This window comes from Leptodactylus fuscus, chromosome 5, assembly GCF_031893055.1.
Source record: "Leptodactylus fuscus isolate aLepFus1 chromosome 5, aLepFus1.hap2, whole genome shotgun sequence".
Taxonomy (NCBI): Eukaryota; Metazoa; Chordata; class Amphibia; order Anura; family Leptodactylidae; genus Leptodactylus; species Leptodactylus fuscus.
In genome coordinates this window covers 192,236,243-192,308,331 of record NC_134269.1, presented here as the reverse complement: position 1 = coordinate 192,308,331, position 72,089 = coordinate 192,236,243, and the positions used below count along the sequence as shown (strand labels likewise).

At 41.7% G+C, this 72,089-nt stretch overlaps 1 protein-coding gene across 1 annotated transcript; it reads left to right on the top strand.

Annotated features, from left to right (window-relative positions):
- Window positions 1–15,602: 15,602 nt before the first annotated feature.
- SLC6A7 (solute carrier family 6 member 7) lies at window positions 15,603–71,780 on the top strand. The gene is made up of 14 exons (XM_075274952.1): window positions 15,603–15,766; window positions 27,756–27,939; window positions 32,135–32,266; window positions 32,494–32,728; window positions 32,908–33,046; window positions 33,426–33,560; window positions 36,524–36,627; window positions 37,901–38,025; window positions 46,267–46,379; window positions 46,728–46,859; window positions 51,880–51,979; window positions 55,291–55,391; window positions 62,202–62,369; window positions 70,927–71,780. Exons 1-14 carry the CDS (start codon window positions 15,734–15,736, stop codon window positions 71,128–71,130), a joined length of 1,905 nt encoding a protein of 634 aa, XP_075131053.1. The 5' UTR covers window positions 15,603–15,733; the 3' UTR covers window positions 71,131–71,780.
- Window positions 71,781–72,089: the final 309 nt, after the last annotated feature.

Below are 72,089 nucleotides of genomic sequence, written 5' to 3'. Positions count from 1 at the left end.
ATATATATATATATATTGAGGAGATGACAGAGTGCTGGTCCAGTGCTGGTTTTGAGTAGGCCTCAGCCAGGTGTAGGTCCCAGGATCATTACTGGGCCATAAGAGACTGCAGAACCTGCACTTCAGGGCAGATCCTGGGGGTGAGAGGAAGTGTTTGGGTCTGTCTTGACACTGAGACCAAACTGTGCTATTTTGTTTGTTTGTGTAGTTGGTAGTAAAGCACACATATGGTTAGCCTTATCGTGTTTAGTTAGTGCTTGGACAAGTAGGTTTTTGTTTTTATGTTTTTGAATCTGAAGTGAAGGTTTATTTACTTTGCCTTTTTTTTTTTTTTCAAATAAACCTGTTTGTACCGGATATTGTGTTCCTGTCTCTGACTTGTTGGCTCTGCACCATTGCTACTACCAAGCTACCTTCCCCACAATATGTAATACAAAATGAATCCCAAAAACTCTTGCCTTCATCAGTCGCAGTGTGTGTAGATAGAATATATGACAGCATGGACAATGATCACATGAATACATGTATACAGACTCTAATATGCCAAACAATACTATTCTATTGGGTGCGTAAAAGGTTAATTGGATTATTAAGTAGTGAAAGGTGTATAATGCACAGGACAGGTGTGATGAGACTAAGTAGAATACATACAGCAGGAGGTCAAAGAACAAGGCCAAGCCCTTATAAAATCTTTGGATTCTGCCCAGCGTCCTAGAATCTGTTCTAATCAGTGTTTATGACTTACAACAGACTGAATATCCCACCACCATAAACTTGAAAAATTCCGAGATATCGGTGGGAGCAGCTGGCAGAGGGCAGAGCAGACAACAGGTAAGCAGTGAGGGACTAAAGTTGAAAAGGTCAATGCCCTAGTGAAGAAAAAAAACTGAAATTAATTATTCACGTGTTGGAAGTGCGTAAAACAAGAAACTCATTCATGTGAAATTATTTATGTGAAGGATATAAAGCTCTTGGCAGAGCTGGGTTATCATTGTACATCTGGGCTTGTTCTACACTACCAAGCGTGCAACTCACAGTGTATGACACCCGATATACTAGTCAGGGCTACAACAAACCAAAACGTTATCCTCTTATGGATGGGCACTGCCGTTTTTTCTAACAGCAATCTTTTTTTTTTTTAATTTTTTTTACCCACTTTTACATTTTTTTTTAACCACTTCAGTACCAGGCCAATTTCTCAGTTTTTTTCTTCATATATGTGGTTTTGAGGGCTATAACATTTTCATCACGTGGGTTATTCAACTAATTTTTGTGTTTCTGTTTTTGTTAATAATAAATTAGTTCTTTGAAGCAACAAGGGCATTACTGCTCACCTCTTTGGAGCAACGAGGGTGTTTCCATTGCTCTAAAGAGGAAAGCAGCAAAGCCCTTAGGATAAGTTCAGACGGAGATTTTTGGTCAGGATTTTGAGGCCGTATCCACCTCAAAATCCTGACCAAAAAGATGGCTCCCATTTAAATCAATGGGAGCCGCTCAGGAGTTTTTTCCATGAGCCGTTTCTTCCGGTTCCTGGAAAAAAAGAATCGAGGTGCTCATTCTTCAGGCCGAGTTGCCTCGCGATTTGGCCTGAAGACATTCCCTCCTTCGGACTAGGCCCATTCGTTGGGCCTAATTCAGAGCGCAGTGCACCAGCTTTCAGTCACAGCTGATTTTTGGTCCGGAACCTGAGACAGCATCCACCTCAGGTTCCGTCCAAAAAACCCTGTCTGAACTTACCTTTATTGCTCCAAAGACCTCATATTGGGAAAAACAGTGATATTTTGGTAACAGAGGAAGAAATTCACAAGAGGAAAACACCATTTGGAACAGGTGACCCTAAACTAACAATCTACAGGGCTAGGTTAATACAGTCCTATGAAAAAGTTTGGGCACCCCTATTAATCTTAATCATTTTTAGTTCTAAATATTTTGGTGTTTGCAACAGAAGTTTCAGTTTGATATATCTAATAACTGATGGACACAGTAATATTTCAGGATTGAAATGAGGTTTATTGTACTAACAGAAAATGCGCAATATGCATTAAACCAAAATTTGACCGGTGCAAAAGTATGGGCACCTCAACAGAAAAGTGACATTAATATTTAGTAGATCCTCCTTTTGCAAAGATAACAGCCTCTAGTCACTTCCTGTAGCTTTTAATCAGTTCCTGGATCCTGGATGAAGGTATTTTGGACCATTTCTTTCTACAAAACAATTCAAGTTCAGTTAAGTTTGATGGTCGCCGAACATGGACAGCCCGCTCTCAAATGATCTGAAAACAAAGATTGTTCAACATAGTTGTTCAGGGGAAGGATACAAAACGTTGTCTCAGAGATTTAACCTGTCAGTTTCCACTGTGAGGAACATAGTAAGGAAATGGAAGACCACAGGGACAGTTCTTGTTAAGCCCAGAAGTGGCAGGCCAAGAAAAATATCAGAAAGGCAGAGAAGAAGAATGGTGAGAACAGTCAAGGACAATCCACAGACCACCTCCAAAGAGCTGCAGCATCATCTTGCTGCAGATGGTGTCACTGTGCATCGGTCAACTATACAGCGCACTTTGCACAAATAGAAGCTGTATGGGAGAGTGATGAGAAAGAAGCCGTTTCTGCACGTACGCCACAAATAGAGTTGCCTGAGGTATGAAAAAGCACATTTGGACAAGGCAGCTTCATTTTGGAAACAAAAATTGAATTGTTTGGTTATAAAAAAAGGCGTTATGCATGGCGTCCAAAAAGAAACAGCATTCCAAAAAAAACACATGCTACCCACTGTAAAATTTGGTGGAGGTTCCATCATGCTTTGGGGCTGTGTGGCCAATGCCGGCATCGGGAATCTTGTTAAAGTTGAGAGTCGCATGGATTCCACTCAGTATCAGCAGATTCTTGAGAATAATGTTCAAGAATCAGTGACGAAGTTGAAGTTACGCCGGGGATGGATATTTCAGCAAGACAATGATCCAAAACACCGCTCCAAATCCTCAGGCATTCATGCAGAGGAACAATTACAATGTTCTGGAATGGCCATCCCAGTCCCCAGACCTGAATATCATTGAACATCTGTGGGATGATTTGAAGCGGGCTGTCCATGCTCGGCGACCATCTAACTTAACTGAACTTGAATTGTTTGTCCAAAATACCTTTATCCAGGATCCAGGAACTGATTAAAAGCTACAGGAAGCGACTAGAGGCTGTTATCTTTGCAAAAGGAGGATCTACTAAATATTAATGTCACTTTTCTGTTGAGGTGCCCATACTTTTGCACCGGTCAAATTTTGGTTTAATGCATATTGCACATTTTCTGTTAGTACAATAAACCTCATTTCAATCCTGAAATATTACTGTGTCCATCAGTTATTAGATATATCAAACTGAAATGGCTGCTGCAAACACCAAAATATTTAGAACTAAAAATGATTAAGATTAATAGGGGTGCCCAAACTTTTTCATAGGACTGTATGTTGGTTCTTGTCGACAGACTCCCTTTAATAAACTTTATTGTAGTACACTGTAAAACAGTTTGGGTAAAACTAATACCCTTTATGAAATCTATAGAAGGGCAAGCTTGGACTAGCCTACAGGGGCACAGGTGAAACCCCGATGGGCCCCTGATCCAGTGAGGCTAGAGGACCCCTAGCCCCTCCTACCCAGCCTGAGTGCTGCATGCTAGTGGGCCAGTTGGACCCTGATAGTTCTGATAGACAATCTATATTACATTGTTGGTTGTCTGTACCACAATTGTTGTAATCCTCTGACTAGAGAGGACAAAGCTTTGATAAAGGAGGTAAGAAAAAAAGAGAAGTTGTGGCTGATACAATATCTTGGTTGTTTAAACAAGAGGGCAAAGGTCCTCCCCTATGTGTGATCCTCGCAAGGTGTGTACCACAGCAGGTGCAATAAATATGAGCCCTCTACTCTTCACCTTCCATCTCATACATAAACAGATGATGTTGTCTGGGGGAAGGGTGCTGCTGACTCCACTCTTCTCATAAGGGACACATGTGACACTGTATCAACACTTCTGTGCTATATAATCACTAGCGTAGGTAGATGTGTCCACGTAAAGAGTTACGAAAGCCGAACATCAGAGCATTCAACGTTAGGAGGAAATGTAGGCTCAAAATCGACTCCGTTTATTGCGTCATACTGAATGCCATAGGCGCGCTTAATGATTGAATCTCTAAACCTATATTGTATTAGTCAGATTGGAGTAAAAGCGTCAGAGATAAAAGTGTGAAAACAGAGCCAAGGTTATTTAGTGTCGTGAAAAAAATCCTACGAATAACCAACAGACAAAAGAAATACTGGCAAAAAGTAAGCTATGCAACAATACTCAGCTTCTATAAAAGTAAATAAGACTTTAGGGTATATAAAAAGATAAAAACCTCACATCCCAATGTATTAGCCTCTATAAATCTCTAGTAAGACCACATTGCCAATGAGGGATTCGGTTTTGGTCTCCACATTCTAAAACAGATAAAGGAGAGCTAGGGAGAGTTCAAAGGTGGATAAACAGATTATGAAGTGGGATGTCAGGTCCTGCGCACTCGTAGGTTAATGGGTTAAATTTCCTTCTTCTATACACCTGGAAATCTGAAGTCCGAGAGCTGGTTAATGAAGGTGCCACCTACGTCTGGATGATGGATAAGGAAAGAGTGTCAGTTGCTCATGCATGTTGGAGAACCTAACGTTCCCCTCCATTGTTGGTACATCTGGGCTGGTCAGAGCCTGGTGATGGTGTGATGACCTCATGTAACCACTGCTCAAACAGCCAGGTCAGATGGTGGGAAATGTATCAAAAGCACCATCCTGCTTGTCAGTCCAATGATGCACCCCTGTAAAAGTCTGTCAACTGAACAAAACATCTTTGAGTGCATTGTAGAGGTATGTCTAGAAGTCAACGGTCTCCCCCCAGGAGGTACACTATCCAAAAGTAGTCTTTGAGAGCCTTTTTATAAGACAGCGAGGATAGCACTTTTAATCTAAGGCCTCATTTTGCAGAAAGTGGGGAAGCAAAGACAGTGGGGACCTTACCCTGATACCTTCTTGTGGCAAGACTGAGTGCCTAATAATTGACATAACTGCATGCCCAATCCAACATCTCTATCTGAGGGGGTTATTGTTTTTGGTCACTAAGTGTAATATTTTGCAGTAAAGAAGAGACCAAAGGACCAGGGGAAATTCTTTACCGCCGGAGGAAAGTTTCAGCAGTTTAGAAGAATGTTTTTTTCAATGACTTTTCATTGGTTTTAGTAGTATTCTGTGATAAGATATTACCCTGCTGCAGAAATCCGAGTTAACTCTGCTCGGGGGTGAACCTAGCCCTGCTGCCATAGGCAATTATAGAAAGATGCCCCCCCACCCCAAAAAAGATGCCCACTGGCTAAATGCCCCCCCATTGGCAGATCAAAAAATCCTCTTATTTGGCCCACCCATTTTTTTTTTGGCCCCTCGCACAGTGTACAACTCCCTTTTTTGGACCACAACATAATATAATGACCTACTTTGTCTGTCTCCCCCACAAAGTAAATGACCCCCTTTGTCTTCCCCACCCTCCTTACATAGTATTTGACCCCATTTTTCTTGACTCCCCCCCTCCCAGTAAAAGACTCCCCTTTTCAGGCTCTCCACACGGTATATAACTGCCTTTTTCTGGCCCTCCACATGGTATATGACTACCTTTATTTGTCCCACACACAGTATATGACTTCCTATTTTTCAACCCACCACATGGTATATGACCCCTTTTTTGCCTCATTATTTGACCCCACTTTTTATAGCCCCCACAGTATCTGAGCTCTTTTTATGGCACCCACACAATATATGACCTCTTTTTTAAAGCCCACATGCAGTGTTTGACCCACCTTTTTTTTACACACCCCACCAAGTTTAGGACCCCTTTTGTTCCCCCCACCCCTACACAGAGTAGAAGCTGCTAATTTTTACTGACATGTCCCCACTCCTGTCTTGGCCACCCTCCGCGGCCGCCTCCAGGGTGGCACTGTAGTCAATGCTGACGTAATTGTAGTGCCGCCTAGGCAGGTGAGAAAAAAGTACTGACAGCTGCTTATTGAAACAACACAATATGAAGCTGCTGTTTAAAAAAATGCCCCCTCCTCTCCCCAGTGTATTCCATGAATCACTACTTGAGGCCATTGCCTAAGAATGCCTCATGCATGGTGTGTCCCTGACTTTGCTACATATATATATCAGTGTCATTGGAGAAGACAACATTGTGCACTGTCAATAGCATTTGTTTGGACTTCATATGCTACTAGTAATTCAGGGGACATCTAGTCTGATGTAAATGAGACAGAATCACGATGTAGAAATATACAGAACTAGATATGTTTCTATAATAATAATAATAAATTTTATTTATATAGCACCAACATATTCTGCAGCGCTGTACAATTTGTAGGGTTCAAATACAGACAAAAAGAAACATTACAAAGAAATAATCATTTCACATAATGGGACTGAGGGCCCAGCTAGCAAGAGCTTACAATCCATGAGGTAGAGGGGGTGACACAAGAGGTAGCAAAGGCGGCATCGGAGGTAGTATTACTTATACAGTGGTCAGACAGTTCTGTAGTAGTGCCGTCAGTGCCATGTAGTAGAGGTTACTGTCATTACACAAACATAAAACTGTATGAGCCGTCACCAGTCGTGACCCTTAACATGTGGATGGTGTTTGGACATATAAAGTTAGCCTGAAATGGCATCATATCATGTGGGGAAATGTGGGAGCGGGGACAGAGGAGGGTTCATTTTAGGGATTCTAATGACAGTACAGAAGGGTTAACATTAGGAATTGTGATATGCCTGTCTGAAAAGGTGTGTCTTTAGTTTGCGCTTGAAGCTGTAGAAATTGGGAGTTAATCTGATTGTCCGGGGTAGAGCATTCCAGAGAAGTGGTGCAACTCAGGAGAAGTCTTGTATACAAGCGTGGGAGGTTCTGATAATAGAGGATGTAAGTATTAGGTCATTGAGTGAACGGAGAACACGGGTTGGGCGGTAGACAGAGATGAGGGAGGAAATGTAGGGAGGTGCGGCATTATGGAGAGCCTTGTGGATGAGGGTGATAAGTTTATATTTTATTCTATAATGAATGGGCAGCCAACGTAGTGACTGGCACAGACCAGAGGCATCGCTGTAGCATCTAGCCTGATAGATGAGCCTGGCCGCTGCATTCAGAATAGATTGTAGAGGGGAGAGTTTAGTGAGGGGAAGACCGATTAGTAAGGAGTTACAGTAGTCAAGGCGAGAGTGAATCAGAGAGACAATAAGTGTCTTTAATGTATCTCTGGTAAGGAAAGGGTGTATTCTGGAGATGTTTTAGAGGTGGAGGTGACATGAATGTGCGAGTGATTGGATATGGGGGATGAAGGAAAAGTATGAGTCAAACACAACCCCAGGGCAGCGACCATGCTGCCTAGGAGTTATAGTAAGGCCTGAGTCTACAATGGATATATCAGGGACAGATCTATTAGATGGTGGAAACAGTAGTAGTTCAGTCTTGGAGAGATTTAGTTTCAGATAGAGCGAAGACATATTAGAGACAGCAGAAAGACACTCGCTGGTGTTCTGTATGAGTGCAGGGGTGATGTCACGGGAAGATGTGCATAAAGATGGTACCTGAAGCCAAATCTGGTGATGGTTTGTCCAATGGGGGTTATGTAGAGAGAGAGGAGCAGGGGGCCTAGGACCGAGCCCTGAGGAAACCCAACTGCAAGGGAAAGAGGGAAAGAAACAGAGCCCGCAAATGATACACTGTAAGTGCAGTCTGAGAGATAAGAGGAGAACCAGGAGAGCGCAGTGTCCTTGATGCTGGCTAAGCGAAGCAGAGTGAGGAGGAGATGATGGTCAACAGTGTCAAATACTGCTCAGACACCCAAAAGAATAAGAAGAAATCTTGCTGAATTGAACTATTCTTCTTGACATTCAGAATCAGAAAATCTATACAAACCTAGTCCCATATTCACAAAGCAAACAGTTTTATACAATAAGGGACATGATGAGCATGTGTTCAGGGTGCTGGGTACAGGGGGCACCATTTCAATGACTGAGAATGAAGGAACATTTAAAGGGGCTCTATCAGCAAAATCATGCTAATAGAGCCCCACATATGCGTGAATAGCCTTTAAAAAAGCTATTCAGGCACCGTAAATGTTATATTAACCCCCGGTTTTTAAATAAAAGGATAAAAACATATATGCAAAACTTACCGAACGTGCACCCTGGGCGGGGATAAACGATGCGACGTCAGCTTTGTGCACGCCTGCCTCTTCTGTCTTCTTGGAGTAACGCCCTCTTCTCCGTGTCTTCTTCCGGCTTCTTCTCGTGAAATCCCGCGCCTGCGTAGTAGCGCTTCCCTCCAAATCGCTACTGCGCAGGCTCAGTCCCCGTAGACGTACGCAACAGTACTGCGCATGCGCAGTACAATCGCGAACTGCCATTAAGTGAAATGGCAAGTGAGCCTGCGCAGTAGCAATTCGGAGGGAAGCGCTACTACACAGGCGCGGGATTTCACGAGAAGAAGCAGCCGGAAGAAGACACGGAGAAGAGGGCGTTACTCCAAGAAGAAAGAAGAGGCAGGTGTGCCCGAAGATGACGTCGTACCGTGCACCCCCGCCCAGGGTGCACGTTCAAGTAAGTTTTGCAAATATGATTTAAAAACGGGACCGGGGGTTAATATAAGATTTACGGTGCCTGAATAGCCTTTTTAAAGGCTATTCACGCATATGTGGGGCTCTATTAGCATGATTTTGCTGATAGAGCCCCTTTAACCCCTTCCCGACATGCGCGTACGGCGCGTGTCGGGTCTGTAACTATGGCGACCGCCCGGGAGCCGGGCGGCCGTCATAGCCGCCGGGTGTCTACTGCTTTAAGCAGTAGACAACCGGCTCTAATGCCTCCGATCGGTCCCTGGACCGATCGGAGGCATTAACCCCTCCGGCGCTGCTGTCAAAGGCGCCGGAGGCGCCATCTTCCCGGCGGCGCTTGGGCGCCGCCATTTTGGCAAGGATCGTCGGCTCCTGGAGCATGCTCCAGGGCCGACCCCCCGTTGCCATGACAGCCGGGAGCCTTGTTAAGGGCTCCCAGCCAGTCTGCAAATTCTCTCTTTTGCAGGCTGGTGTATACAGCCTGCAAAAGAGATGATGATTTTTTGCAATGCATTGCAATGCATTAGCATTGTAATGCATTGCATTAGTGATCAGACCCCCTGGGGTTCAACACCCCTAGGGGGTCTAATAAATGCAAAAAAAAATAAAAAAAAAGTAAAAAAAAATATAAAAAAATATAAAAAGTATTAAAAGTTCAAATCACCCCCCTTTCCCTAGAACAGATATAAAAGTAGTTAAAAACTGTGAAACATATACATGTTAGGTATCCCCGCGTCCGAAATCGCCCGCTCTACAAATCTATACAAATATTTTTCCTGTTCGGTAAACGCCGTAGCAGGAAAAATAGTCAAAAGTGCCAAACCGCCATTTTTTCACTGTTTTAATTCTGATAAAAATTTGAATAAAAAGTGATCAAAGCAATAACATTTCCCGAAAATGGTAGAACTAAAAAGTACACCCGACCCCGCAAAAAAAGACGCCCTATGCATCCCCGTACACCTATGTATAAAAAAGTTACGGCCGTCGGAATATGGCGACTTTTAGAAAAAAAATTTTTTAACACCGTTTTGGAATTTTTTTTAGGGGTCAAAATGTAAATAAAACCATATAAATTTGGTATCCCTGGAACCGTACCGAAACACAGAATATAGGGGACATGTTATTTTGGCTGCACAGTGAACGCCGTAAAACCAAAGCCCGTAAGAAAGTCGCAGAAATGCATTTTTTCTTCAAATCCACCCCATTCTGAATTTTTTTCCTGCTTCCCAGTACATTATATAGAATAATTAATGGTGGCATCATGAAGAAAAAATTGTCCCGCAAAAATTAAGACCTCATATCACTCTGGGAGCGGAGAAATAAAAAAGTTATGGGGTTTAGAAGGAGGGGAGTCAAAAACGAAAAACGAAAATCAAAAAATGCCATCGGCGGGAAGGGGTTAAGTCTTAAAAGGATTAAGGATAAGTGTCAGATCACTGGGGGACCGACTGCTGAGACCCTTCCCCCCAAGCGATCAGGAAAATGGGTACCAAAAAGTCCCCCTAAAAACCTCCAAGTCAATGAAGTGGCAGTGCACTTACTTGATCAGCTAAACATTCACATACATGGGGTTTCTGGGCCTCTCCTGTAAGCTCCATATAGGCAATCACACTGGTGCTTCATTCACATGGGCCCCCATTTTCCTGATCACTAATAGTTCTAATAGAAATAAAAAAAAATTGGAAAAATTTACTTAAAAATAATTTGATTAAAAAATTACTTAAATCAAGAAAAATGAAAGAATCCCGAGAATCATAAACTAAACGTCAGGAATCACATAGTGAACAGTTCAAACATTCTTTAAGAGAAATTACAATGTTGACATATCGAACATACACAATGTAAGGAATGTCCAAGATAGAAATATATGTGTGTACACTGACATAATAAAATCAAGTGCTACTATCTGTTTACATGTCTGCCGCGTCCTTCCATTGCATATCACCTAGAAAACTGCAAAGAACTGATAGGAGTTCAGTGCTGGTCACGAAAAGATCTACATAAAAGTGCAGGGTTATCAAGACCACCAAAGACATCTGCCATTGTTTTTAACCATATATGTGCCACCAGAGGTCTGAGGACTGCGGATTCAGCACGAGCAGTAGGATTAGGCCCCACGTAGCAGGCCGCCGCCAAAAAGCACAAGGGGAATACATCACGGTTTTCACCCACTGCAATTTTCCTCTGCAGACTTTCTGCTTCAAATATACCTGTACGGAAACAGTCAGCATTTCCATGAGTATAACTGACATACTGCCATTTACAAAAGCGCAGCGGTTTTAGAAAATGTAGCATTTCCACTACAGGTATTTTTCTGCAATGTGTGAATGGGATTCACTAGAATCTCTATACTCTGGAGGGACTTTGCAGGCATCTTGCTTTTATGCCACATGGGGCTTCCGCCTAAACCTGCAGTTTGGTGTCGGACAGAGGGTGTGCGCCTTTAATCCAGTACTGATCCCACCTACAGTATGGTGCTGGAAGTCCACCTCTCTATATACTGTGTAGTGGCCATGTGGCGGTTACTGCAGCTCAGATCCCATATACATTATAGTGCTGTACACTGCGTTCCTGGGAACCCTCATTGTAAACCTCTAAATCTGAGAATATTAGATGGGGGTTGGAAATACTAAACTCCCCTTATTGTAGGGGAGGGCAAGGGGATCATAAATTAAGAGTATTACATAAATGCCTTAGCCAAGATAGATTTATATATTAATAAATTGTCCAGTGATCGACTATTTTCCATGAGCAAACAGCAAGTCCACAATGTTTGCAGTGCTCCATGTGTACATGTAATATTCAGCCTTGACCAGCAGATGGCGTCGTGTAGCAGAACTCCATCTGTCAGTGACTGCTGCTGCTGGAAGGTGTTAGAGACTTTATTCACAACTTCTTTAATTAGATATTTTATGCAAATTTCCAAGTGTAGATGGAAAAGAAGGCAATGAATTAGTTTATAATGATATGATATAAAGATATGAGATATCACATATACATGTGTAACCAACGCATGATAAATTATGAGATTATTCTGGCTCTTATCCGGAAAGGTAATGAAAGACTCCAAGAGCTGAGACTTAGAGACCTTCTCAGCCCCCAATATTTACTGCTAATTAAAATTTCTTGTTCTCTGAGCCGCAGGGACTATTATATTACTAGCATTACCCGTGACTTCGTCAGTGCCGCCCTTAGTCCCTACCTAAGATGTATGTGTTTCACATTATGTAATGAGTTTTTAATGTGTTCTAGGGAAAGTGACTACCGTCTCCCCGGTCAATCGCCCCGCCCCCACTTCGCCGGCAACGTATGGTGCCACAGCGCTGGCTCCATAGCCCGCCCATACCCTGCCATGCACCAATAGGAGGTGCGTGGAAAGACTTGGGCTGGCGTAATGCCAGTTCCTACAGCAGAGTCGGAGTGAACTTTTGAGGATTGCGGTGGCGATTTGGGTGAGTGACCCACATTTAGAGTAGCCCATCGTTCCTTCCTGGGCAATATGTCGGTGTGTGTGAAATTTCAACAAAATCCATTCAGCTGTTTGGCTGTGATTGAGGAACAAACTTCCAAACATCCAAACACACAAACTTTCATCTTTATAATATTAGTAGGATATGTGCTGTGACTTATCATGGAGAAGCTAGTAGTGCAGGATGTTCAGAAAGTGGATACACTGTTGCCATATTTCACAAATGGGGGCTGAGAAATTTTTGGACCCCTGAGCAATATAAGGTCATCCACCAAAGGAGAATTTCCAAATCTGTTAGTGCATATAATATTAATTTTTATTATTGATACTTTTTTTTTTTTTATTAATTCATTTACGTTTTTACACAGGGTGGTTGGGAGGTTAGTGAGAATATTACTGATAATAGTTTGGGGCACTTCCAGTTGGACAGGGGTCCTCTCTTACCCTGAGCCGGTGTGATGGTGTTTGGAAGGGCCCTGATGGTGAATACAGGAACAACTCAGGAGGCAGTGGTGCAGTGAAACAGGATAAACTTTACTGTGGCTGTAAACCATAAACTCGTGCAGCTTCCCGATGGGGGTAGTAGTCTCACAACTGTAAGGTATACCCAGTGATGATGGTTTCTTAAGTGCCTTGTATTCCACTCTAACAACTCTCTCAGTATCTTAGGCTCAGACAGTAGATGGTTCTGGGGGCTGATAATAAAAAAGTCCTTTTTACGCCCAGTTACCTTATGAGGTGGGTCCTAGATAACTCCTGGCAGGCAGGATTCCTTCTCTCCTCCTGGCACTGTGTCTGGTAGAACAAAGACTGTTCTTCCTGTCTTAGGGATGTCTTTAACAAGGCCTTGGGCTATAATCTTCTCCCTTAGGGACTGAATAGAAACAGCAGGGCACAGAGTGACAGAGCCAATACTTACGGTAAACCACTCACTGAGGCTCTAACGGTCCTGCTTTGCCACGGATGAACCAAATTGGAGCCAGCATGCACAAGGCAATAGCAAGCACAAAGGAATGGGATGGAAAAGTACTAACTTAACCCCATAGTAACCAAAGAAAGTAAAGTACTGGCTGGACTAACACACAGCAACGAATCCTCTGCTGTGCTACAACAAGTGAAAAAGATCACAACTTAACACGCCGAAGCGTGCAAACCAGAGGATGGTGCAGAGGCCCGCACAGGCAATACACAAAGGGGAAGCTGCAAGACGATAAAATACATGAAACATACTGTATGACATGACATAACCAGAGGCACCCAACATAAAGACAACAGAAGCAGTGAAACAATGAGTAAACAATGGAGGGAATAATTTCACATCACAGAAAACAGAAAATAAAATACAATAAAACTGTCCGTTTCCACCACCCTTTTTGACTGGTGTCCGGGTAGGAGCTGCAGCTGTCACCATTGGGTCCACATCAGAACCCATCCACGGGCGCCAGGTTTTCCTTTTTATTGACACATCACAGAAAAAGCAGCATTGCTAATGCAATATATTGAGCAAAACTCTTGCATTTACATAAGCTAGCAGTATAGATAGGATCCTTGAGATGGAAATACCCCTTTAATGCAGGAACTAATCACTAATCTGTTTACTGCTGGCACCCTGTACTGAAAGATGATCACTTAACAGGTAATTTCATGTCACCAGGTCTCAGACTTGCAGACCCAAGACTTCATAACCTTGATGAATATTGGCCATCTCCGGGGCATAAACTTAATCATCCAAAGCCAAAACGTGCCCTGCATTTCCCCATTAGCGGTTGAAAAGGAGGACTAGTTCCCAGGGGTCACCTCCATATAATGAAACCCCTTACTTGCACACACCTACAGTCAATTATATTGTTGATGTGTGTATATATCTGATGTTTATGAAGGTTATAAACTGCCATCAGAGAAGCTGGGGGGTATCGGGGGGAATCCATCTTTCCCTGTAGAAACAAATCCACCCCCATGTCAAAAAGGGGGAGTGTCCAAACAACTAAACTTCTGAAACACAAGTCGAGGCCTAAAACTGTTGATACCAGAAGCAACTTTGTCACATCTTTGGAGCCAGCCCAGCTGGGTGATGGTCATCTGAGATTCTACCAATCTCCATGGACTAAGACATACTGTAAGGTTTTTTTGTTTTCTCTCCTTTATTTTACAAACTGTTTCCTTGTCTATGTCATCCATGTTTGTCTTTTTTTTAATAAGCACTGAACCTTTTGGTATTAAAGCATTCACTTTAATGATGGTCAAGGTATACTGTACAGAATCATTGCCATTTTTGTCGTCTGACTTCTGGGAGTAGTGCATTGGATTCCTATTGATCCTGAATGTAGTAGGTGGTGGCAGTGTGTATCTGGGGTGTGATTTATGCTCAATTTGCATCCTGAGTAAAGAGCAAGATTGAATGAGTTAACCCTTGACAGCCACACCCATGTCATGTGCTAGGACCGTCCACTCAAGATCGCCATGGGGGATAGGGTCAGAGAGCTGTGTAAGGGATGAAGAGTCACAGCCACTTCTGTTTATGTGTATAGTGTCCTACTTGTTTAAACTACTGTTCTATGTGACTTGTGCTCCCAAGTTGTTTTTTAACTGGATTATTCCTTGTCAAGGAAACTTAACTATAAGCATTGTCTGTTTTAACTTCCATCCTGTCTCCCGTGCCTTAATTTGCACCTAACACTATGGGCACCCTGAAAAGTCACCACACAAGAGACAAGTATCAGAGAGTGCCCTAGTAGACTTCATCATCTCAGTGTGAACCCCTCATCTCTATGCCGTCTAGAGCGAGGCTGCCATCTTGGACTTACTCCTGACTGCGCCAACTCCAAACTACAGTTCCTGCAGTTTTGTTTGAGGGCGGTTGTAGACACTGGCATGGAAGGTAACAGGCTCCTAGATGCTTAGCTCAGCTACTGAGGGACTTTTTGCCGCACACAGTCCATGTTGAGTACATGGGCCTCTGATCAGACCTCTTCTGCAGCCGACTTTTCGAGAGCCTCCACCACCTACCTTATGGTATACCAGAACCCTTCTAGTGGGTAAAACCACAGCTATATATTCTATCTAGTCCAGCCCACAAGATGATGCCACTTTGCACACACCATTACTTTTGCACAGCATGGTTACACCCAATCCATTACAAATTTAACCCCTCTGTGTGAGGCTTTGCAAACCAAAACATTGCAATACAACACAATTAAAATGGAGGAGACATCTTCATATTCTTACATACAGATTGTCATCATTCCCGTTAGTCCCTTTGCCCGATGGGTCCCAAAAGGCATTCCTCTTTAGAGGGGCACACTGTAATGTGTAAGATCTATTTCATAGGAATATAATTTATTTTCTGCGCGCCTTCCTAGTACAAACTCTTTGCACAGGCCTTTGCCATTCTTTTCTTAGCAACTTACTAGAGGGGTTAACAGCAGAACAAGCTCATCCCATTCTGTGCCAATCACCTGAATGTGAGAGATACAGAGCGAGAGCGAGGGAGAGCAGGCGAGGAAGAACATCTCTTCAGCAAGCTGGCCTCGCATCTCCCAGCTGTGGGCACAGAATCTGACGGAGCGAAACAGAGACTGGGAAAGCCCGGAGCAACAGGATGAAGAGGTACCAAGAACATCATCTGCAGCAGGTAGGCAACAGGCTTCTTGTGACTGGAGACATCATGCTAGGGGTCCTGAACCTCAGTCGTCTCATAATATTATCCATATTGTAACATGATGAAAAGAATACAGGAGCATATCTAGTATTTTTCTATACAAATATGTTCCTAGAGAACCCTTCGAAGAGAATCAACTCTTCACATCATCATTTAGTAATAAATATACCGACCCTATGTCACACAAGCCATTTCATACACTATAATTGTACTATGTATACACCGAGCAGGCACCTGTAGGATTTCCACCAAAGACACATAGCAATGTAGTGGTGGTAAAAAGGAAGAAATGAGCACAATGAACTGAATTACAGCCCAGAGAAAACAGACCGTGAAATAGGATTTGTAGAATTGGGAAGTTGATCTGTTCAGCACTCAGCGTTCCAGGGGAAAACAATAAAAATGTACATATTTTGTGTTCATGGACGTAGTAGCTGTCAGGGCTGTTTGTTGTTAGGTTGTGATATTTTATGTGGAGTGAAGATGATGTCGGCTGTCTGTACATTGTGAGTAGAGAGATGGGCTCTCTTTAGTTAACCATTTCATTGTCTTGAATATGGCAGTGTGGAATTTCTATATAACAATGTATACAAAATGTATACATGTATACAATGTATACATTGTTTATATTATCTATCTATCTATCTATCTATCTATCTATCTATCTATCTATCTATCTATCATCTCCTATCTATCCATCCATCATCTATCTATCAATTTATTTACTGTACACATGTCGTAGCCTTAAATATAACCTGACAAGTGATTTTTGCTGCCCTGAGAACAGTAGATGAAAGAGAGAAGCTGAGCTCTGTAATATATAGGGTTATAAGATAGAGGAGAGAAGCTGAGCTCTGTGATATATAGGGTTATATGATAGAGGAGAGAAGCTGAGCTCTGTGATATATAGGGTTATATAATAGAGGAGAGAAGCTGAGCTCTGTGATATATAGGATTATATGATAGAGGGAGAGAAGCTGAGCTCTGTGATATATAGGGTTATATGATAGAGGGAGAGAAGCTGAGCTCTGTGATATATAGGGTTATATGATAGAGGAGAGAAACTGATCTCTGTGATATATAGGTTTATAGGACAGAGGAGAGAAGCTGAACTCTGTGATATATAGGGTTATATGATAGAGGGAGAGAAGCTGAGCTCTGTGATATATAGGGTTATATGATAGAGGGAGAGAAGCTGAGCTCTGTGATATATAGGGTTATATGATAGAGGGAGAGAAGCCGAGCTCTGTGATATATAGAGTTATATGATAGAGGAGAGAAGCTGAGCTCTGTGATATATACTAGACTCCCCCTATGGCTCACCATACAGAAGAGGGCGCTAGCTTTCCAGGCATGCACCACCAAGCATGGCTAAGCCACCTGAGCAAACCAGACACTCACCAACCAAACAACAGCCAACCACCAAACCAAAAACACCAACAGACGATAACCAAGGCCGAAATAAAGGCGACCACAGAGGCAAACAGAGAGCGGTACATTGAAGAATGGAGAAACGAAATAAATAACTCCAAGAAACTCACTGTGTACCAATCCCTACAAAGGGACTACACCTTGGCCACCTACCTGGAGAGAATACGCCACCCCAAGCACAGACAGACCCTGAGCCGGTACAGACTGAGCGCCCACAACCTAGAGATAGAGACGGGGCAATACAGGCAGACGTACAAACCACGGGAGAATAGACTGTGCCAGCACTGTGACCAGGGGGCCCTAGTAGACGAGACCCACTTCCTGCTACACTGCAACAAATACTCAGCTGTGAGGGCCGTCTACTACCAAAGACTCTCTGCCCACATCCCAGACTTCATATCTGCAGACGAGAAGAGGAAACTCTACATCCTACTGGGAGAAGAAGAGGCCACTGTGGAGATCGCTGCCCAATACGTGTCCAGATGTCACCAAACAAGAGGAAGATGAGACTCCACGGACTGTTATATTTATCCCAAAACACCCGCCCCACCCCACCCCCACCTCCCCATAAAGCAGTCACCAACGAAGAGGAAGATGAGACTCCACGGACTGTTATACCCCAAACCAACCGCCCCACCCCCACCACTCACCCACCCGAGTCCAACTCCCCCCCCCCCCCCATTTTACTAGCTTTGGCAATGCCAAATATCTATTCGGACGTGCCAATAAAGCTTTTTTGATTTGATTTGATATAGGGTTATATGATAGAGGAGAGAAGCTGAGCTCTGTGATATATAGGGTTATATGATAGAGGGAGAGAAGCTGAGCTCTGTGATATATAGGGTTATATGATAGAGGAGAGAAGCTGAGCCATGTGATATATAGGGTTATAAGATAGTGGGAGAGAAGCTGAGCTCTGTGATATATAGGGTTATATGATACAGGAAAGAAGCTGAGCTCTGTGATATATAGGGTTATATGATAAAGGAGAGAAGCTGAGCCATGTGATATATAGGGTTATATGATAGAGGGAGAGAAGCTCAGCTTCTCTCCTCTATCATATAACACAGTGTTCAGCTTCTCTCTCTCTATCATATAACCCTATATATCACAGAGCTCAGCTTCTCTCCTCTATCATATAACCCTATATACCACAGAGCTCACCTTCTCTCCTCTATCATATAACCCTATATACCACAGAGCTCAGCTTCTCTCCTCTATCATATAACACAGTGTTCAGCTTCTCTCTCTCTATCATATAACCCTATATATCACAGAGCTCAGCTTCTCTCCTCTATCATATAACACAGTGTTCAGCTTCTCTCTCTCTATCATATAACCCTATATATCACAGAGCTCAGCTTCTCTCCTCTATCATATAACCCTATATATCACAGAGCTCAGCTTCTCTCCTCTATCACATAACTCTATATATCACAGAGCTCAGCTTCTCTCCCTCTATCATATAACCCTATATATATATCACAGAGCTCAGCTTCTCTCCCTCTATCATATAACCCTATATATATATCACAGAGCTCAGCTTCTCTCCCTCTATCATATAACCCTATATATCACAGAGCTCAGCCTCTCTCTAATCCATTTTACCTCAGATATGGCAGTATCACTTAAAGATTGAGAGTTAATTCTGTATACAGAGATAGCTGTCAGTCACTAAGCAGATCCACCCATTGGACTCCTAAGACCAGAAGTAGCAAGAATTTAGATTAATACAGTATAAATTATATTGAATCCTACAAAATTATACATCAATTTGTTCAGCTTCTTTTGCTCTACAATGTCGCTGGCAGATTAGTATTTTCACTTGTAGGTATACCATTATTATTTTGGACATTTGTGAAGATAAGGTTTATTTACACCTTGTGAGTATGGTTAATCCTTATGGTTTCATTCTCCCATATAATAATTCTAGTGGTTTCACACAAATACAATATTTCTTTTTCTTTACATTTCTAACTTTTTTTTTCTTTTACTTACATGGATAATCGTAAGCCATTATTGCTTAGTGTCAGGCTTTTGGATTTCACCTTGCCTTAGCCCAGGGACCTAGCCATAGGAGGTGAGACAGTAGCAGCCACTACCAGGCCTTAGACCCTGTGGGGGCCACAAAGGTCCTTCTACCACATAAAATATACCACTATTTGCACAAAGTAGGTAAGGGCTCCATTACAGATTTTGCATTGGGCCTTTAAGTTACTCCTCTGCCAAGCCTTTTGTTTTTCAGGAAGATAAGTCTCTGCAATAGGAGTCTGGCATATCTCTCTCTCTCTATCTCCATATCTCTGAAATTTCCCCATTGTGGGACTATTAAAGGATTATCTTATCTTATTGAGACCACATGTATAGGGGGCCTTGAAAGAACAGTCGCCATCCAACAGCTTTTGAAAGTGTGGCTAACTCTTGTGTCTATATTATCCAATTAAGTCATATTATCCAAGATGGCATCATGGTGAGAGACACAGGAGTTGCAGTATACATACTCCACATGGGGCATTTCTAATGATCTTGTGTTGTTCTGCGTGGCACATCAAATACAGGATAATAACCAGGCTTTGCTTCAGCCATTACCCTAACCTTATTTCTAAATACCTGAGCCATAGCAGGGTGTCATGTTGGTGCCTCTTTCCCAGCACTCAGCACCCTCCTAGTACCCCACTAGCTTGCCTAAAGTAAGGACACATTCTTAAAAATGTCTCTTTATGTTTGTTTTAACTAAGGCCACACATTGAGGAAAAGCTAAGTGTTTGTTGCAGATTTTGCCGTAATTTTTTTTTAGCCAAGCCAGGAGTGGATTATGTTCCTCACTTGAAGCCATTCTTGGCTTTGGCTAAGACCACAGCAGAATTTGCAATAAAAACAGCTGCATTTCCACAAAGTGGGGCCTCATCTTACAGGAAACCTGTTAGGTCAGTAACCTACCAGTCTGCTTCTGTTATGTCTGCTGACAGTGTCAATAAAAATGTTAATAGACCTAGCAGTGGTGAACCTAGCCTTTCTGCTGCCTGAGGCGGACGACAGAAAGGCGCCCCCCCCCCAGTATTAAGTCCGGCGGTTGGGGGGGGGGGGCGCCTTTCTGTCGTCCGTGTTTGCTAGTGGTAACATTAACAGTGAATACAGTGAGTAACATTTTGTGGTGACTTACTGGAGACGTCCCTGACTAATCCCTCCTCTGCACTGCCGTGACCACTTCTTCCAGCTGTGATTTGTCCTCTGTAAGGTTTGCAACACAGACATCTTTGACACCTCACTTCTCCAGGCACCCGACCCATATTGTCCTCTCCTACACAATGCCCCTTAAAGAGGACCTTTCATGAGTTGGGGCACATGCGGTTTTATATACTGCTGGAAAGCCAACAGTGTGCTGAATTCAGTGCACTGTCGGCTTTCCTGGTCTGTGCCCCCAGTGAAGAGCTATCAGTGCCGGTACCGTAGGTCTTCACATTCCGAAGGGCGTTCCTGACAGACATTCAGGAATGTCCTTCTTCACAGCAGCACCTATAGCCTATTTCCTATTTCCGTCCGTTTTTTTTTTTGGCCAAAAGGAACCAATATAAGTCTATGGAGTCAGGCCCCATAACATCCATTTTCCGGCTGATGTGTTAGTTTCACTAATTGTAAAAACGGAAAAGTGGGTCCAAAAAAAAAAGCTCACTGTTCAGTTAAAAATGTACTTAAAAACTGGTGCACGGCCAAAAAACTACTGAAAAATAAATGACACAGGGATGGAAAACGGACACTAAAATCTGACAATTTTATCCGTCCGTTTTTTTTTAACTTGTCATGTGTATGGAGCCTTAGAGAATTCCCATACTTTGCTATCTCAACATCTGAAAGCTTATCAGATCTAGCTGAGCCGAGTTTATCACACAGCATGATTCATCATGATAGGATAGCGCGCACGTAATGAACCCCCTAAAAGCTCTCAATGACAAATCAGCTGTAATTTGTCATAATGATCTGTCCTACATCACAAACCATTCATTTCTGGAGATCTCATCGGTGAAGAATCTCCTGAGTCACTTGTCTATATTTTCTGCTGACCCTGGGTAATATTATTTCCTATGATCTGAAAAGAAAGGAAATACTATTTCTCCCGGCTGCTATAGTAACCAAGCGTTTCACTATTAATGACAATGGGCATATACAAAAACAATGACAACACTTTGTGGATTCTGTCGTGGATTTTTGCTGTTAGGTTACATAATACAGACTGATGTTAGGGACGGTTCATATCTGCCTTGACAGCTTCTGTGGGGAGGTTGTTTAGGGTTTCTGTCACTCCCTATACAATGCTATTGTAGCTGATAAATATTGGAAACCTCAATCCCGTTACAAGTCTAGTCGCCATTTGGATCTGTTTTAGGATGCTTTGAATGAATGCGCTAGCCCGGACATAGCTTAACCATGATATAGTTAGGCTGAGGCCCTACGTTGCAGAAACGCAGCTTTGTTTGTTGCAGATTTTGCTGTGGTTTTCTTTAAGCCAAGAATGGCTACAAAAGTAATGGGAAATATATAGCAAGCTCTTATACTTCTTCCTTCTGCTCAATCCATTCTTGGCTTTGGCTCCATAATACGCAGCAAAATCTGCAATAAAAAAAGCTGCATTTCTGCAGTGTGGTATCTCAACCCAAGTATGGCTTCACACAACCGTGTGCTAACCAGTGGGCGTGAATGAACGGCATGGGTGGCGTGCAGGCGGCACACAGATGTCACCCATGTGTCGCCCGTGCATTGACCATGCTTCCGTGGCCCCTTTCATTCAATGAATAGGAGCCGCGGAACCAGGGCGCAAAACTGGACAGGAATAGGACCTGTTCCATATTTTGCGGCCCGGACTCTCGATGCACACACGGGACCATGTATTTCACAATTATGTATATAGGCCCATAAGAATGAACGGGCCAGGGTTCTATCCCGGAAAATCCTGAATAACACACTGACCATTCATACAGTCTTCTGCAAGGGGGCCAAAAGAGGTATTTTGTGGATGGAACCAGTGGAAACTACACCACCTGTAGATTTTGCTGACTTAAGCCTCATGCACACAACCATGTGCACAATCAGTGTGCTAACCGCGTTTTTCATGGCTGCCATACTGACCTGTTCATTTCTATGGTCTCATACACACAACTGTGTATTTTCATGGTCCAGTGTATGGGGCCAGGAGAAAAACTCAGGATAGTCCTATTTCTGTTTGTTTTGTGGCCTGTGCTCACTGACCTGAATAAATGGAACCACGGAGGCACGTAGGACACGGCATGTCAACCATATGCCGTCCATGCCACTCAATCATGGCCCAGCAGCATGCACACGACACATGTCGCCTTACACTGGGGTCTATCATTAGTAATTATAGGAAGAGTTTTCTTTAATCTAAGTTGTTTATACTTAATATAAGCAGTGACTTGAAGATAGAATCTTATTGTTTCAGAAAACGTCAAATGTCGTCACTTTTACTGTGAAGATAAAACCTTTTTGCTTTGTAATAACATAACGAATGGGAAAACTAGGCTCAGATAACCTTTAAACAAAAAAATTTGAGTGGTAAAAGTGATTTCCATTTTATTCTAATTATATTTATTTGTTTTCACAAACTACAATGATAATTGGAATGAAATAGATGAGAATTATCAGGTGAGGCCTACAACTTGTAAGTGTAACACGAGATGTCTGAATCTGCACATGCCCACACCAATTCAGACAGCCGCTTTATTGGCGGAAGGAGATAGAACCTTTTTGCTCTGAACGGATAAGAAGTTTGGAGATGGAACCATTTTGCATTCACGTTGTCTCAGTGTATATTACAGATAATGCTATACCGCTCAGACAGCATGTAGATTGATTCATAAAGAACCGCGTGTCAAAAAAGTGCAGATAGAACCTTCTTGATCTAACGCGGCATATTGTCTAGTCCTTTTGGTATGGGTTAGACCATAATCTAAAAGTTGATTTGAGGAGGCTAAAGGCTAAAGAACCCCCAGGCAAAGCAAAATTTACGAACAGGATAATGTACTGTATACCATGTAAACCAAGGTGAAGATAGCAAAAATGAGAGAAAAGACTTGGCAGAGTTTCTTGAAGGACACACATGGCTTCATTCCTGATAGATGACCAAGATACAACATTTTATATTTTTCTTTTTATCTTCTGCCATTCACACAAAGGGTCCCGGAGATCCGGCGGAGAGCCAGTGATCGATCCGAGGCTCCCTCAGCGATGAGTGAGTCTCGGATCGATCACTGGCTCTCCCCCGAATCTCCGGGATCCTTCATAGTCTAAAAGTTGCCATACTAAAGTGTGGCAAATAGGGAGCTGGAACACAATGAGGCGTTGAAAATTTATAGGTATCTCTAGCTTCCCCAGCAACCATCTTGAACAATTGCGCTTAACTTTACACCTCCTATTAGATGGCTTAGTGAATGCCAGAAAAATGTGCCAAAATCTTGGTGCATGTTTTGATCACAGCCTTGCAACTTAGGGCTGCACTTTCCCTAAGTTGCAACAAGTGATATCCCAATCCCATGAAACCAGGCCTTTTTTCTTGTAGTGACAGATAGCTAGATCGATAGATAGATAGATAGATAGATAGATAGATAGATATGAGATAGACTGATAGATATGTAGATAGGATAGATAGATAGATAGATAGATAGATAGATAGATAGATAGATAGATGATAGATAGATAGATAGATAGATAGATAGATAGATAGATAGATAGATAGATCATTTTGTTAGTAGGGAATCAGTTTCCATTGGAAATATAAAATAAGGAGGGCCGACTCCATAGCACAACAAAGAAGGGTTTATCTCTTTAGTAACTTCCCCTACTATCACACAATAGCAATAGATAGATACAGACAGAAAGAAAGATAGATATGAGGAATAGATAGATAGACAAAATAAATAAATAGATACATAGATAGGATAGAATAAATAGAATAATTAGATACAATAAATAGATAGATAGATAGATGATAGATAGAATAAATAGAATAATTAGATAGAATAAATAGATAGACGCAGAAACCATGCATCTCAGTTTCAGCAGTGAGACCTCTTGTGTACAATATCTCTTCGGTCGGCAATATTGCAGTATGGCAGCAGAATGTATATATAAATACACACTCACACATACACACGTGTTAAATCAGCTGTTTCGGTGTCTACATTTCCATGGAAACAAAGCAGCAGACTGCACAGTTGTAGAAGGAGTCGCTGGTAAAAGGGCAGCCCAGCAATCTGTGAGAGGAAATAAGTGACGGATATTTTCCATTTACAATAACCAGCACCACCAGCTCTGCTCACAGGAAATAGGACAGAAAATTTACACATCAATTTTACCTGAGGAAAAAAACATGAATAGCAATAGGAAACATGGCTGTGTCTATCCATCTATTTATGCAGCCCGACTCCCGAGCCATCCTCCACTGGGACTGTCAGCAAAAGCAACTTTAAAAAGGGAGATGATTATTTTGGTCTTCAATCTCTCATGTGTCTTGGCAATACAGTGATGTCACCATAGAGGGGTAATTTATACAGTGATGTCACTGTAGAGGGGTAATTTATACAGTGATGTCACTGTAGAGGGGTAATTTATACAGTGATGTCACCATAGAGGGGTAATTTATGCAGTGATGTCACTGTAGAGGGGTAATTTATACAGTGATGTCACCATAGAGGGGTAATATATACAGTGATGTCACCATAGAGGGGTAATTTATACAGTGATGTCACCATAGAGGGGTAATTTATACAGTGATGTCACCGTAGAGGGGTAATTTATACAGTGATGTCACCGTAGAGGGGTAATTTATACAGTGATGTCACCGTAGAGGGGTAATTTATACAGTGATGTCACTGTAGAGGGGTAATTTATACAGTGATGTCACCATAGAGGGGTAATTTATACAGTGATGTCACCGTAGAGGGGTAATTTATACAGTGATGTCACCGTAGAGGGGTAATTTATACAGTGATGTCACCGTAGAGGGGTAATTTATACAGTGATGTCACCATAGAGGGGTAATATATACAGTGATGTCACCATAGAGGGGTAATTTATACAGTGATGTCACCATAGAGGGGTAATTTATGCAGTGATGTCACTGTAGAGGGGTAATTTATACAGTGATGTCACCATAGAGGGGTAATTTATACAGTGATGTCACCGTAGAGGGGTAATTTATACAGTGATGTCACCGTAGAGGGGTAATTTATACAGTGATGTCACCGTAGAGGGGTAATTTATACAGTGATGTCACCGTAGAGGGGTAATTTATACAGTGATGTCACCATAGAGGGGTAATTTATACAGTGATGTCACCGTAGAGTGGTAATTTATACAGTGATGTCACCGTAGAGGGGTAATTTATACAGTGATGTCACCGTAGAGGGGTAATTTATACAGTGATGTCACCGTAGAGGGGTAATTTATACAGTGATGTCACCGTAGAGGGGTAATTTATACAGTGATGTCACCGTAGAGGGGTAATTTATACAGTGATGTCACCATAGAGGGGTAATTTATACAGTGATGTCACCGTAGAGTGGTAATTTATACAGTGATGTCACCGTAGAGGGGTAATTTATACAGTGATGTCACCATACAGGGGTAATTTATACAATGAGGTCACTCTACAGGGAAAATTTTTATAGTGATGTCACTCTACATACAATGAGGTCACAGTGCTGGGCAATGCACACAATGGTGTCACCTTGGAGATGATGTATACAGCAATATCACACTGCAGGGTTAATCCTCTAAAGCTGAAGTGTATCAGTTATATATACAGTGATGTCATACTAGGGGAATAATGCACATAATCATATCAAAGTACAAGGATAATGTCTGAGACGTAAAAAGTAACCATGCAGGCTCATACCAAAACTTGTAAAGGGACCCCATTCTACCACAATTACCTTAGGCAACAAGTTCAGAACTTGAAAAATGTACAAATATTTTGGCCCCCATTACACAAAGAAATAACATACATAGTGGTTTTGCAGTACAAATTATACACATTGAAGTTACAGTACAATGATGTGACAATGTTAGAAACGTAAACAGTGATGTCACAGTATAGGAATAATAAACACAGTGATGTCACATTAATATACACAGTACAGTCACAGTATAGGGATAATTCCTACTGTGACATCAAAGCACAGGGATGTAATTATGGTGATGTCACATGCAGACTAGAGATGAGCGAGTACTGTTCAGATCAGCCGATCCGAACAGCACGCACGCATTGAAATGAATGGACGTAGCCGGCACGCGGGGGGTTAAGCGGCCGGCCGGCGTCAAAGCGGAAGTACCAGGTGCATCCATTCATTTCAATGCGTGCGTGCTGTTTGGATCGGCTGATCCAAACAGTACTTGCTCATTGCAGACATTATGATGTCCCAGTATAATAATGGAGGCACATTCAGTTTTCACATCCCTTTCCATCATTCATAGCTGCATCACTGACTGCACCCTAGGTCTCAGAGAAAGTGGGTCCTGCTATGTCTGCAACCCTGCACCTATGGATAATGTAATCAATGATGTCACATTAATATATTTTATCATGCCCAAGTCTCCCAATTGAGTGGTGGTCATGCATGTGCACTGCTACTGCTCTATTCACTGTATGTCTGGGACTAATGTAGATGGCTAAACCTATAAGCCATCCCTTTAAAGCTTGAACTAATCTACAAGAGCGTTATACATCTATTGTCCCTTTTTGCTGTCCTACTGGAATTGTGACTGTCAAGCCTCTATGATATGGATGGAATGTGAAGCTCAATAGCCACATAAACACAACCATCACATACATTCTTCCCAGCGTCTTATTGTTTATATATTATTTATATTTTGCATAGTGTTAATAAATTGTGTATTCTGCGTATAATTCATTCTTTTTAACATCTACGTATATGGAGTAACTATGAGTGTATTTTCTGGGCTAGGTTTACCCTAGCATAATGATGGTTGCAGTGCCCAGCTACACGTCGCCTAAGCCTAGAATAAAAAGCATATACATAAATAAATGACTAATGCTATTATTAGATATGAGGCTATTTCTCCTGCAGTTAGATCACCCTCTGTGCTATCATATTCAGTGGCCTTTTAACCACATATTCTTTTAATTCGATCATATTACGTTTGCTTCATGTACAAAGGAGTCTTCACTGCTGGAGATTCTACATAGCCATTAGCCACCTTTGTATCACTGTTTTTATTGTGATTGTTATTTTCACCTGTAGTACCAGCAAAAATACTTAAGAATTTATTGTATTGTCAAGGAAATAATTACATCTTTTGGGACCCAAGATAATTGAAAAAATACAATTAGTGGGTAAACCCCCTTAAGACATTGATGGCATATTGCTTTCATCCATATTTCCGCTCTATACAACCCAAAGGGCCTTAATGTGGTTATATCTGGGAATATTTAGTACTTTTTCTTAATTTTTCTATTTTCAAATTACCTGTGTCTTTTGTTTCATTTTAATATCCCAAGCCCATCACTCCAGATCTTCTGATGACCCCTAGTGATCGTGATGATGCAGAGCTGGAGATGGAATACCCAGAGGACCGAGGAAATTGGTCAGGAAAGTTAGATTTTCTGCTGTCTTGCATTGGATACTGTGTTGGCTTGGGAAACGTCTGGAGGTTCCCGTATAGAGCTTATACCAATGGAGGAGGTAATTATTATTATTTTTACCATTATCATTTTTATCATCATCATTTTAGGAAAGAATACAGCATTGGAGTCTTCCTTTTGACCTCCACTAAAAAAATTAAGGTATTAATCTTGGTGTGTAAACTTAAGTTTCTAAATTAAAAGATGTGAGATCGATGCTGTATGATAGCTCTATCATTTCATCATATTGCAGAGTAGGTTTAAATTATTGTAGCCCTTTACTTCCTACCTGCCGTCATTGAGAGTACTGTGGGGAATCGCTTAGGTAGATGCTTGGTAGTAGTGCAGGGACAAAGAGACACAGAGACTGGGTTATACTCAGGTTCAGCGCTTATTTCACTTGAGGTGCATAAACTGCCTTTGCAAAGGCACAAACAAACAAAACAAAAGCCTTCTCGGCTGAGAACTAACTAAACATAAGAAACTGTTCCCTGACTATACAGGAGCCTGGTTGCCAGTCTCTCGCTCTGGTAACAACAATGGGTGGCACAGTACCTGGTTTGTAGGCTCTGTTTGGACAGGTCAGCTCATTCAGTGTGGTGCCACATCTCCTAGCACTACACACAACCTAATATGAGGCCTTGATTAGTCAGCTGACCTCCCTGGTGTGGGTCTTTACCAAACACCCTTTAACTGCCTAGCTGGAACAGACCTGTCCTCGCACACCACACCCTTCACTGTCTCACAGTATATATAAGTTATATAGATAGCTATCGACTGTAGAGAGGTAAATAGAAAATAGATAATAATTAGAATATCTTATACAAACAGGGACTTGCGCAGTGTCTTTGTGTCTGTGTCTTTTTTATTAATAAAGTTCTGTGATTGCAGCCTCTGGACTGTTAAGGCATTTTCTGTTATGAAAGATAAGAGAAAAGAAAAATTGCATGAATAATGTGAACTAAGGCGTGGTTCACATCTGCAAACGGTAATCCGTTCAGGGAGTCCACATGGGGACCCCTTTGAACGGACTACCGAACGCATTGGCAAGTGGTGAGCTTATGAAAGCACATGGACCCCACAGACTATAATGGGGTCCGTGTGCTTTCCTTGCGGTGTCCACACGGAACATGCAGACAGAAAAGTACTTCATGATGTACTTTCCTGTCCGCATTACTCATGTGGACGCCACGCGGAAAGCACACGGACCCCATGACAGTCTATGGAGTCCATGTGCTTTCACTGCTTGTCAATGCATTCAGTAGTTCGTTCGGGAGGGGGGTCCCCATGCGGTCTCCCAGAACGGATTACCAAACGCAGACGTGAACCAGGCCTAACATGTTTATGATCTGCAACTGGACATACAGCCCTGCATATATCATGTAACATGGCAAACAATGTTATCAAATTCCTATTAGTGACTTAGGAGAGCTATATAGCACAAACCAAAGTAAATACTGGAAACAGATCAATTACAGCCACCTGAGGTCATCACAAACTAAATGTATTTTTATGACATTTATTTCATCTTGTAATACACTATGTGATTAAAAGTATCCAGACACCCCCAAAGACATAAGTTTTTCATATTAGGTGCATTGTGCTGCCACCTACTGCCAGGTACTCCATATCAGCGAGCTCAGTAGACAATAGACATTGTGAGAGAGCAGAATGGGGCACTCCGCGGAACTCACGGACTTCGAACGAGGTCAGGTGATTGGGTGCCACACATCACACAGGTCAATGCCAAACGACGCCAAACATTGGACGATTGAAAAGTGGAAAAATGTTGTGTGGGGTGACGAATCACAGTACACAATGTGGCGATCCATTGGCAGGGTGTGGGTATGGCGAATGCCCGGTGAACGTCATCTTGCCAGCGTGTGTAGTGCCAACAGTAAAATTCAGAGGCGGTGGTGTTATGGTGTTGTGGTGTTTTTCATGGAGGGGGCTTGCACCCCTTGTTGTTTTGCGTGGCACTATCACAGCACAGGCCTACATTGATGTTTTAAACACCTTCTTGCTTCCCACTGTTGAAGAACAATTCGGGGATTGCGATTGCATCTTTCAACACGATCGAGCACCTGTTCATACTGCACGGCTTGTGGCAGAGTGGTTACACCACAATAACATCTCTGTAATGGACGGGCCTGCACAGAGTCCTGACTTGAATCCTATAGAACACCTTTGGGATGTTTTGGAACACCGACTTCGTGCCAGGCCTTACCGACCTACATCGATACCTCTCCTCAGTGCAGCACTCCGTGAAGAATGGGCTGCCATTCCCCAAGAAACCTTCCAGCACCTGGTTGAACGTATGCCTGCGAGAGTGGAAGCTGTCATCAAGGCTAAGGGTGGGCCAACACCATATTGAATTCCAGCATTACCGATGGAGGGCACCACCAACTTGTTAGTCATTTTCAGCCAGGTGTCCGGATACTTTCGATCACATAGTGTATATCCAGGAAAGCTGGACATTTGTGTGTTCCATAGTACAAACAATGGTCCCTTTGCCAATGGGATTTAAAGGGGGGTTTGGAATTAAAAATGAGTGTAATTTTCATTAAGTTAGCACCAGCTTGGGTTGGTATCTTTTCCGATAATGAACCCATCAAAAAATATTATATGTACCGTATTTTTCGGACTATAAGACGCACTTTTTTTCCCCAAAATTTTTGGGGAAAAGAAGGGTGCGTCTTATAGTCTGAAGGTGGCGCCTGGCATCCGCTGTAATAGAGAGGCGGAAGCCGGTAAGTGATAGACGCCATTACAGGTGCCGGGGCCTGAGACATCGCTGCGCTCCTCTGCCCCGCAAGAAGCCAGCAGCGGCGGGGGCTCCTCCGTGCCCCCGCCACTGGCTTCATGCAGAGGAGAGGATCGTAGCAATGTCTCAGGCCCCGGCGTCTATCCCTCCCCGGCATCCGCCTCTCTAGTACAGCGGATGCCGGGTCAGTATCAGCGGCCCCTTCTCCCCCAGGGCCGGTCCCCACCGGCCCCGTACCTGTAGAGTTGCAGGCCGGCTCCTGCGCGGCGATATCGCAGGAGTCGACCTGTTCGGGTGACAGCTGGGAGCCTAATGAAGCTCCCGGGCCTGTCACTGCTATATATTAGTATTGCGGCTGGGTCTATGACCAGCCGTAATACTAATACACAGAATGTCCCATAGACGGCAATACAGTTGTATTGCCGTCTATGGGACTTGCCATCAAGTGACCGCAGGTTCAAGCCCCCAGGGGGGAATAAAATAGTAAAAAAAAAAAAAAGCTTTAAAAATATGAAATAAATAAAAGTTCTAAATCACCTCCTCTTTTTTTTTCAATACAAGGTGATCTAAGCAATAGATATCCCCCAAAATGGTATAACTAAAAAGTACAGCTGGCCCCGCAAAAAAAACGCTCTATGCATCCCCGTACAGCTGCAGGGTCACCTGTCAATGTGGCCTTGCAGCTGTTGCAAAACTACAACTCCCATATATTAAATATTTTACCAGTTTTTGCTTCAAAATTTTTTTTCCCTATTTTCCTCCTCTAAAACCTAGGTGCGTCTTATAGTCCGAAAAATACGGTAATTTTCTTTTTTATTTTATTTACCCACTCTACAAATGATAAAAGGTGCAAGCAAAAAAAATGTCTTTTTATAGTCGAGGGGAGATAAAGTGTTTAATATAGAAAGCTCACAATGTGCGTAATCTCTCCCTATAGCCAACTTTCTCCTTAGAAAGCAGCAGGAAAAAGACAAGACACTAAGAAAATCAACTGAGCAAAGCACATCAGAGCTTTGTTAAAAGGCGAAGCTCACAGTAGAACCATGTGAAATATTTTTGTCACTTTTTTTCTGTAAAATTAGCACGGCCTCTTTCACAGTTGTAGGAGTCTTTCTAAATTTAGTAATACAGTGTGATGACATAAATAGCATCTCCAACCCACAACTCATTATACATGGTTTCTATCATTAAACATGGATGCTATAGCCACTGTAAGCGTAATAATAAAACATGGCACAAAGTCTTGATCATGACCCACTGGGGAGGATGGAAGGCACGTAAACTTGGACAAGTGTTTATTTAGACTTGCAATGCCGACCAGTGTCAAGGGTAGATAGAAGGCCAAAGATTGGGTCATCACAGATGAACAACGTATCAACTTGGAAGAGGCAACTTTTCAAATATCTTAGAAAAGACCTAATATACAAAGTAATCCCCAAAATTTTGTAGTGATTTTCCAAGCCGAACTGTAACAAAAATTGTTATTTTTCAGGGGCTTTTCTTATTCCATACTTCATCATGTTGGCCATTTGTGGAATCCCCCTCTTCTTCATGGAACTGTCCTTAGGCCAATTTTCCAGCTTAGGACCCCTGGCTGTCTGGAAAATAAGTCCACTATTTAAAGGTGAGTGTGATGACATGTACGGCCTAAGCATTTTCACTCTCATTCTATGATGTGAGGCCTCCAAAGAATCTTACAGATTTGTGGGCTTATGATTTCTCCCCTCTCTGTTGTTACATGTGCCAGGCCAATAACCATTATGACACTGATGCAAAGAATTAAGGCAGTGCTATGGTATTTTAGTGCTGTAAATGTTGTGACTCTGCTATGTCTTTGTCTCTTCTCCAAAGGCGTTGGCATGGGCATGCTGCTAATTGTTGCCCTAGTAGCCATCTACTACAACATGATAATAGCCTACGTGTTATTTTACCTCTTCGCCTCCCTAACCAGCAGTTTGCCCTGGGAACACTGTGGCAACTGGTGGAATACTGAACTCTGTCTGGACCACCATGTACTTCGGGCCAGCAACTCTGCAATACCAATCAACCTCAGTAGCACGGTCAGCCCCAGTGAAGAGTACTGGAGGTGAGTAGGGTGAGCCCAAAACTGTTTTCATTGTTTAACATTCTTAGAGACTGCAAAAATAGAAAGATATATCTGATAATGTTGGGTGGAGGAAAATTGTTGAAGTAACCAAACATTATCAATAATATCTACCTATCCATTTTATATTGTGATTTCTACGGCCAATGCTTCCACTGAAGTCGCTACGTTCTTCACATACAAGGGAGTTCTGGAATTGGTGATCCAGGACAAATTCGATGGAACCTGTGTCTTTGTCTTCTTCTGGCCTGGGTCATTGTGTACCTCTGCATCCTTAAGGGAGTGAAGTCATCAGGAAAGGTATGCATTATTATACTCCTGGTCCATGTAATTTCTAGGGAAGTTTGACATAAGAAATAAAAAGACTAGCCAAAGTTAGCCCAAGAAGACTTCCAAATGTTCCTCACCAGTGCTGGAAACCCAAGAAGTTCCAATGTTCAACAGTATTCGAAACCCATGAAGATCCCCACAGTGTTAAAAACAGTTAAACCTTGATGTTTTTGAAAGCTTGTTCTAAAAACCAGCTAGGTGTGAATGCTCTTCACCAATTTTGGGTGTCCTAAAATGTAAGGTCACACAGATCACTATGGACGTATCCTACTTTAGAGCTGGATGATGTTCCTACATGGTTCAAAATTTTTCTTGAGGAGCAATTTGTATTTTCTCTCTCTGTGTTTAGGTGGTCTATTTCACAGCAACATTCCCATACTTAATTTTGATCATGCTACTGATTCGCGGTGTGACACTGGATGGTGCATGGATTGGAGTCAAATTCTACCTTACACCACAGTTTGACCACTTGTTGTCTTCAAAGGTAAATTAAAGGTGGTTAAAACCAATGGCCACTACTAGAGTTAGTATACTATGTTCAAGGTAAAAAATAGGAATTGAATTGTCATCTAAATTCAGGACTTGTACAGTCAATTGCAACGCTGGCTTGTGACTTATCAGAACCTTAATAGTCTAGGCATTTTGTGAAGGGTGTATGTCTATTTTGTTTGTGTAATTTTGTTTATTTTTATAGGTGTTCTAGGGAAAGTGGTGATTTAAAAAATAAAATACTTTTTCTTAGCACCTTATGGGCCTCAACCTGTGATCATTAGATCACTTATACCTTAGCTATTCCCATGGAAGCCCTGGAAGCCTTTAGAAGATCCCCAGCTGCCATAGGAATAGAATGGCTCCCAAACCGAAAATGAATCTACAAAAAATCTTATATTCCTGTAATCAAATCTGGTCATGGCATATAATAGGCACTTTTAGGGGGCATTCACACGGAGTAATGCGGCGCTGATTCTGGCACAATAACTCGCGTAAAAATCAGCGCTGCAAAACAGAATCCCATTGAGTTCAATGGGTTCCATTTAACGCGCGTAAAACATTGAAATCAATGGGTTAAAAAGCCTCTCTTTGATTTCAATGTCAAAGTAAGAGCTTCACACAAAATGATGTTGGATGAATCACCAGCAGTGCTTTAATAGTAGAGTGCAGTTTACATATAAAACGTTTTTCGGTCTCATCCGACCTTCATCAGACTCTGCACAATGGAAAATGCCAGAGATGAAATAGGGCACAGAAGTGCCTGTATATGAGCAAGGCAGGAGTGGTCTCCACCGATGGCCTGTCCAGGCCCGCAATGACCGTCCGGTCGTGTCACAAAAAAGATGAGAATGCGCCAGGTGAATGGCCTAGTCGGCACAGGGATGAGCGCTCATCCCTGTGCCGACTAGGCCATTCACCTGGCGCATTCTCATCTTTTTTGTGACACGACCGGACGGTCATTGCGGGCCTGGACAGGCCATCGGTGGAGACCACTCCTGCCTTGCTCATATACAGGCACTTCTGTGCCCTATTTCATCTCTGGCATTTTCCATTGTGCAGAGTCTGATGAAGGTCGGATGAGACCGAAAAACGTTTTATATGTAAACTGCACTCTACTATTAAAGCACTGCTGGTGATTCATCCAACATCATTTTGTGTGAAGCTCTTACTTTGATTTTGAATACGGGTTGGGACCCTTGCTTCAGCCAGCACTACTGCATCCCTTGACGTATTTGATTTCAATGTGTTACGCGTGTTAAATAGAACCCATTGAAGCCAATGGCATTCTGTTTTGCAGCACTGATTTTTATGCGACTTACTGTGCCAGAATCAGCGCCGTGTTACTCTGTGTGAATGCCCCCTCACATGTCTCTCTCTGTGGTGCCCGCTCAATCCAGCATCGGTACTATGTTTAAATACCCGACATATCATTATGGTAGATGTCAGAAAAGGGTTATATTATTACCCTCTTAAGCCACTTCAATTTTCTGATTTTCATTTAATTTTTTCCCTTCTCCACTTTCCAAAAGCTATAACTTTTTTTTATTTTTCTGTTCATATAGGTCATATAAGGGCTTATTTTTTTTGTGGGATAAATTGTACTTGATAATGGTACTATTTCATTTTTCATATACTGTACTATGAAGCCGGAAAAATTCAGAATGAAGCAAAATTATAAAAACACACAATTTCACAATCTTCCTACAGACATTTAGCATGCGGTAAAACTGACATGTTACCTATATTCTGTGGGTTGATCAGGCTATACCATATTTATATAGTTTTTGTTATACTTCAACACCTTTATAAAATTTCAAAACTTTGAAAACTGTAAAAGTTTCTTTCCATCATCATATTGTTACACTTGTACCTTTATATATTTCCATGTATGCCGCTGCTCTTTTTTTTAGTGGGGCATTGCTACCTATTAAATTTTTGTGGGAGGGCAAAGGATGAAAAAATGGCAGTTTGTGTGCTTTGATTTTTTTTACCTGCTACACTGTCCACAGTATGAGATAAGTATCATATAATTTCATAGTTCAGGCATTTTGGGACATGGGGACACCTAATTTGTTCATGTTAAATGTTGTGTGTTTATTTGTTTGTGTAATCAAGGGAAATTGGGGATTTAAAAAATGAAATTTTTTTGTATACTTTTTGAAACTTTTATTTATTTTTTTATCTTTTATTTTTTTACCCCTTAGAGTACTTGAATCCTACGTGGGTGTGATTGCTGATGCCATATACTACAATATAACTGTATTGTCGTATGTTGTGAATTTGATTCATATCTATTACATGCTGCCTATAATATAATTGCTACTCACCGGGTACGGAGAGGGATCAGCTGCTGTGCCCTCTCCATACATCCTTAGTGAAACCATGACGTATCGTAAGTCATGTGTTACTAGGGGGTTAGTTCAATTTTTTCTGAGATCCATTGAGTGGTTATGAGCTTATTACTGTGACATCAGTCAAATCAGGAGTAGGGTTGAGCAATTGGGATCGGCTAGAAAATGATCGGAAATCGGATTTTGAAATCTCAAGATCGGCTCAACTCTAAAAATGACTTTTCCCCTAGAGAAGCATTACTAGAGTTGAGCGATCAGGATCGGGAAAAAATCGGATCCCGATCGGCGATCGAGCAAATTTCACGATCGGGATCGGAAATCGGATTATAAAATTGATCCTGAAATCCCAAGATCGGATCACCCATAGTCAGGAGTAATGTGGGACTATAGAACCCCTCAGGAGCCCGGACCACCTATATGACTATAATTTTTTCTTTTCTGATGCAATCCTTAGAAACGTCTCTCCATTGTATAATGCAATGGGGACACTTTATAGGCTAAAAAGTCAGATGAACAGCAGAATGAGTTTTGGTTGCTATAATTTTGGAAACTAATGGAGGTGGACTACTTTCTCGCTTATTCTTAGTCTGCCATCTAATTATAGGTGTGGATAGAAGCAGCACTGCAGATCTTTTATTCCCTCGGGGTTGGATTTGGAGGACTTCTCACATTTGCATCCTACAATACTTTTCATCAGAACATTTACAGGTAAATATGTAAATCTACTTCCTTCTAGTTCAAGTGTCAAATCATGTTAATTTCTATAATTGGAAGAAACAAGCACAATAAGTAAAAAAAAATTATATAACTGAAGGAAGGAGGAAAACTAATGTCTGTCTCATGAGATCCTACCAAAATACTTCAACAGAGCAATATTATGCCGACCGCTGAATATTCCACTAATGAGCCGGTCTGGATTTCCCTGCATTATTCATTTCGCCTACAGATCTCTGCAAATATGTTTGAATTGTTTCTGGCAATGTTTAATGTCGGTTAAGGGGATGTTCCGGTTGTAGCAAATAATTGTTATTTTCTTGTGTGTATAATGAAAAGTTTTACAATTTCCTAAAATACCTTCGGCATTAATTCCTCCTGATTCTTAAAATACTTGCCGTCATTCCGTGGGAACCTCCACTGCTGACTAAGCACTGAATAGAGAGAGATGTGGATTGTATAAGCCGAAATCATTTTGCCAATGACTGGACTGGGGCGTGGAGTCTAAAGAATTTCCCCACTTTCACCCTTAACCCACAAGGAGGTATGGGTCCAGGTCCTCAAAATAGTCACCAACTGTTGGCACCAACACTGATGCAACTATAACATAGTCAGGAACAGAACCAAAGGTCATCACTAGGATAGCAGTCAGAATAGACAAAAGGATAAGGCAACAGTCTTTTCGGCAATGGAGCTATGGGTCAGAGTCAAGAGTGGAACAACAGGCAAACCATCCCAAGGGTAAGGGAAGAGTGATATCCAGAAAAAAAGGCCAAGGTCAAGATTAATCAAGAATCAGATTCGGCAGCACAACAAATAACTGCTAAGAAAAGGAATTAACCACAATCAGCAGGCAAAGTATGCCAGGCTGATTCTCCTTCACATAGGCTGCCACGCCTAATCTTATTTGCAGGTGAGGGTTGACCTACAAGCTTACTGCCACCAACTGTGGAGAAAAGGAGAGCAGTCACCAGATCCAGTGGTTCTACATCAGAAGAAAGGAGCAAAGGATGATACAACTGGCTGCCCTGAAAACTAGAAGCAGCTGATGTCTGCTGCTGACGACCCTCATCGGACCCATCGCCTGGAAATACGGGTTGTGTCCATCGGTTACATGAGCTGGACAGATTTGTACCCACTGAAAGCAATAATAAATCCTACTAAATGACAGCAAGTAGAGATCTGGAAAATAAATATTACAGAATATAATTTATTTGATAAAAGTAGAATATCCCTTTAAGTGACATATTTTCACTTTACATTGCAGGGACACCTTTATTGTCACAATAGGGAATGCGTTCACCAGCATTCTGGCTGGATTTGCCATCTTCTCCGTCTTGGGTTATATGTCCAAGGAATTAGGTGTTCCAGTGGATCAAGTGGCTAAAGCAGGTGAGAATGAAATCCAACATTTATGACTTTTCATCTCTGTGAACCTGGGATTTATGTGGATAGGAATTTAATACACTGAGTGATCACAGCATTGGGCACTGAGGGGGATTATAGGGTTAACCCCTTTCTTTGTTCTCTCTGTAGTGTTTGGCGCGCCCATGAACCATTTTACTGCCACTATATTGTTGTACTCTGCTGCTACCTGTATGTATGACAGGTGACCCTGCAGCTGTACGGGGATGCACAGAGTGTTTTTTTTTTTGTGGGGCCAGCTGTACTTTTTAGTTATACCATTTTGGGGAATATCTATTGCTTAGATCACCTTTTATTGAAAAAAAACCCGGTGGTTTATGATATATATATATATATATATATATATATATATATATATATATAATTTTTTTTTTCTAGGGACAGGAGGTGATTTAGAACTTTTATTTATATTTTTAAAGCTTTTTTTTTTTTTACTATTTTATTCCCCCCGGGGGCTTGAACCTGCGGTCACTTGATTGCAAGTCCCATAGACGGCAATACAACTGTATTGCCGTCTATGGTACATTCTGTCTATTAGTATTACGGGTGGTCATAGAGACCAGCCGCAATACTAATACAGCAGTGACAGGCCTCGGAGCCTCATTAGGCTCCCGGCTGTCACCCGGACAGGTCGGCTCCTGCGATATCGCCGCGCAGGAGCCGGCCTGCAACTCTACAGGTACGGGGCCGGTGGGGACCGGCCCCGGGGGAGAAGGGGCCACCGATACTGACCCGGCATCCGCTGTACTAGAGAGGCGGATGCCGGGGAGGGATAGACGCCGGGGCCTGAGACATCGCTGCCCTGCCCTGAATGAAGCCAGCAGCGGCAGGGGGACGGAGGAGCAGAATAGCATCACTCCTCCCGCTGCTGGCTTCATGCAGGGCAGAGGAGCACAGCGATGTCTCAGGCCCCGGCGTCTATCCCTTTCCGGCTTCCGCCTCTCTAGTACAGCGGGTGCCAGGCGCCACATTCAGACTATAAGACGCACCCTTCTTTTCCCCCCAAATTTTGGGGGAAAAAAGTGCGTCTTATAGTCCGAAAAATACGGTATACGCAGTATCACATTGAAAGCAATAGGTAAAAAAGCCTCCCATTCAGTTCAATGGGTAGCGCACGTAAGACCGAACCCATTGAAGTCAATGCGATTCTGTTTTACTGTGCTCACTCTGACACGTGTTTACGTGTCAGAATGAGCGGAGCGTTACAACGTGTGAATGCACCCTAGAGTGATGAAACTTTCAAACAATTTCTGGCAGAATTTGTGAAATTAATAAATATACTTTATTAACATATTTTGACTCCTTTCTGTGAAATCTTTTTTCTCTGTTTTTTTGCTAGCTGAAAACTGTACATTTCTCATTGTAGTGCAGGTTGAGAGTGTCATGTACTGTACTGTATAAGACAGGGAAGCTGAGGCTGGAGGGGTCATTTCAAACAGCTATATTATGGGCATTATATAATATAGAACAGTCATTCTGGTACCATATGAAAGATGAGAATCTCAGCTCTCATATTACATCATAACTAGAGATGAGCGAGTACTGTTAGGATCAGCCGATCCGAACAGCACGCTCGCATAGAAATGAATGGACGTAGCCGGCACGCGGGGGGTTAAGCGGCCGGTCGCCGTCAAAGCGGAAGTACCAGGTGTATCCATTCATTTCTATGGAGCATGCTGTTCGGATCGGCTGATCCGAACAGTACTCGCCCATCTCTAATCATAACAGTTCTGCCTGTGTTCCTTATAAAGATATCACCAGTCAAAACAGAGTTGACATTGGCACATTAATATACGGCTGCAGGTGCTTCTCATCTCGACTATTTCTTCAGCTGGTGATATCTCTGGAAATAATACAAGCAGAACTGTATTAGAAAATACCCAAGATATAGTTGTCTGAAGTGACCCACCGCCCCCAGTCCAAGCTTCCCTGCACTGTGTGTGCAGTATATGGTTCATATTGCTATTTGTGTGTTATCCTTGGTTGTCACTGACACTGAAAATGAATTGACAGAGCCACAAATATGGACAGGTATTATAGCTGCACCATATTTTGTGGCTCTTCAATTCTCCCGGACACTTCGCAGCAACTACGGCTGTGTATATGGGCCCATTGAAATTTATGGGTTTGTACTTTTATCAGCAATTGTGGATAAACTGAATGGTTGTGTGCATGAGGCCTGGGAAACATTGTGCAAATTTCAGCTAGTGATCCACCCACAGGACACTTGTGATCTCATTTGCATACGGGATAAAAGTTGTTTCTTCTCTGCAGTGCTAAGTCTATTAGGATATCATTGGTTTTCATGAATGTTGTTTGGAGTGAAAATGCAAATATGAATAGTACAGAGACAGTCTTAGCATATTTTGACCAAAAAGCAATAACATTTTATAGGCCTGTAAAGTGACAATACAATTGAACATATCCTGAAAAATTAAGTTTATCTAACCTTGCATTTTCTAGCAGTTTTCCCCTCTTTTTCTAATCCTGAGTTGTCTTAGAGCTTGTGGGTGGAGACTAGCTGCTATGAAGTCTCCCATGTACACAGAAAGTAGAGGAGAATCAACACAATTAACGTTCTTGGACAGAAAGGGCAACAGCACCCTTTAGGGCATATAGAGGTACTTGGGGTTAATTAGAAACCTCCAAGTTTACAACATCAGCCTCTGCTTGTATCTGTTTCTCCTTTCTCACTTGGTTTCTGCTCACTCCTTCACCTCCCCTTTCCATAGACTTCTATTGTGAAATATAGTATAACAACTCCGTGAGATGATATCCAATCATGCTTAAACGTTAAGGATACAGCAGAGATTTCATAGTGAATGTCTGCATAGCTGTTCATTCCAAGAATTCAGGATCTCATGAGTATCACCAGCTGCACAAGGGATCAGTGGGTCCCCAGCGGTTTGACTCTTTTCATAGGTAGGGGATAAGTTGTATTTATTGGCAATCCCCTTTAAATGCATTGATTTTTATGTAAAACAACCATAAAATTGTATAACTTCTGTTGAGAAACTGATGTATTTCTCATTCCTTGAATCCCATAAGAGGTTTAATAAGAAAACTGACAACAAGGCTAAAATGATATACCGTCATCTGTTTGATTATTTGGCATCTGTTTCTAGGAGAAAAAAATGGAACTGATAAACAAAAGGTGTGAATATAGACTAGACTGCAGAGGCTGCAGGGAGCAGATCCCAAAACTCTCCAGTAGAGCTGAATATAATTCAATTAATATCACTTAGAGCTGTCATTCCAGATGCGAATGAGCAAGTTGTGTCATGGGCATATCATGTACCGTAATAATGCAGAGTTGGTAAGCCGGAAAGAGCGTTTTTTGTTTTTTTTTCACCTATAATATTCAAAACATCTTACATCATTTTCCCTGAAGACCTAACAGTTCCCGCTCTATAGTCTTTGTCTCCGCTGTGTGACATTTAAAGAATATTTAACATTTTCTGCTGAACTTCAGCAAGCTCTTCAGCTATACCGATTACTGCACTGATAAAGAACTCCCAGAACTTCCTTAAAGGGTACATACCACCAGAAAATGACCACATAAAGTTTTTATGTTAAACATAGAATTTTTGATATTTTTTTTTTTAAAAACTTTACTTTATCTATCTGGTATATTATACTGACATATAGGCTGGCTGAGATGCTGTACGATGAGTATCTGTATATAGTGCTGTAAGTGTACTGTGTCATACGAGGATGAGCTGGGAGCCCAACTGTCTCTGGACCCCACTGGGGGAGTCACCTGTTCACCCATAGGCCAGCAGAAGCCTACATCCGTGAAAAGAAGCAAATAGATTGGAGGAAATGCCTTCCTCCAGTCTATATTCGTTTTCTTACGGCATTTAGGTATTAAACCCTGTATCTACCACAAACCATGTACAGTATGATGACAGTTGCACAGAGTCAACCGGAACGTCACATTTGTATTTTGGATCGTACACCACAATAAATATTTTCATGATTATACCTGAATTTATTGGGATTGCCTAAGGTAGAACCCTACTTGAGCACCCTCACCAAGTGGAGTGATGTATATCTTCTCGAAGTGTGGTCCTACAGTAAATACATCCTTAATGTGAATTATTCATACTTTTTAATAAAGGAGTCCCGAGGCGTTGATTTAACATTATCGACTTTAATCCTGTAACTGTCTACCGCCCACATGGGATGCCCATAGTCGTACACATTCTCCCAGACAGATGGTGCCTTTCTTCTCCATCCTGGGATTGGAGCCGTAAGTGTTGGCAGACTACTGTGATAAATCTAGCTTATTGTGCTGCCTGTATTCTAATTATTATGGGTTGTACAGAGCACTATATGATCAGTGACTGCAGCACAGTATTTCATCATCAGCGACATTCCCTGACAACAAACCATTATGTACAAACCTTTCCCCAGCAATAGATACAATAATGTAGCTTGTAGTCATTGAGATCCTCAATGAAGTGTGCAATTTCATCCAAGAGCACAGGTTGTTGTACATACCAATGTGTGCCTGAAGCGGCAAGGCCCAAAGCAGAGACCAGATGCAAAAAACATCTCACCTTCCAGCAGGCACTGCATGTTCATACATTATATGGACAGCTCATTGATTTGAACAGGAGACGTGAAATTCCTTCATTTACCTGTGGAGGCACTGCAGCGTATCTAAGCAGATCACTGTGCGATCATCAGCAGATCCTTTTATAAAGTGTATAGTACCTTTAAGGGAAGCCTAGAAATTACAATATCTGCATGAATTGAAGAAGTGGACTAGCTGGGTTCATATGGCAGAAAGTGAAGAGGAATCTGAGGTGGCCTTACTCTTCACTTTCTGTCCCTGTGCATTCCACCACAGTACAATTGGATGCAGATTCTGGCCAGCTCCAAATTTAGTTGTGTGAACTTACCTAAGGGTCTTTGCACAAAACTGAGTCCCTTCCATGGAGAACAGTTGTAGTGGGGGACGTAGAAACCATACTGGACTCAGACATGTGCATAAAAGTCAGTTTCATAGTTAGCCGATCACTACAGTAATGAACTGACATAACACTGTCAATTCAGTTCCAAATCGGGCTGTTCAGGAGCTCACTGCAGCGTAACATCTGATAAAAATGGCATCAGCCCAGGCGCTACAGCCCACGCAAGGACCGTTTTGGACTAGCTCACATGCAAGGCTCTTAGGCTGCCAAATAACTTACTAACAGCACATAATAGGACGTTGTATATATTTTATATTTACCACTTTAGATTTACAATAAAATAGTTGCTTATTTCCATAAATTCCTGGGCTGCATTTGTGGCAGACTTAATCCTTCATTTTTTCATTGAAATACAGCTAGTCTTGGCAAACACCCCTCTGACTAATTAACTGACTAATTTACATCCCAGCCAAGAAATGTACTGACTTGTGCAGGGCTCTGAAAGAGATGAATCCAAAAACAGCTTTACTGCATTTCTAGGAATTATTAGTTTTATGAGGGTAAAACACAATATTGTAAGCTCCAAACCCATTAACCACCATTGACCAGTTGTTTAATAACCTTGTTTTCAACTGCAGCAAGCATGATTAAGGCTCCATGCACACTTCTGAATGTGTCATCCAATGTTCCTTTGAGGGGGAGTCCAGTGGTCTGGTCTGTTGCACTGACAACTGACCAGGTCCTATCCTGCCCCATGTCACCAGAACGGAATGGATCGGAAACCCATAGATGTAAGTGCATAACAGAATACACTCAGATAACACTCAAATGTCACTCCGAGTATCATCTGAATGCATTCCACTGCAAAGTCCGCCCCACATTGGATGCATACTCGGTAGTGTGGATAGATTGTGCAACTAACTAGACATGGGCAGGTTTTTTTTACCTACATCTAAAGTTTACCATTTACTCATCATTAGATAGCATGGCCAAAGAACAATGGTTTCTATTAATTAATGGTAGGCGTATTTAAAAAGGTATTTTCATATGGGCCCACAAGATATGCCATAATTGTCTGATCGATATTGATCCCTTCTCTGGGACTCAAATTGAGTGGAGAGGTGTTCAAGCATTTACTACTCTCTCCATTCACTTCTATGGGCAAACAGTTCAGTAACAACCAGTCTGCATGTGTCTTCAGAAAATCACTAGAACTGGGAGGAACAAAAATCTGCTTTGAAGCTGGAAATGTTAGAAAAGTATTGTGAAAAGCTAGTGAACCCCTAAACCCTATATATTTTTTGAAAGTAGACAACCTGAAGATTAAATATGTCTCAATGGGTCATTAATAGCCACATCCACCTTTATGCAACTTTGTGACAAAAATAATTTTTTGACAAAAAGCACTAAAACACATATTTGCACCTAAACTCATGTCCAATCTCACATTCATATAAAAATGAATTTAAAATAATAGCTTATGGTGTAGACAATGTGTAAATATACTATATGTACCACAAACATCAACTACAACAAGAGCTCGGACTCCCAAAAACACTGATACAGAAGACAAGCAGGATTTTGCTGTTATTCACTAATATGTTAAAAAGCTATACTGCGCCTAGCAAACTGTGACACCAAATTCTAACTTTTTTTTTACATTGCACAGCATACTGTATACAAAAACACAACTTAATGTTTCATATATACAACCACCTTCATGCAACTTGGCAGCAAACAGAGATTACAAGCAAAAATTGCACAAAAATTCAAATTTGCCACTAAAGTGCGGCTCAAGCAATCCCTTTCTGCAAGCAAAATGTACTTTCCAAAAAACTTCAATATGTGAGGAGTTCATACATACCACACATCTATATATATTTACAGGGGCGGGTGTTAAAGAAACGCCAAAATCGCAGAAATGCGCCATCCCATTTCATGCATGCAAATTAACTAGGAGTTTACATAAAAATATTATTTTCTATCCACCTATAAAAATTTTAGCAATCTATACATTCATCACTAGTGATAATTGTTATTACTATTATTTTAGTGTGTAATGGAAATGGCTAGAGACATATTTTACTGTAGGAAGCTCAGGTATGGACAGGACAGGGATTGGGTGAAATGTAAAACTTTATCAATGACTTTGTGTATATGTTGTGTAAGTGTTTGGTGTGACTTTTTTTGGTGCTGTGACCTGGAAAATGGTAAATGTCTGGGTCACAGCGCCAATAAACTTCCTGGTTACGTTTAGAGGGTATTACATCAGAATACCCCTCTAGTAAGGCTCAGGGGGGAATTACATGATCCCTCTATGTGACAATCAGAGAGCAAAAGTATAGTACGTGCTCTGATTGACATGATGGGGGGTAGCAGGGAAAGAAGTCCCTGCTACCCCCCTCCTGGGGTCACATACAGGTTAGGCACAGAGATGACAATGATTCCTCACCTCTGTGCAGTCTGCAGGGCTCCACCTCCCCCCTCCCCTTCTTCGAATTGCTGTTAAAAACACTGTCAGAAATTGAGATCTTCAACTGGATCTCATTGCCAAATAGCATTTTCAACAGTGAATCGCTCCATAACTATAAGTGCTATCATGAAGTTCTTTTAATTTTAAAGAAGAGATTCTCATCATTAAAATGAATCTTAAACTGTTATTATAGCCGCATCCAGTCCTGAGATATCAGCATTAGTAGTAAGGACATAGTAGCTACGTCCTTGGCTACAGAATTGCTACCCTGGGAGGATGTAGAACAGGAAAAAGGATAAAGTCTATGTTAGGTGAACAACACCCTACCTCAGAGACTTAGGAAAGGCAGAGGAATTACATATATACAGCCTTTTCTGTGTGTAGTATATAATGTTGTTATCCTGTCTTCTCCAGATCTTCAGCCGTACAATAAATCTGCCATTATTTTGCCATGTTCTATTGGTGATGAAACAACTCTGCTCATTAGCTCTCAGTCTACACAGCAAAGTTAGGAAGTAGTTTACAGAAAATAGGAACTATCAGACTTGTGTCTGAACTAGAGGCCAGCATGAATATTTCTTTTTTTTTTTTTGTGAATAGCAATTTTTATAATAAAACCTGATGTACACTATGTCAGTTTATGAGGAAACATTGCCATTAAATATTATAGCAGGGAAAACTAGATTTGCATACTTGTTTTTATCCAAAGTACTCATTAATAGCTCCCATCTAAAGTGACTAATATTGAATCTACTTTATGAAAAAAAACATAAGTGAAAGCTTACACATTTTATGTATTTCCCCTTCTTCCTGCAGGTCCCGGTCTGGCCTTTGTAGTATACCCACAGGCCATGACAATGCTTCCGCTATCACCATTTTGGTCATTCCTCTTCTTCTTTATGCTTCTGACGCTTGGATTAGACAGCCAGGTAGGTTTCTTGTGTATGGTTTTAGTTATCTCTTAGGGTAGGCTGTTTATTGGAGCTGATTTTGAGATGCCTTAAAATTTGCTCTAAAAACACCCCAATCTGCCGCCCATCATTTCGGGGTACATGACCACACGCTGGTCAAAACTATTGATAAGAAGCTGGGCTATATGTGCATACCTGATAGAAACTATGGCCGAAACCACCTCAGGTTTTCTGCCATGGTTTCCACAGAGAAAATATTAGTCAGATTTTTCTAACAAATATTTTGCTACCATTGCAATGTGAACTCAGTCATATATGGTTTTATGTATAATAAAAATATAAATATATAATTCGTTTGATCCACAGTTTGCATTTATGGAGACAATAGTGACGGCCATCACAGATGAGTTCCCGTACTACCTCAGACCAAAGAAAGCATTTTTTTCTCTTATTATCTGCATAGCTTTATTCCTACTGGGACTGATCCTTACGACTGATGTAAGTCCTATCTTTTCAGAGTGTTTTATAGTCTGTGGCACTTTTTGCACATGTTGTAGAAATCCTGTACAGAACAAAGGTGATAATGTCCTCCTGATCTGCTCCATGTTTATCTGAAGAGTGACTGGAGGTGCAGGTCTAAGCCACAAGGTTTGAACAACCGGTTTGTCCTATTGCAGAGAAGACACATCTAGGAGGTTTCTGCTCCAAACAGTTGTCTAACAGCCTGTCTGTAAGGGAATTGCTAGTCATGCAATTCCTTAGTGCTGCTGCTAAAACCAGGAAGAAGAAAAGACAGTGAATCCTAAACTTAACTCAGCCCCTACCCCTACCTACTTGCCACACTATCCGAATGAAAGAAACAACTACGTGTTAGGGTTCTGTATATATATATATATATATATATATATATATATATATATATCCTATTAATATTATAAATGTGAAAGTTTGTGGGTTTGTGAGTTTGGATGTTCGGATGTTTGTTCCTCAATCACGGAAAAACCGCTCCACCGATTTGGCTGAAATTTTCCACTAACATAGTTAATACACCCGATTGCGCAATAGGCTACTTTTTGTCACAATAGCACACATAAATTTGTGCCAGGACCCCCACAAAACCCAAACTCACACCACCATCTCTGCAATCTCACACACTTTGGACCATAGCAAGCCACAAAATTCATATTGCCCTCTTCAGCCTCGCCCCTAACCCCACACAATCACATATACATATACTTTACCACTTTGCACCTCACCTTAACGATACTCCAGGAGGCTCTCTTTAACGCTCCGGAGCAGCCATGTTTGCCGACCCCCACCGCTCTGACAATCCGCGACACCGCCCACCCATGTCAATACCCCTAGGCGGTCTAATAAATGCAAAAAAAAAAAGATTACAAAAAGTAAAAAAATATTAAAAAAATAAATAAAAAGGATTAAAAATTCAAATCACCCCCCTTTCCCTAGAACACATATAAAAGTGGTGAAATACTGTGAAACACATACACGTTAGGTATCCCCACGTCCGAAATCGCCCGCTCTATAAAGATATACAAATATTTTTCCTGTTCGGTAAACGCCGTAGCAAGAAAAATGGTCAAAAGTGCCAAACCGCCATTTTTTCACTGTTTTGATTCTGATAAAAAATTGAATAAAAAGTGATCAAAGCAATAACATTTCCCAAAAATGGTAGAACTACAAACTCCACCCCGTCCCGCAAAAAAAGACGCCCTATACATCCCCGTACACGCACGTATAAAAAAGTTACGGCTGTCAGAATATGGCGACTTTTCAAAAAATAATTTTTTAACACAGTTTGGGATTTTTTTAAGGGGTCAAAATGTAAATAAAACCATATAAATTTGGTATCCCCAGCATCGTAATGAAACACAGAATACAGGGGACATGTCATTTTGGTTGCACAGTGAACGCTGTAAAAGCAAAGCCCGTAAGAAAGTCACAGAACTGCATTTTTTCTTCAAATCCACCCCATTCAGAATTTTTCCCTGCTTCCCAGTACATTATATAGAAAAAATAATGGTGGCATCATGAAGAAAAATTTGTCCCAGGAAAAATTAAGACCTCATATGGCTCTGGGAGCGGAGAAATAAAAAAGTTATGGGGTTTAGAAGGAGGGGAGTCAAAAATGAAAATCAAAAAATGCCATCGGCGGGAAAGGGTTAACTTCAAATACTTCTGTCCCAAAGTCACTATGTAAAGTTTCTCACAACACCGTATAGCAGCTCAAATACAAATTAACTTCAACACAAAAGTCTCACGTATTCTCTGAATTACAGCAACAACAAGATACAAAGTTACATTTCATATTCCATCCCTTATACACAGTACGAAAACCCTACCCACGCCTGTATATACCCACTGCTACAATCACCGCAGACGAAGTCGCGGGTAACAGCTAGTATATATATATATATATATATATATATATATATATATATAATTATAATTGACAGAACCTCTTGCCTGCCGTAGTGACTGCAGTCGAGGTCCACAGGCCCCAAGAGGGCAGCCGTCTGCCTGAGCAAAGCAGCCGTATGTTTGTGCGGCACTAGTGTGAACAGAGAGCAATATGAGTTCCCCAGTTACTTCATTGGGTAAAAGTGTTTGCGCAGCTCTAATGTGAACAGGCTTCAATGAAGCTTTCCCCAGTTGACTTCACTGGGCAAATGTACTTGTGCAGCACTAAATGTGAACAGGCTGCAATGCAGTTTCCCTCAGTTGACTTCACTGGGTAGATACACCTGTGTATAGCGCTGGGTGAAGCTGACTGAAGCCTTGCAACAGACCTCTGCTAAATACAGCAGAGGGATAGGTACTAACAACTGCTTCACCCTGCTACACGGTAAAGGTTGCCAGGGGTTAAACGTCTCCTCTGGCCATTAACACAAAGGGCTCCACCACAGCTAGGAGCGATCATGTAACTAGATGGTTCAATAGGCTTTTAGGGTCCCTAATGGCAGTGCCCTGGTAGGCTAAGGAATCCTATCCTAGATGCCCTATCTGGCAACCTGCCTACATTGGAACCTAGCCCTGAACTCCTGCCTTACAGGAATGTTAGTCAAAGTATGAGCATCTGGCGGGCGTCAACTCACACTAAAAAGGCAAGTCACCGCCCGTGGGGCGGTGGCCATAACTTCACCGCACATGCTCAGTATGGGCAAAATGGGACTTAGCCTCCGAGCGGTTCCAAAAGGTCTGAGCATGCTCAGTAGGGGAAGAATGGGACTTAGCCTCTGAGCGCTTCCAGAAGGTCTGGGCATGTTCAGTAGGGAGAAAGTTGGACTTAGACTCCACACACCTCACTGTCCAACGCTGAGGGCGACAGTTGGATTAGCACGCAGGTGGCGCTGTGCGCCGGAAGGAAAACCTGTGGGACCCCACCCTAACACTAGGCGGCAAAACCCATCCTAGAAATAAGTGGCACACAGAACAAGACAAGACAAACAACACAGAAGAGAAGTCAGCAAGCCAAGGGTCAAAGCCAGACAGACAAAGCAGTACAAAATCGTAAAGAGTAACAAGGGAAACCAAAAGTCAGAACTCAGTAAAACAATTGTAGCAGAAAGAGGGGCTTAGCAGGGACAAAGTCGCAAGACAAAGTCACAATAGCCACCAAATCTGGGCTGATAGCCTGTATATAGGAAGTCTATGACCTGCTCCAGACTTGGTTGGTAGACAGGCTGTCAATCACACAGACAAGGCTAAGATTAACAATTAGATGGACAGAGGGAAACAAGGTGCAGGAGATGGGTGTGGTAGAAATTCAATTACAGAGGAGAGCTATTAGAGCAGTGTTCACACAGTGCAATGAAAAACTCTAAGCAAATAATCAAACTGAACACGCCTCCTGTGCCACAGCATACGAGCAGACGGTGGCGCAGAGACCCGAACAGGCAGAGACATTACACTTTCATAGAACAGTTAGAAGGAGGAGGAGACAAGGCTAAGCTCCTGAGACTCCAAGAGATGACTTCTCAGTTTTAATTATAATATCAGACACAATAGAACCGAGGGGAAGTAAGAGATGAAGAGGGGAAGTGCTGGAAAATATATTTTTTCCTGTATAAGGGATTTGTATGAGATTAGAAAATCTTGAACCAATGACAATATGGCTCATTGCTATGTCTATTAGTTCCAGATAAATGGAAAATAGAGTTATTAGTTTTAGGTAAATGGTAATTGGTACCATTATTTTTAGGTAAATAAATGGGGATTGTTATTATTAGTTCAAGATATGTAGGAATTGTTACTATGATTTTTAGATAAACAGATTAATATTATTAGGTTTAGATAAACTGGGATTGACCTTAAAGGGGTATTCCCAACTCGCCTGCTCACCAACTAGCAGGCTGTGTGCTCTGTTCACTTCCTGGTTTTCTTGGTAAATTGGTGGGCAGGTTTTCACTTGCTATCTCCTAGACAAAGCCAACTCTACTTAGTTCTCTTCGTAGCAGTACATGTTTTCAGTCAGTAATGAGGGACGGTTGTAAATAAATTAGCACAGTATCACTAGAAGATGCACAATATGAAGCTGATGTATCAGAGCTGGATTTGATAGGTGATGAGAATCCCAAATTCACATGCAACAGGACCAAGAGTCAGCTTGCAGTAAACTCAATTTTAGGCCTGTGATTACATACAGAGGTAACAGACTCCCTGTCTCAGCCCTTATCAGCAAAATTCAATTAGCCGACCTGATAACTGGGAGATAAACAGCTCAGAAATACAAGCTGCTCCGAGCACTCAGCTCATCCTCCCTCCCGAGAGCAGGGAGCTATATCACTTGTTCTTGGCGAAGAGATTAGATCATCCCCAGGTCTTCGGTTTTGAAAACGCAGTGTAAACAATGAAGTGAATAATCTCAAATAGTGGCCAACAAAGCAATTTTGCTTAAGCAATGTATTTAGGAAAAGTCTTAAATCCACATAAGCTAGCAGTATAGTTTGGATCCTTGAGATGGGACAACCCCTATAATAGTCCTAAATAAAATGGAAGTGGAATTGTTAGTTCTAAATAAATGAGAATTTGCATTGATGCTTGTGGATAAAAAGGGACTGGCATTATTAGTTATAGATAAATGGATGTTGGCAATATTAGTTCTAGGGATATTTGTTATTAGTTCTACAACTACAATTTTAAAAAGTTGGAACGCTGTGTAAAATGTATGGAAAACAGAATAGAAATCATGGCCATGTGCATGCGACCATAGCAATGAATAAGTCAGTGTGCCATACACTAATGGGGTTGGGCAGGATTAGAAAACATGGTAGATATCTATTTTTCAAAAAGTGATATCACATCAGGAAGTTACATCACAACAGGCATGAGGTCACTTCCTGAGACACAAAAATCAGCAGATGAATAGAATATTAATAAAAAAATATGTTTGTGTGCATGCCGCTATAAATGATGCAAGAAATGCTGGGTACAGAAGGTACTATGCCACAATATTATTATTGGTTGTATTATGTACCCACATGCCTTATCTCTGTCCTAGGGTGGAATGTATTGGCTGGTCCTCCTCGATGACTACAGTGCAGGGTTTGGTCTCCTGGTCATTGTCATCACATTCTGTCTTGTGGTTTCAAGAGTTTATGGTAAGACTTGAGATTTCTCATTTCCTGTGTTCATGTCTATCTGGTACACAGGATGTTATGGCTGGCCATGTACATATAATATCTCTCCAAGTCCCCCTTACACATGCATGCTCTACCATGTGTGCACGTGTTCTCATCCTCAGAACAAATGTTTCAGGCATATTGAAGTCCAACAGCCTGATCCTTATCCTCTTTGTATGGGGACCCCCATACACATAAAACGTTTGATCAATCCAAACTGAATTGGTGATTTCGGGTCTAACGTATATGAGATGCTTACAATTCAGTGCGTCTTTATGTTGACCCATTCTGATACATGTTTATTACATTATCATTAATATTATTATTAGTTATTAATATAAATAGCATTATTGTGTACGTTTATGTTGCACAATGTCTGTATGATATAAGCTTTATGATTCTATGAAGTATATGATGGTATTATTTGTTGCATATATTATGAGAATCATGTATAGGAATATCATTTTGGTATAGTATACGTTATCACTTGGGCACTGACTAGATGTATTATTATGTAGGCTGTGTAGGGCTGTATTATGTGGGAATTATATAAGAGTATTATTTTGGTATTTTGTAGCAGCACAAGAGCAAGGTTTCTCATTATTCCTAAGTCAAGTATAAGTATAATCACATGGAGGAAGTTGGAGATGAATTTGAGGTGGTCTGCCTCAAAATAATCTCCTAAAAGTGGTCCTGTGGGACCCTTGGCGGAAAGCTGAAGCCGAGCCTTGACTAATCAAGTACGAGACCTCATGCCACAGTTTCCATGGTGATACGACTATGGAAATCACTGTAAGATTGAAAATAATGGGAGGTAGATTTGAGGTACAATTTGGATCTGATTTTGAGAGGGACTCTACCTCAAAATTAGCTCCAAATTCTTCAATGTGAACATGCCCTATGCCTTACTAAAAATTTACATCAAAGTATAGTACCATGAAGATTATCAACACCACCTACTCTACCTCACTAGTTAAAGGTGTCTTCTAGTTTCACGATATTGATGGCCTAGCCCAGGAATCAGTGGTGGTCTAACTCACAGAGCGCTATTGTTAGGGGCGGATTTTGAGGAGGATTCAGTGCCGAAATCTGCCCCCTCTTGCCCCGTGTGAATGGGAACTTAGGGTACCTTCACATGGCGGAAACTGAAAAGGAATTTTCGTTGGACTTCTACATCTAATTCCTCTAACTTTGCTGCTTTCACTCGATGATTAGGCTCAAATCAATGGGTCTATGAGTGGAGTGTCCTGTGACTGCAGGACGCAGAAGCCATGCCAAGATCGAGTATTCAGGGTATTTTTGGATGATTTTTGATCGAGATTTTTTCAGATTCAGTGTATAATTGGATGCTGACTTTGAGGAGGAATCTGCCTCAAAAACAGAGTCAAAAGATGTTGTGTTAACCACTTCCGGACTGCCCATTGTGTTTTTACATCTGGAAGGTGATTGCTTTGTTCTGCAGGATGTACCGGTACGTCCAAGCAGATTTCAGCAGCTGCAAGAAATTGTGCAGCTCCTGAAATGGGAAGCCGGCTGTAAATTCAGTTGGAGCTCCCAGAGAGAAGGCAGGGAAGGTTTATTACCATCCCTGCCTTCCTGCTCGCTGAGTTTACAATGCTCAATGATCGCTGTATTACATGTTGTGGCTCCCCTCTGACCCGGTGGTCCTGTGATCTGCCGAGATCAGAGATTGTTAGAGCTGCTGGGTCCTACAGGACCCAAATCAGCTCTGTAGATATGGACAGGAGGCTATATGGGGACACGATGTTTTTTCAAAAAATAAATAAATAATAATAAATTTAAAAAAAAAAGTAGTAAAGTAGTATTGGGTAGCATCAGTCTTGGGAAGCTGGGATACCCCTTTAAGAATCTAGAACAGGTATAAAGCTCTGTTTTCTGGTATTGTAGCCATATTCATTTCTGATTATAGGACACACGTAACCGTGTAATGTAATTGTCGTGGATCACTGATCTAGGACATCTCTTGTTTCCATGTTGGTATAATTATTGTAACCCTGTAAGTAATACATGAAGATTATGTGCATCAAATCATTGTATGGTTCAGCTATCACTTCAAGAATAGGTGGAAAGGAATGAGACATTCATCCTCCCGAGTCATTAGAAATGTATCGCAGTCATGTCGTGTCTGGTGGCCACGTCTCATCCTTCTTGCTAATGTCTGATGAGGAACGATACTGTAATAGAAGCCCTGCAATGTTCAGCTGGGAAGTGAATACTCCATATCGAACCCCTAGGGAACAGTTATGGAAAGCCATGCTATAAATGCTCTGGATTCATGCAGGGATTCGGAAATACCTATCAGCTTTTTTAACAAGGTTTTTGCAAATGAAACTAATTTTGCAGCAATTTCACCACACTTTCTACAGGCTACGGTCATGAAAATATCATGCACTGATGTTAATGGCTCAATATCTTTACAGTGCTATGTGATGTAAACAATAGGAAATTAGAGGGATCTTCCAGTTTCTAAGGAACATTTCACACTGATGACCTATCCACAGCAATATCAGTATGTTTCATTTTGTCTACCCCTCCCCTCCAGACCCTGGATGTTTTGTGGGTGGCAAACCCCAATATTTTTGGATAATGTGTAACAATTGCTTGTTACGAATCGATTTCCTGATTTTTCCTATTAATATTATGAATGTTAATGGTGGTTTGGAGGAGGTGCTGGTGCTGGGGGTGAGGGAGGGGGCCTGGGGGGGGGTTGTTTGGTGGGGGGGTTAGGACCAGAGGGCCAAGGGTGAGTAGGAGGGAGGCCGATTGCACAGGTTGAAGGGGGAGGTGGGAGGGTGACTGGGGTCACGGGTGGGTGGTGGTGGGGGCAAGGGGGAGATCTGGAAGGTCACTATAGGCTCTAAAGGGGGGGCGCAGGTGAGAGGTAAGGGGAGAGCCGGGGGCGTGGGTGGCTGCTAGGTGGGGAGCCGGGGCCACAGCAGTGGGGCTGTGGGGTCCCGCCACACGAGGGTGTGGGAGGGACCCGCGGCGGCCAAAGAAAAGGGGCGTGGGGGCCAACGGGCCGCGCTGCACATGGTTCGCGCAAGGATGGGGGTTCGCGGATGAAGTCGTGGGTACAGCTAGTAGACAATAAAACCTATAAAATCTCTCCAGTTCCATGAGATGGGTTAACCACGTACCACCGTATTACTGTAATATCCACGGGAGTGTTGTATTACTTGTTACAATGCCATCAGCTCGGAGATATAACTGTAATTAGTAATGTCTCTTGTGAATACATTCATTGTTTATGTGATATTTCACTTGTCTAGGAGTCAAGAGCTTCTGCAGGGATATCCAAATGATGCTGGGATTTAAGCCAGGAATATATTTTAAAACCTGCTGGGCCTTTCTGTCACCAGTCACCTTAATAGTAAGTAATTTTGCTCATTTTAGTACTAAATATACAGTAATGATAGACATCACTTTCCTATTCTCATACAATACTCAGAAAAATCGTAAAAGGTGAGAGCGCCTTGAATCCTGAACGTACAAGCAAATCTCCTGGGTGTCACAACCTACTAAAATACTTACCTCTCCCCATGTCTGTGGTTCTCTTTTCTGCTTGGTACTTGCCATGGACAACTTTCTGTCATTGCCTCCACCATCACGTCTGCGGCATTGTCGGAAGTGAAGAGGACTGTAGACTGCAGGAACTAGTCTGGTCTGGGGTTTTATTAGTTTAAGGGAATGTTAGGGTTTGTATTTACTTAGGGGATATTGCTTTGCTTTATAGGTTTGGGTCTGATTAGGGGTCTGGTCTGTTTTCGGTATTTGTTCATTCGGTCTGGTCTGGGGCATTTATTTAGGAATCTGAGATCTGTATTTGTTTAACAGTCTGATTGGAGGTCTGTATTTATTATGGGGTATTTGAGTAGAGGGTTTGGTCTGGGGTCTCTATTAATTTAGGGAATCTCTTCTGGCTTGTGTATTTACATAAGGGGTCTGTAATCATTTTGAAGTGTGATGAAGGGAGTTGTATTCACTACTTGTGATTCACGTTCTTCAAGGGCATGTCCTCTGTAAATGGACAGGACATACGGTAGAATATTCTGCATAGAAATTTATATATCACTTCTAAGAATCTCTTTAATGTCACCTCTCAAAAACTGCAAAATTTTTCCAGCTGGAGGAAAAAAAAAAACATCAGGCCCCTCATCTTCAGGTGCATTCCTCCTGAGAATTTCTATAGATATGAATGGAAGGCAGGAAAAAAAACTATGAAGTTATTGAGTAATCGGTATTTGCAAAAACTCTTTAGGAAACAGAACATGGTGAGCAAACAACTGCGTTCAAAAACTGCTACAAAAACCTCTACAAAATACGAAACTCATTTTTTATGCCTGACAAAAAACTCAGCGTAAACTTATCCTTAAGGGTCTTGCACATGATTGAGTCCTATCTTTGGGAACCCATCCCCGTGCAGGCGGAAGGACCCAGACTCAGCAGTGTGCATAGAACTCACTGCATCATGGTTAGTTATCATGTAGTAAGCTACTGAACATCCCGCTACAGTGTGTGCAAGGGCCTTTAGTGAATCTTTGTATTCCCCATGAAACAATGATTATGTAACATTTTGTCTTATAACTAGGGTTGAGCCGATCGTAAGATTTCAGGATCGATTTTAAAATCCGCTTTCTGATCATTTTCCATCCGATCCCGATTGTGAAATTTACTTGATCGCCGATCGGAATCCGATCTTTTGCGATCCCGATCGCTCAACCCTAGTTACTTTATGTTTATGGAGTAGGGTTGAGCCGATCTTGAGATTTTAGGATCGTTTTTAAAATCTGATTTTTGATCATTTTCCAGCTGATCCCGATCGTGAAATTTGCTCGATCGCCAATCGGGATCCGATCTTTTCCGATCCCGATCGCTCAACCCTACTTATGACTCTGTGTTGTGCCATTTGTTATTCCTCCTGGGAACGTATGTGTTACCATTCTTCTTGTCAAAGAGGTGTGTTCCTTAAAAGTCTGGAACTGTGTTGACAGTGTTTGGTTAACATACTAAGGGGCTCGTTCACATCTGCAGCCCGGTCTCCGTACTTAGGTTTCCGTTTCCTGCCTAAAACACAGGCAGGATACGGAAACCTGCAGGAGTCTCTCTCACCCATTCATTTAAGATGTCCGGCCGGACATGCAGTACTCTGTGTCCGGATCAAAAAATCCGGTTTCGCAGCGGAGAGCCTAAAACGCTCACCGCCGCGCACGGCCGGACCCGGTCTATGGTTTCCATCTTCTGGCATGCAGAAGACGGAAACCATAGAACGGAGACCCCAGACGCAGGTGTGAACCCAGCGTAACTGGTACAGATAAACGTATAGACAGATGATAAGTCTTGTAAAGTTTCAGACATGCTTGTATCCAAATATTGGTCTCTCCATTGGTCCCTCTATATCAGACTTCTGTAACTACTAGGCGAGGATACCTCTGTACATACATTGTACATATTTTTTGGCAGATTCATATGGAATTTTCATGAATTCAAAGTCATGCAATGGCTACAGTAAAGAGCACATTCATGTCTATGGACGTCCTATTAAAGCCCTAAAACAGCCATGTGCATGAGCCCTAAGGCTGGCCTGACCTTATTATGTTTTTCTTCAGCCCCTTTAAGACAGCATCGTACTGTGACAATCATGAAGCATAAATATCAAGGGAAACCCCTTTGCCAGGGTCAGTGACAGCTTGCTGTGCCCCTAGGGTGGTGGAAACCCCTCCTCTGTAGACACACATAGCAGCCTCTCTATAAATACATCCTGCCATGGACAATTGATTAATTGCATCATTTACACCATATAATTTTCAGGAATACGGCGACATCTTATACAACGTGTCATCTGCTTCATGCTTTGATATGCTGGACAGAAGTGATAGGACTAGTAAGGTGATTTCAGGCAATATTTTCCAGCATCAAACTCCTTCTACCTATGTAAGATCTGTAGTGTTTATACTGCTCCGGCCATGATGGAAAGAATTTCACCTGCTCAGTCCTATACAATGTTAGCAAAGTAACCCTAGGTAAAACTTACAGAAACACCCTGTAAATATGACATTGCATTTTGTTGGTTATTATTCATTTTTCTAACTAGCCATTTTGTGTGAAATTATTTGGTATTATTATTATTGTTTATTTATATAGCACCATTAATTCCATGGTGCTTTACATTTGGGGGTTACATACAGTACACAAAGTATACAAACAGATGTAATACTAATGACCGACTGGCACGGTGGGGTAGAGGGCCCTGCCCGCGAGAGCTTACAGTCTATGAGGGAAGGGGGGTAGAGACAGAAGGTGAGAGTAGAGACTGTACAGATGGCAGTGAGGTGATAGTGTTATTGGAGGTTGTAGGCCTTCCTGAATAGGTGAGTCTTCAGGGCCTTCTTGAATCCTGTGATTGTGGGGATCAGTCTTATGTGTCTTGGTAAGGAGTTCCAGAGTATGGGGGATGCACGAGAGAAATCTTGGAGACGGTTGTGTGAGGAGCGGATGAGAGCAGAGCGGAGTAGGAGGTCATTGGAGGATCTGAGGTTACGTGTGGGCAGGTAGCGGGAGATTAGTTCAGAGATATATGGAGGGGACAGGTTGCGGATGGCTTTGTATGTTAGCGTTAGTAGCTTGAACTCTAATCGCTGAACAATGGGTAGCCAGTGAAGGGATTGGCAGAGGGGAGCAGCCGATGGAGAATGGGGTGAGAGGTGTATTAAGTGAGCAGTGCAGTTTAAGGTGGATTGGAGGGGGGCTACTTATATGGTACTTTAGCCTGATATACTTGTGTCTGTCATTACAATGGGTGAAATAACTACAGGGCAAATTTTTGAGGCTCATGTTTTCCCTCTCCCTCATATGAGAAGACAAATACTTTACATAAAACATCATAGTTGAGAGTGTTCTCTTTCAGATTTTGCATTGTGGCCCAGCAGATTCAAGCTATATCTCTGTGGCCAGCCCTGGTTGATCCCATTTATTTTCTATTGGGGGTGGCAGTGCTTCCGTTCCCAAGTAATGGGGAAATTTATTGACTCAAGCTTTAGGGAAACTTTGTACTTGTGGGAACAAAATACCAAAAATCCAAGTACCATAATGAAAGACCCATTAGATCTTTTTTTCTATGATACCCTGCTATATTTTTGGCATGCCACTTCTGTCAGTCCTCCCCTTAGCAAAGCCCTGAGTACATTGGGAGTACATAGAGAGGGAATTGTTTTGCTGACCATCATTGTGAAGGTTCCTGACTAACTCCATGCATTTTTTGTCCTGACCAAGGTAAAAATTAAGTGTAAAATCCATTTACGGATCTAATCTGAATTATTGGCTTTATGCTCTCGGCGAGGTCATGGATCACAATATTATGATGTAATGCCTTGCTTTCCTAGAATGAGTGAGTTTGCAAATCTGACATATTCACTTATGTATAATGTATAATGTTGGTGAATTTCCATATTATAATTGGTTTGTGCGAGCAGTATGTGGAATTGCTGTATAATGTAGATTATCATTAGAAATATTATCACTAGAGGGGGGCAGAGACATCAGAGGATTCGAAGATCAAGAAGAGAGGTTAAATCGATTTCAGGGGCAGCACTGACTATAGCGAAACCTTTGGTTAAAGACTTTTGTAAAAAACTGATGAAATTCATATTATTACAGTGAAAAATTAAAGGGGCGTTTCACCTTTCATTATCAATTCTTTGTGAAAGACACATAGAAAATATCTTGCAAATATATATATATATACGTATACGTATTTTTCAGACTATAAGACGCACTGGACTATAAGACGCACCTAGGTTTTAGAGGAGGAAAATAGGGATAAAAAATTTTGAAGCAAAAACTGGTAAAATATTTAATATATGGGAGTTGTAGTTTTGCAACAGCTGCAAGGCCACATTGACAGGTGACCCTGCAGCTGTACGGGGATGCATAGAGCGTTTTTTTTTTGCGGGGCCAGCTGTACTTTTTAGTTATACCATTTTGGGGGATATCTATTGCTTAGATCACCTTGTATTGAAAAAAAACAGGAGGTGATTTAGAACTTTTATTTATTTCATATTTTTAAAGCTTTTTTTTTTTTTTTTTTTTTTTTTTTTTACTATTTTATTCCCCCCTGGGGGCTTGAACCTGCGGTCAACTTGATTGCAAGTCCCATAGACGGCAATACAACTGTATTGCCGTCTATGGGACATTCTGTCTATTAGTATTACGGCTGGTCATAGAGACCAGCCGCAATACTAATACAGCCGTGACAGGCCGGGGAGCCTCATTAGGCTCCCGGCTGTCACCCGAACAGGTCGGCTCCTGCGATATCGCCGCGCAGGAGCCGGCCTGCAACTTTACAGGTACGGGGCCGGTGGGGACCGGCCCCGGGGGAGAAGGGGCCACGGATACTGACCCGGCATCCGCTGTACTAGAGAGGCGGATGCCGGCACGGGATAGACGCCGGGGCCTGAGACATCGCTGCCCTGCCCTGCATGAAGCCAGCGGCAGGGGCACGGAGGAGCCCCTGCCGCTGCTGGCTTCATGCAGGCAGAGGAGCGCAGCGATGTCTCAGGCCCCGGCACCTGTAATGGCGTCTATCACTTGCCGGCTTCCGCCTCTCTTACAGCGGATGCCAGGTGCCACCTTCAGACTATAAGACGCACCCTTCTTTTCCCCAAAAATTTTGGGGAAAAAAAGTGCGTCTTATAGTCGGAAAAATACGGTATATATATATATATATATATATATATATATATATATATATAGAGTCAGAGTCTGAGGTTGCTAGGTGGGGAAGCATAGACACACAAGTTCAAAATGGTAGAGTTTTATTTTTACTCAACAAGAAACAGTGCAGCAACCTAGAATAGCAGCTTCAATAGCAAAATTGAATGGTACAAGATACAGCTCCCACAGTGTGACTTTCCAGCTGGCTCTGCAGCCCAGCTCTGTCCACAGTCTGCTACTGCAGCTGGCTTCTTAAGCTTCCCTTGATGAGCAGACTCTCTGCAGCTGAGTTGCTGCCAGAACATCCCCAAAGTGTGGACTGGAGGGGGGTGGAATGACAGGTCCCACTGCCAATCCTACCAGCCATTCCTAAAAATCCAGCCCAACACTGAGCATTTACTAAAATGCTCAGCCGACAAAAGTTGTATACTGAGAACAAACATTCCTTCTGAAGTTTTCTCATCTCACCCACTTTAGTAGTCTGGGTGAGATGTACACCCCCTCCTTTACCTGACCAGCCATCGGCTTAATATATATATATATATATATATATATATATATATATATATATATATATATATATATATACCCAGTTTTATTAAAAATCCACCCCTTTTATGCCAACAAAACCAATATGTCCATAATTACTGCTGAAAATTTTGGACAATCCTGGCTATTTTGGCAGTACCAGCTGCCTCTGCAGGCAAGGAGGGGTTGGGGGACTTTCCTATTGAAGATAGGAATAGATCGCAGAGATCTATCAGAATTATATGTCTTAAAGCTATCTTCTATTATGCTGTGGAAACAAACAACAAGAAGGCTAGGTCTTGATAGGGCTAGTTCACACGTGGGCAAAGGGGAGTTTTTTGACAGCGGATTTCGCTTCAAAATCAGCCCCTTTACAATGGAGCCCTATGTGAACAGCTAGCTTTTTTTTTCCGCTAGCTTTTTTTTCCACTAGCTTTTTTTTCTGCTAGTTATTTTTCAGCTAGCAGAAAAAAGAAGCGACATGACCTTTCTTCAGGCGTTTTCCGCCTGAAGAAAGCAATAGAAGTGAATGGGAGGCAAAAACAGCGCAGGTTTTTTTCAGCGCGTTTTTTTTTAGCCCATTCACTTCTATGGGAGGGGAAAACAGCCTGGCTTTTTTTGGAAGCGGTTTTTACAAAAAAAAGCTCCAAAAAAAAGCCTGGCAATGTCAAAAAAAAGCTTCCTAATTAGGAAGCGGTTTTTTTCAGGACCAAAATAAGCCAGGAGGTTTTTACGTGTGAACTAGCCCATAGATTGTTATTCTTGGTACATACTGTTTACTACTTCATGTGTATAAACTGAGATACGTTTTAACAAAAACAGATCAGTCAGCAAGTAGCCCGCCTGATGATTGTTTCTCATTAGAAGAGATAAATCTCTAATAAAAAAAGGAGAAATAGAAATAAATGCAACCTTTTAATCAGCATATTTTATGTCTTTGCAGGGTCTGCTGGCATATAGCATAATAAAATACCAGCCATCCCAGTATGGAAGCTATCAATTCCCCTACTGGTCAGAGGCGTTAGGAATCCTAATGGGACTTTTCTCATGTATGATGATCCCAATTGGCATGCTGGTTGCGATCTTAAAAGAAGAAGGAACTCTATGGGAAGTAAGTAATGCATGTAACAAGGCAAAGTATAAGGCATACTGTATAAACCATACAGAGAGTGTGCATGTACTGCAATGAGTTACATGGAGATTATAGTTTTACTTACTGATCTAGCTGTAACTATGAATAGCTAAAAGGACTACCAAAAGTAGTGCCACAGTATCTATAGACTGCAATTTTACTTACTCACTACCAATTCTCCAATTCTAGGAGTCCAGAGTCAGGTATGACTATGGTGCCAATACTATTCCTCCATTACTATCTAGCGACAGTCGCAGAATGGGCATTAGCAGTGTACTGCCATATGTTAGCAGTATACCCCAAATATTAACCATGTACCCTCATATATTAGCAGTGCACTTCCTTAATTTAGCAGTGTATTCTCTAATTAGCAGTGTACCCCCATATATCAGCAGTGTACTCCCATATATTAGCAGTATACCACCTATATCAACAGTGTACGCCATATATTAGCAGTGTACCCCCTAATTAGTAGTGCACCCCCAAATATTAGCATTACATTCCCATATATTAGCAGTGTACTACCATACATTAGCAGTATACTCACATACAGTATATTAGCAGTGTACCAGTGTAGTCTACACTTAAAGCTACAGTATAATCAGTATTATGTGTATTACAGTCCTATGAAAAAGTTTGGGCACCCCTATTAATCTTAATCATTTTTAGTTCTAAATATTTTGGTGTTTGCAGCAGCCATTTCAGTTTGATATATCTAATAACTGATGGACACAGTAATATTTCAGGATTGAAATGAGGTTTATTGTACTAACAGAAAATGCGCAATATGCATTAAACCAAAATTTGACCGGTGCAAAAATATGGGCACCTCAACAGAAAAGTGACATTAATATTTAGTAGATCCTCCTTTTGCAAAGATAACAGCCTCTAGTCACTTCCTGTAGCTTTTAATCAGTTCCTGGATCCTGGATGAAGGTATTTTGGACCATTTCTTTCTACAAAACAATTCAAGTTCAGTTAAGTTTGATGGTCGCCGAACATGGACAGCCCGCTCTCAAATGATCTGAAAACAAAGATTGTTCAACATAGTTGTTCAGGGGAAGGATACAAAACGTTGTCTCAGAGAGTTAACCTGTCAGTTTCCACTGTGAGGAACATAGTAAGGAAATGGAAGACCACAGGGACAGTTCTTGTTAAGCCCAGAAGTGGCAGGCCAAGAAAAATATCAGAAAGGCAGAGAAGAAGAATGGTGAGAACAGTCAAGGACAATCCACAGACACCTCCAAAGAGCTGCAGCATCATCTTGCTGCAGATGGTGTCACTGTGCATCGGTCAACTATACAGCGCACTTTGCACAAATAGAAGCTGTATGGGAGAGTGATGAGAAAGAAGCCGTTTCTGCACGTACGCCACAAATAGAGTTGCCTGAGGTATGAAAAAACACATTTGGACAAGGCAGCTTCATTTTGGAAACAAAAATTGAGTTGTTTGGTTATAAAAAAAGGCGTTATGCATGGCGTCCAAAAAGAAACAGCATTCCAAGAAAAACACATGCTACCCACTGTAAAATTTGGTGGAGGTTCCATCATGCTTTGGGGCTGTGTGGCCAATGCCGGCATCGGGAATCTTGTTAAAGTTGAGGGTCGCATGGATTCCACTCAGTATCAGCAGATTCTTGAGAATAATGTTCAAGAATCAGTGACGAAGTTGAAGTTACGCTGGGGATGGATATTTCAGCAACACAATGATACAAAACACCGCTCCAAATCCTCAGGCATTCATCAGAGGAACAATTACAATGTTCTGGAATGGCCATCCCAGTCCCCAGACCTGAATATCATTGAACATCTGTGGGATGATTTGAAGCGGGCTGTCCATGTTCGGCGACCATCAAACTTAACTGAACTTGAATTGTTTGTCCAAAATACCTTTATCCAGGATCCAGGAACTGATTAAAAGCTACAGGAAGCGACTAGAGGCTGTTATCTTTGCAAAAGGAGGATCTACTAAATATTAATGTCACTTTTCTGTTGAGGTGCCCATACTTTTGCACCGGTCAAATTTTGGTTTAATGCATATTGCGCATTTTCTGTTAGTACAATAAACCTCATTTCAATCCTGAAATATTACTGTGTCCATCAGTTATTAGATATATCAAACTGAAATGGCTGCTGCAAACACCAAAATATTTAGAACTAAAAATGATTAAGATTAATAGGGGTGCCCAAACTTTGTCATAGGACTGTATGTATGTGACTGTCTATCTGCATAAGGTACACATACATGTTGGCCAATTTACCAACAAACTGCTTTTTTTTTATTGATATGGGCATATTCCACACTGGTCTTGATATCTCCTATACTAGAGCAGTGGGCGCTGATACTGAAAACTAAACCATTTTCTACCTGGAGTAGAATTGAGTTATCATTTACACCAGAAAACCCATGCCAATGGCACCTGAGGTTTGCACCTTTTATATTCTTCTCTCTGGCATAAGGGCATAAGAAATAGATTTATTGCACTTGTCCATACAAGCATTACACTGGTATATACATAGTTTAACATAACATGCATAGTAACTCATAGCAATAGTCAAAAAGGATTCTAGAGACGGAGGGAACAATAACCAACAACTCATCAATGATGCAAAAGATACTACAAAATATTATGTGAAACCCCTGAAGAGGAGACTTTCATTATTATTTCCTTTCTTGCTATGGCTGGTTTATTTGTGTGGTTTATTTTCTATCCTGTAATATACCCATCTGTATGTATGGCCAGCTCCCTTTATTGATTGGTACACCATTTATTCCACGTTTTGTTATACTGGTTTATTGAAAATCAATAAAAAGAGATTAAAACGTAAAAAGAAAGAAAAATAACAAAATAACATGTATTCTGAGTGATCACCATGCAGGCCTTACATCTGGGGTGTGATAATCTGTCATCACATGTGAATACAGAGAGAGATGTGTATATATACAGTATATGTATGTATATACAGTGCTGTGCAAAAGTTTTAATGTCCTTGGAAAAATTGTTGCAAAGTAAAACTGTTTACAAAAAAAGAAGAGTTAATAGATTATTTTTGTGAATTAACAAAATGAAGTTACATAGTTATATAGTTGATGAGGTTGGATAAAGACCTTAGTCCATCAAGTCCAACCTATAACCCTACAATCCCTAAAGTGTTGATCCAGGGGAAGGCAAAAAACCCCATGAGGCTCATGCCAATTGCCCTATTTCAGGGGGAAAAATTCCTTCCCGACTCCAAATCTGGCAGTCAGTATAAAACCCTGGATCTATGCGTCCTTAATGAGTGAATGAGGGAAAGAGAAATCTAAATCCCATCAATATTTGGTGTGACCTCTGCCCTTCGGAGGAGGAGTCCTAGAAGTGATGATACCGCCCCACAGAGTCCTGATCTCATCATCATCCAGTCTGTCTGGGATTACATGAAGGATTGGAGCAAATCTACATCTACAGAAGATCTAGGCTTAGTTCTCCAAGATGGTGATAACAACCTCCCTGCCAAGTTCCTTTAAAACCTATCTGCAAGTGTACGGAAAAGAATTGATGGAAATATTGATGGGATTTAGATTTCTCTTTTCTTCATTCTTTTAATTTGGTTCATTGATAATAAAATATTAGCACTTGTATTTCAGAAAGAATTATTATTATTATTATTATTATTGTTTATTTACTGTATATAGCACCATTAATTCCATGGTGCTTTACATTTGGGGTTTACATACAGTACACAAAATATACAGGTAGATATAATACTAACAATGACCGACTGGCACAATGGGGTAGAGGGCCCTGCCTGTGAGAGCTTACAATCTATGAGGGAAGGGGGGTAGAGACAGAAGGAGAGGGGGAGACTGTACAGATGGTGGTGCGGTGATTGTGTTATTGGAGGTTGTAGGCCTTCCTGAATAGGTGAGTCTTCAGGGCCTTCTTGAATCCTGTGATTGTGGGGCTCAGTCTTATGTGTCGTGGTAAGGAGTTCCAGAGTATGGGGGATGCACGAGAGAAATCTTGGAGACGGTTGTGTGAGGAGCGGATGAGAGCAGAGCGGAGTAGGAGGTCATTGGAGGATCTGAGGTTACGTGTGGGCAGGTAGCAGGAGATTAGTTCAGAGATATATGGAGGGGCCAGGTTGTGGATCGCTTAGTAGCTTGAACTCAATTCGCTGGGCTATAGGTAGCCAGTGGAGGGACTGGCAGAGGGGAGCAGCCGATGAAGATTGAGGGGTGAGGTGGATTAAGCGAGCAGCGCAGTTTAGGGTGGACTGGAGGGGCGGTGAGGGTGTTAGCTGGGAGTCCATGGAGAAGGGTGTTGCAGTAATCTAAGCGGGAGATTATGAGGGTCTGGACGAGCATCTTTGTAGTTTCAGGGGTGAGGAAGGAGCGGATTCGATGGATGTTCTTGAGCTGGAGGCGGCAGGAGGTGTTGAGGGCTTGAATATGTGACTTGAAGGATAGGTCAGAGTCCAGGGTTACCCCAAGAATCAGGCCTGTGGGACAGGGGTAATCGTGGTTCTGTTAAGTTTGATAGATGGGTCAGGTGGAGGGGCCACATTGGGTGGGGTGAAAATGATGAACTCCATTTTCTCCATGTTCAGTTTGCAGAATTCTTAGTTTGCAGAATGCCTTTGCCTCCCCACCACCACAGATGCCTAAAACTTTTGCAAAAGTTACTACCCCCCCATATATATATATTTTTGTATTATATATGTATATGTATGGTCAAAAACTTGTAATACCATAATAGATGACATGTACTTGTTAGACAGTACCTGTCACTTACACAGATCTACACACGAGTAAGTTCTTTATGTTTTTGCTATCTCCCCTCTTACAAGCAGCACATTATGGATCTGCATGCTTGTCCGCGCTCTCCATTTCTATGGCAACCACTCGTGTAGAGAGCCTTCTGTCACCGTTCTGTTATTTCCTGAATCATAATGGATATGTGACTTGTAGTGAAGATTGTTCCTCACTTCCAGCATTTCAGAGAGAAGCAGTGAAGCAAAAAGTCACTCTCTATTTTCTTGGTTATTCTGCAGAACTCATGACTCTTGTGTGTCTTTGTAAGGGCTCGTTCACATCTGCGCCCGGTCTCCGTTCATACAGGTTTCCGTTTCCTGCACAAAACAGAGAAGACGGAAACCTGCAGGAGTCTTTCAAGCCCATTCATTTGAATGGGTTTGAAAGGTGTCCGGCCGTGAGCGGCGGTGAGCGTTTTATGCTCTCTGCGGCGAAACCGTTTTTTTTTTTTAAACGGACACAGTCGGACATGCAGTACTCTGTGTCCGGTTTAAAAAAAAAAACGGTTTTGCAGCGGAGAGCATAAAACGCTCACCGCCACTCACGGCCAGACCCAGTCTGACAGCTTTCCATCTGCTGCATGCAGAAAACAGAGAGCTCAGAACGGAGTCCGGGCGCTAGTGTGAACCCAGCATTAGTTGTCGATTGTGACTCACGTTGCCAACTATTTGTTGATAGAACCACAAACAATCCCCCATTTTCAGAACATTAGAACTATTAGAAGTAATTCTCAGCAATAACGCTCTTGGAGCGCATTTGCATCACGTCTTCTGCATTCATGGCGTAACTAGCAAAGACTGGGACTGGGTATGACGCCCCTTTTCCTGGCCCCCGCACCCCATTTACACACACTATAATGTCCCAAAGTGGCCTCCAGACAGTATAAAGTTCCATAGCGACCCCTCCAAACAGTATGTCCCATAGTGGCCCCTACACACAGTATAATGTCCCACCGTAGCCCCTGCACACACTATTATACCCCATAGTGGCCCCTGCACACACAGTATTATGCCCCTTAGTGGCCCCTCCACACAATATTATGCCCCATAGTGGTGCCTGTACCCAGACAAGGAAACTATGGGACTAGCTCGTGCTTGTTGATGTATAAAATAATCCTCTCTAAGGGTGCATTCACACTGAGTAAACGCTAGCTTATTTTGTAGAGTAAAATTACACTTGTAAATTTTGCTATCCCATTGACTTCAATGATATTTTTTTACAAGTGTAAAAATACGCCTGTAAAAAATACGCCTGTAAAAAATACGCCTGTAAAAATACGCCTGTAAAATGTCATTGAAGTCAATGGGATAGCAAAATTTACAAGTGTAATTTTACTCTACAAAATAAGCTAGCGTTTACTCAGTGTGAATGCACCCTAATGTTGGTCTGTCTGGGCCCTCTGGAGCCTGCTCGCTGTATGCCCTTACATGACCACTGCTTCCACACCTAGGATGGAAAGTTTGAGATGGTGAGCGATTCATTGAAATGACCATCCTGCTTCTTCAGTCCAATGATGTGCATCCTCTCAAAGTCTGTTAACTGGGCAAAATGTCTTTGAGTATGTAATAGATGCACGTCTAGCAGCCAACAATTGCTTATCAGGAGGTACACTACTCAAAAGTAGCCTCTCAGAGCCTTTTTACAGGTAAACAGGCTGTTGGAAAGACCCAGTGTCTAATCAGCCCATCGCCTGTTATCATTTACATAACAGCACGCCAAATTTTTATCCGGGGAAGTTAATTTATTTATTTTTCAGTAAGTGTATTATATGAAATGCTGAATATCCTTAAAAAATGCCTTCTATACATGGCATAGGGAAGACGAGCCTATAACATTCATATATTTGTCATATAAAATATTCTGAATAGACTTGAATATGAATGGAAATGGTTTAGTACAGTCTCATACATGTAGCATTTTGCCTGGAAAGGAATGATCATTTCCAAAGGAAATGTCTAAATATACAGCCTGAAATTTAATATCCTACTCATTGGATTTAGCACTAAGTGGGGCTAATGAGCTTGTGCATCGACGTGGCCTATTTTCTATCCAGCTACTGTGGAAACAGAAAGGGGAGGGGGTGCTGCTCCCTGATTAAAACCTGGCATAGGAATAGACAAATTTGCAGTATAATATATTACGGTGTTTCATGTCAAATAATATTTATGTATAACCACTTCTAATGCCTACATATAGTCCAACTGTTGACCAATTATGACTTGAAAAAGGGGCAGTACCCCGAAATGCTGAAACTAGTGTCGGCAGTACCCCGAAATGCTGAAATTAGTGTCGTGTGTATATCGGATTTTGTCTACAATAAAGCATTGGAATTGAATAATACAGTTGAAGCTCAGCTCTGGGTTCCTTTTGGGTTTACCTCATTCATAAGGGATACCTATTGGTCATTTTGCATGTTTTTTCACTTCCCTATGGGCTGGCCGAAAAGCTGCTGCTAGACAGACCTGTTTTCTCCACTCGGGATAATACCAGAACAACTGTACAGATCAGCTCGGTGCATTGTATTTTTTATACAAATAGTCTAAAACAGGGCAAAAATGTTCATGTTCCCCTATATGTTCAAAGGTCAAGTTCAATTTTTATCCCTGGTAGAAGAAACAAATGATGAGCAACTTACAGTAATCCCATTAATGTAAAACCTTGAAGGGCCTTGAAGGCTTTCTTCACCTTTATGGCAAATTGGGGGGTTAGTAGTGTTTTTTGTCTTTCTCTAGACCATGTGGGCTCAGTCAATTTAAGAGGTTGTACTAAGTGGACTGAAGACTTTACACATTAGATAACTGTTGGCCAAACCTGCCTATTCTGTATATGATGGCCTTTCAACCATCCCATGAAGGTGAAAGTAGGTGGAAGAGAAGGATCGGGCAAATGGATTTCAACATGACTAGTCCTTTTGTTGCAGGGGAAGGTAAACCATTGCCAGAAGTGCATGGGGATAGTGAGGGTAGGACTGGTTCAACATATTGGCGGGCCCAGTTCAAAGGATTCATAATTGCTTTCACACATAATTTAAGTCCACTCAAGTAACCCACACAAAATAGTGTCCCCCCAGTATCCCTCACATAGTGCCCCCTGCCCCATCATTGACCACTCAACCAGAATATCACATACAAATTGAAAATAAGCTATACTCACCTAACTTTATTCCCATGGAGTTACCTGGAGACTTTGATCGTACTGTTGGCTCTAGCTTGACACTCATAGCGCCTCCTTTCTGCAGACAGCATTAGCAGCAGCCTGAATGGTGAAGCATGGAGATGACAGCTCAATGCTCCACCATTGTATTCAACTTTATCTGCATCCTAAGGAGGGAGATAAAGTTGAAATCACATCAATTTAATGTCGCCAGAGGTGCCCCCACTACCATAAGGCTTTGTGAAGATGCAAAGTTTGTCCTATGGTTCAAACAGCCCTGGGTCAAGGAGTCAACAGCCATCTAATTTCTTCAATCTAAACAAACTAAGAAGTTGTATGACAATTTTAGCTTTTAATATCATCATTTAATATAATTTAATTAAATTTTTAATTTAATTTAAATTAATTTAAATTTGAATTAAATTTTTTAATTTAAAATTAAAATTTTTAATTTTAATTTAATATCATAAAGCACAAGACCAACAAGATGAATCTATAATCCTTCTGTTTTGCATAATATGCGACCAACCCATATTTGCTATGATACCATGACCCTTCTCATATATATCTTCTGCTACTCTTCTTACAGAGAATACGTCAGGCTAGTAGACCTGCTATGGACTGGGGCCCATCACTGGAAGAAAATAGGACAGGCATGTATGTTAACACCTTGGCTGGTAGCCAGTCACCAAAACCTTTGATGGTCCACATGCGGAAGTATGGAGGTATCACAAGTTATGAAAATACAGCCATTGAAGTGGACAAAGAAATTGAGGAGGAGTCCATGATGTGATGATGTTAAGAAAAAGGTCAAGAATAACTCAGTGGAACATAAGGTCCTCTCCCTCTAGGGCTTATATATGCTTCCCTAACACAAGGCAAGACCGTCTTCGATCTTGTGTCCAACGTGGCCCAGTGAATAGAGGTCCTAGATTCAGAAATGCTGTCAACTGAGAGATCTTTGTATGGGACTATGTACTAATCTGTCTATGTAGTTTTTATGTTATAGTAATGGAGACTCTGTCTACTTGTCCATGTGCTTGGTCAGTTCCCTGCATCTTGATGTTTCTCTTGAGGGTTATGCGGATTGTAAATGTTTAGATGGTATCTGTAATACTTATGTTCATCTGAAGAAGGTGTCAATATGTTGGCAAAGCGGAAGAGGCATACATTATTTACACACAGATCTCCCATATGTGTATAGCTATGTTCCTTTCATGGTTAAAGCCCCAGTCCCTTAAAAATACCCAATGTTCAATTTCTGTGAATGTTTTAAGTAAGGGCTTAATGCAATAATCCACTCAATACACTTTGGCTTAACAAAGACCTTAAGACCCTACTGCCATGTAATGAGAACCCTACAATCAACATGTCTGAGTGTTACCCACAATACAATAGAAAGCCCAACTGGACCATCCCTTTAAAGAGAATCTGTTACGAAAACCCAACCGTGCTCTGAAGATAAATAGGTTAGGGTCACCTGAATCACCTGATACTTTCCCTTTATGAATCAGTGGTTTCATGGCCGAGGTATCACCGATTTAGTCAATATGCAAATAAGCTCTTTAGGAGCGACCTGGGTATTGGTGTTGCTCCGAAGACATAATTGGCATATTAACAAAACCAGTGAGATCTTAGCAATGGAAAAACACCATTTGATTCAGGTGACCCTAACCTTTCTATCTGCAAGTTAGATTTCTCATCATAAGGACCTTACATGGTCCAGAGGACCCTACATTTTTGGATGTAACA

Coding starts and splice junctions, on each gene's coding strand:
- SLC6A7 (XM_075274952.1), top strand. CDS start 15,734: ATGAAGAGGTACCAAGAACATCATCTGCAGCAG. Junction 38,026..46,266: donor GGATCAAGTGGCTAAAGCAG/GTGAGAATGAAA, acceptor TTCTTCCTGCAG/GTCCCGGTCTGGCCTTTGTA. Junction 46,380..46,727: donor CGCTTGGATTAGACAGCCAG/GTAGGTTTCTTG, acceptor TTTGATCCACAG/TTTGCATTTATGGAGACAAT.